Source organism: Lygodium microphyllum, chromosome 21 (assembly GCF_053477565.2).
Source record: "Lygodium microphyllum isolate KBCC chromosome 21, Lygodium_microphyllum_v1.1.10, whole genome shotgun sequence".
Lineage (NCBI taxonomy): Eukaryota > Viridiplantae > Streptophyta > Polypodiopsida > Schizaeales > Lygodiaceae > Lygodium > Lygodium microphyllum.
Genome location: NC_141155.1, coordinates 55,627,280 through 55,699,368, shown reverse-complemented (window position 1 = coordinate 55,699,368; position 72,089 = coordinate 55,627,280). Strand labels below are relative to the sequence as shown.

Genomic DNA, 72,089 nt, shown 5'->3' with positions numbered 1-72,089 from the left:
ACAATATTCTTTCTAAATGCTCTTGGCAATTTTAGTGGGTCCACATTGTAAAGCCATGAGCATGAGAAATTGTGTATGTATTTTGCGCAAAAGTTGAAAGGTTTTAATATTTCAATGTTCATATGCCTTCTTTCTAAGGTCTAAGAATGCTCATGTAAAAAACAAACCCTTCAAGATATATGCAAAGAAGAGAAAGCGGAAAAAGAGGCATCAAGAGGAAAACTGCAAGGTGGAAAAAAGAAAAAGATGCCTTACAAGAGAACAAACCTGAAAAAAATCTAAAAGCATGGGAACAACCACCATGAGTCCAAGGCACAACCATGGAAGCTGCAAAACAACCAAAAGCAAGAAGGCGCACCTTTAAATATAAAGGCGTAGCCAAAATCTTTGTAAAAGAGTGCCAGGCTCCCTCCTATGCAATTTGTAACCATGTACGGGCGGTAGGACTAAGCTAGGAAGTTAGGGCAAAGGGAAAAAGGGCCTAGGCCGACTATGTAAAAAGGGGATGACCGCCCAAGGGAAAGAGGGCATCTATATAAGCCAAAAAGTTAATGGAAACACCCATTCTTGGTGTGTGGCAAAAAGCTTCTTCTTATTCTTCTCTTCTTCTTGCCTTCTTGTTTGTGCTTGAGTGAGGGAGTGAGGGAGTGAGGGAGTGAGTGTGAGAGTGAAGAATTGAGGAGAAGAAGCTCCCCATCTCCTCTTTTCATCTTCTTCTCTTCTCTTCTCTTGTCTCGCATGGCTATGGAGGATGGAGCTTGACGGAGAGGGATTGAGGTTGCTTCAGCTTGCCTCAAGGATTGCGAAGCTACCGGTGTGCAAGAAAGAGGAGGGTACTCGATCGAGCATCAAGGTAAGCTCACTACACCCCATAGGTAGGGAGAGCGCATCGGCTATGTAAGAGATAGCCATGGCCACTTGGCTTGAAACGCTTGACTAATAAGTGGTCTGTAGGTCTCTTGGGTTGAGAAAGAGAGCTTCCTTCATTTTGGTTCCATTTTCGGGACCGACGGATTCGAGCCTTGAGCACCGCACACTTCAAATCGAGCATGGAAGTAGGGTTTCATCCCCAAACCGATTCTTGAGGTAGATTGGAGATTTAGGAGTATTAATTGTCAAAAAGAAGTAAGTATTTTTGGGTTTGGATGTGTAGATGAGTAGGCTAAAGAAGCATGAATATTATCTTGTGATTTTTGCTTGCATTAGGTAGGATAGGATCAAAGCAGTGTGAGCACACTATAGGGTTTTTGCTGATATATAACATGCTAAAACAGAGAAAAGAATAGCAAAAAAATGAAATCTTGGGTTAAATGCTGATAAGAGGAGCAAGATTAAGGTGAATGCAAACCTAGGCAAGGCAATAAGAGGCCAAGAGTGGCAAGGGAGACCTCATTTTGCATTTGAGAGATTAAGGAGAGCTTGAGAGAGAGAGAGAGAGAGAGAGACCTCCTGACCATAGGAGATCGTGCCATTCGATTTTGGAGCTTTTCCTTTGATCCAGGTATGCAAAATCCTTCCTTGCTTGGCATAGATGTGATCTAGAAAGCCTTGCAAGCAGCTATGAACCAAGTGTGAAGAAATCGTCAAGGATTGTTGTGTTGCACCCCTCGCTTCGTAGTCACTATGTCCAAGTCCTAGAGTTGGGCAATTGGACCATTCGATTGGGAGAGTCGGGGGACCATCTAACTTTGAAAATCAGACCTTCTAAGTCCAGGAGTCAAACCGCATCCCCAAGTCTGATCGGACTATCTGTCCAGTCGGACACTCTATTGACAGTTAGACCAAGCCCTTTGGTCCAATCGGACTAACTGTCTAATCAGATGTCCAGTCGAATTCAAAAATCGAACCAAACTTTGAGTGAGACTAGCCCAATCTCTGATTGGACCATCCGAATCGGACGCAAAACTCGGACCGTCTAACTCCCAGAATCAAACTACCCAAAATCAAACAATCCGATTCTTGGAATCATACCACCAAGGTAGAACACAAAAACACTAAACTAGGACCACTTGCCTAGCTCAAGACCAATTAGGGTACATCTACTGCACCCTTAGAAACCCGACCCGACTTGCCAAAGCCAATAACTAGAGAAAAGCGCAACTATACAGTCTAGAAGCGACCTCTAGTAGCCTAGCCAAGAGACCTCGACTTGACTTAGAGCCAAAAATCGACCTTTATATGGTAACCCAACCTTGATAGAGTGTAGAGGGAGCAGCATAGACCCTGGATAGGAGTGACGAAAGACCATGCTTCAGAATGTAGACAAGCCAAGGGGGTACCCATACTTGTATGATTGTTTTGTTTTATTTGCGCACCCCTTAGTGATTTCTTTTACACAGGTGCACCAAAAGAATGGAAAGCCTAATTTTGCATGCACACAAAGCACCAACACTAAGTGTACATAAGTTGAGGACTATTTTCAATAACAAGGAACACAGTTAGAGGTAATAACTCGAAGGAACCCACCAGTAGGAGAAGACCCCAAAAACATAATCGGGTGTCCTAGAGCCCCATTGATAGGACCCTCAAAGACCCCCAACACTAAGTGTACATAAGTTAAGGATTGTTTTCAATAACAAGGAACACACTTAGACGTAATAACTCGAAGGAACCCACCAGTAGGAGAAGACCACCAAAACATAATCGGGTGTCCTGGAGCCCCATCGATAGGACCCTCAAAGACGGCAGGGGGACACACTCAAAAGTAATAACTCGAAGGAACCCACCAGAGGGAGAAGACCCCCAAAACATAGTTGGGTGCCCTGGAGCCCCATCCATAGGATCCTCAAAGATGGCAGGGGGATCGCAAGGACAGCAAGATTGAGGGCAAGGCGCTACCGGAGCTACTCGGACTGATCGATAACCTTGTGGAGCGGGAGGCCAAGACGATGTCAGCAGTAGCAAACACAAACCTGGGAGATGACCAATTAGACTTGGGTGAATTCCCAATCGCAGTCCAAGACATGGTCAACAAGTATGACCTACTAACTAGGACAGTAATCCACGGTAGGCTAGTAGAGGAGGTAGTGGCAAGCTTAGAGGAAGAGAGGAAAGCGGTTAGGAAAGCGTTGCAGGGCATAGCTGCCTATAGCCATGAGTAGAGAGCTAAGAATCTGCAATAGGACATAGATGTGCACAAAGCTCAACGCGTGCTAGCACTAGCCAGCAAAAGCAAGGCAATACCAAAACCGAAGAGAGAGAGAGAGAGAGAGCACTAGAGGCAGACCTTATGCTAAGTGATCTTGTGACCAAGCATCTCATGGACAACTTGGCTGTGTTGAATAGAGTGTAGTAGCGCTAGTGACCTCGCTACTCTCAGACCTAGGAATTACTCAAGGGGTGAAGATCCAATCAAAAATCCGTGCAGCTAAGCAGTTGGACAAGTAACCTAGTAGTGACCTGCATAGCTTCGTAGAGTAGTCCGAGCAAGTTTGTGATTCCAATGGTCTCATGGACCTTGCACAATGCTCCTAGGCTTTTGGGCTACGCTTAGGCGACAAAGGTAGGACATGATACACCAGCTTAGACACTGTTGAGGGAGCAAAATTTACTCACCTGAAGGACCTTTTTATCAAAAGATTCTTGAAGGCAGGGTACTCTAACAACCTCATAGTCTACGACTAATGAAAGTTGGCCAAAGGGACAAGGAGGACATAAGAGACTACATCATTCATGTGTGCAGCCTCTTCAAGAGAATCCCCACGAAAAAAGTGACCCAATGAAAGGGCTATCTCCACCATATTCATAAATCGAATCCACATCAAGGAATTGTACAAAGCCTTAACAAGCAACTCTAGCTTGCAGTGAGACGTGCTAGCTAGGGTCTTTGATAAAACAATTAGGGTGGATGACCAGCTAAGAGAGAGAGAATCTCTCAAAGTTCAAATCGTGACAACTCAAGTCAAAGGACCTTAGAGAGGACCACAACCTCTAGCGAGAGATCAACCCCTAGCATGCAGGACAAGGGGAAGAGTATAGATGAAGGCAAAGAGCTAGTTGAGGTGAGAATGGAGCTAGCATGACTACAGGAACTGATGAGGAAGCCAATGCAACCGCATGTCCAATGTGCGCATTGTGGTGGCAGCCACCTCACATTCGAGTGCCAAGATCCTAGATCTAGGCCTTACCCAAATTGTGGTAGGTTTGGCCATTATGCCATACACTGTAGGTTGCCTAGGAGTTTTCCCTATGTCCAACAGTACAATCCGTCGTACCTAGGGAATAGGCCACCAAATTTCTTTGGAAGAGGAGCCCAACTGGTGCCCCCAGCACCAAACAATGCGAAACCAGCCATCTCTAGGATGGAGATCAACCTGTCAAGCATACCCAAGCCACCATGACCCTATGTAGCCCATCCATCGAGTGATACTCTAGTCCATTACATGGAGAAGCCTAAGGAAGATGAAGCCTATGTGAACCCTTACATCTCATACGACGAAGAGGGCAATCCAGTCATGATGGACTATCGACGCATGGACTAGTATTGGTGATGGCATTAGGTAGAGATAGGGGCAGAGGATTTGCAGGGCCGACCCAAGATGCCCAAGATCCAGCCCAAGATCCAATCTTGTGTTAGACCTATGGTTCACCCATGTCATATCTCATCACGTTGTCCAGAGAGAGAACAAGCGAATAAGGAAAAAGCCCACCTCAAATGTGTTGAGTGCAGCATCACTCATCTCTTCACCAATTACCCTGACGAAAACCATTCTCTGGCTCAACAATCATGCCATCAATGCCTTTGGGGCTTTTCGGAGTCAAGACATTCAACATCAAGGACACACCCATCCCACTACATATCATGACCAGAGCACAAACGAAGCAAGCATCATTGCTTGAGCCTAGCAACTTAGACTTGGCCTCAATAGGAAAGAAGAGCCGAAGGAGAAGGAAGAAAAAGGCTGACACAAAGGTCACACTTAAGACTAAGGATGCGACAATGCTAGTGACTAGTAAGAAGGTCACTGATACAGAGGCAGAGACCACCACCCCAAAGATGGTAGAGAAAGGGAGTGCCAAGGTAGGGGAGTATCCTCACCCTAGGCGCCAACTCGAGGCAATAGCCAAAGTCAAGGAGTGGGTAAAGGAATCCCATGAGCACCTCAAGAATATTGAGCCTATCTTAGAGGACAAGATCGAGGATCTCTCTAGCATAAGCGCACAAGTCTCACCTGCACAACCAAGATCGAGAGATGCACCCATGCCACAGGCGGTGCTACCTAGGCCAAGTTTAGATGCTACTGGCCAGCCAGTCAGTCAAGACCAATGGCCAAGAAGCACAAACCTAGGAGAGAGGCAAGCAACCAACAACCTCCTCGTGACATTAGTGACCACCCCAATGACTCTGAGTTTAGGAGACCTACTCAGATAGCACCCCATGCTATGGCAGGACTTGAAACACTGGGTGGAAGAACCGATGGACTATGCTGTCTCGTTGACTTGCAGAATCATGATGCAGTCACATGCAGATACCCATCTTGACGATGCACTCAATGCCAAAGTCACTACACATCAATGCCTTTTGGGAAGGCACAAAGATGCACACAATCATCTTGCCTATCCTAGCACTAGGAGGTGTAACATGAAAGGGAATCGTAGATACTGGGGCAGGAGTGAGTGTGTTGAGCCATACTATGCTCTAGGCTTGGGGAAACCCACCTATTGAAACCGCTAGGTTCAATGTCACTCTAGCTAATGGAATGAAAGTTAGGCCATTTGGAGTCTTAAAGAATTGGCCAATGAAGATCGCGGGTGTCCAGTTCTTTGTGAACTTCATCGTCATGAAGGGAGTGGACTATGGCATTCTGCTAGGCCAACCCTGGATGAGAAACGCTCGAGTTGTTGAAGACTGGGGAAACGGTCTAATCTTCTTAGGAAATCGAACAGAAGCAATGAGGGTTGAGATGGACACTTGGAAAATGACCCCCGTCAACCTAGATGCCATCTCTACCATGCTCAGGGGTGATGCACCAATAAGGAAGACTTACGGACCTTTGACCAAATACATCCCTTGTCTTGAGGATGAGTAAGATTGGATGCACGTCCTAGCAACCATCAATCTCCCATTCTCAGACGAAGAGGAGATGTACAAACAAGCTACAAAAACTATGAGCATGTCAAAGAGGAAGCCCACAGTGCCACTCTATATGATGGCTAGGAGCTCAAGCAACCAACCTAGACCTACCTCTTTCCATGTTCCTAGCAATAGGCTAGAACTTCACGAGATTCTCGAGTATCTGATAGGCAAATTGATTGGCAAATCCATCGCTAATCTCAAGCCCTTCAGATATCTGTTGGATGAGCCTACGTGGAAATGGACTAAGGTGCACGATCTGAACTTACTCCAACAAGGGAGAAGCTAGAAATGAGAGTCTAGGAGATGATGAGCAGTCAGAAGGTGACAGCTCCAACAATGAGTACAAGGACTGTCTCTTTATTAGTGAGGAAAGCGAAGAAGGATAGACACTGTAGAGTACGATACTGAGGGAAGAGTGATAGAGTAGATAAGAGCGAACTCCAAGCCTCAAAAAGGGAGTGGTTACAAGATTGTGAGAGGAGTCATGTGGATGGAGTTTGATTGCTCTTGGTTGGAGCACATAGGAGCAATAGATTATGAATAAGCAGGGATAGCCCAACCACCCACAACACCCTTGCTTAGGACGACGAATGCACCCACCGAGATACGACCCCGGGGAGAAATTCCTTCCTCTAGTGAGGATTATGGGTCTAATTCTGAATTGGAGGTTATTACAGAGAGTGATCCAGAGACAGCCCGACCTCCTAGGACCAAGCGCACCAAGGGGGACCTGCCAGTCCACCTAAGGCATAGACGATTGAAGTAAGAAAGGAGAGGACAGACAAAGAAGTCGAAGGCAGAAGAGCAGAAGAAACCACAAGACCTACCGAAACACTTTATGAAGTTTAAGAAAGGTGGCAAGGTAGTGATCCTGCTGGGGGTGAAAAGACAAGGACAGATAAGTGAGTCGACCAAGGGACCCGCCAAGGTCAAGGAAGTCAACCTGGCAGGGGAAGGCGAGAAGCCTCAACGTGTATTTATAGCTGACGACTTGACTGAGGGGGAAGAGGCCAGTCTCATTGCGCTCTTGCAAGAGTACGTGGATGTGTTCGCGTGGTCCTTAGATGAGCTCAAAGGAGTGGATCCTAGAGTGGTGACGCATAACATACCAATGGCCCTTGATGCGATGCCTGTAAAACAACAACCGTATCCTATGAATCCAAAACATGCCCAAGCCGTGAAGGAGGAAATCAATAAGCTAATGAGGGTAGGATTCATCTATGAAATAGAGTACACGGACTATCACCGATCATGATAGTCATGAAGAAGAATGGGAAGATTCGAGTGTGCGTGACCTACAAGAAGGTTAAGGCTGCGACAAAAATGGATAATTATCCGTTACCATACACGGAGCACAAGCTTGAAAGGGTAGTAGATAAAGAGGCCTACAACTTTCTGGATGGCTTCTCAGGATACAACCATGTGCAAGTACATCCCGATGATAGGCACAGGATTGCATTTGCCACCACTGAGTGGGGTGTCTTCGCTTATATCATAATGCCCTTTAGGTTAATGAATGCACCTGCAACCTTTTAGTGTCTAATGTGCACCATCTTCAAATATATGCTTAGATGAGAGCTAGAGGTGTTTGTAGATGACCTATGCATGCACTCTAGCTAGGTAGAACACTTGGAAAAGCTGCAAGCAGTCTTTGAACGATGTTGGCTTTACAACCTATCATTGAACCCTCTGAAGTGCCATTTATGGGTCAAGCATGGATGCATTCTAGGGCACACGGTGTCCAAGAATGGCATAGCCACCAACTTTTTGAAAGTCAAGGTCATTATTGACTTGCCACCACCCAAGGATTATAAGGGAGTTCAATGTCTGTTAGGCCACACAGGGTACTATACGTGCTTCATGCTGAATTATGCATTGATTGTGAGACCATTGTACAAGTTGTTGATCGTATTCAGGTGGACCAACAAGTGCCAGTGGCAGGCATATAAGGAATTGAAAAAGGCTCTTACAACTGCACCAATCTTATGAGTCCTAGACTGGAGCATCACATTCCATGTATATATAGACGCGTCTAAATTTGCTATTGGAGCTGTCTTGTGCCAACTTGGTGATGGATTACCCCGTGAGTTATGCTAGTAGGTAGCTCACTCACACGGAGATGAATTACTCCACCACATGAAGGGAGGGGTTAGCCATGGTATTCGTTGTAAAGAAGTTTCGACACTACCGCTTGGCCACGCCTTTCACCTTTTTTGTAGACCATCAAGCATTGTTGTATCTTGTGAATAAACCGTGTGCTATTGGACGCATTGCGAGATGGTTGCTTCTTCATCTAGAATTTGATTTCTCTATGGTAGTATGCAAGGGCAAGCAACACTACATGGCTAATCACATGTCTCAAATAACCACAAGAGAAGCCATTGGACAAGGCATAGCTAACAATTTGATCTTTTTAGCTTATCTAGTGAGAAAGACTTGTTTAGAGTTGATCTAACACGGTACTGGTAGGCGAATAACATAGTCCAAGTGCTAGAGTATGGTCTACCGGAGAGACCTATCAAGAAGGCCAAGCTTAGGAGACTTATTCTAAAAATCCAACCTTACCAATTGATAGCCAGTCAACTTTATAAGTTAGGGCAAGATGGGTTGCTACGGCAATGCGTGTGCAAGCACGAGATGCATGACGTGTTGAGCGAAGCGCATGGTGGGATTGCTGGAGAGCACTTCAGTGGGGATACGAGCATGCAAGGTGATGCAATCTCAGTTGTGGTGGCCCACCCTATTCTGTGATGCTACTAAGTTTGTAAAGCATTGCAATGAGTGCCAAAGGACTAAAGTTCTGCATGAAAGGATAAGATGGAGTTGACCCCTGTCATTGCATGATAACCCTTTGAGAAATGGAGAATCGACTTCATTGGACCCATCAGTCCCACATCATAATACTCACAGGCTAGATACATCATCATAGCAACTGACTATCTTACAAAATGGGTCGAGGTATGAGCCACCAGGAAGAACAATACTAGGACAACAACGAAGTTCTTGTGGGAGCAGGTTATCTCATGATTTGGTTGCTCTATTGAATTAGTAAGCGACCAAGGCACTCACTTCATCAATGGGGTGATTGCCCACCTGCTCTCAACCTTCTTAATCATCCACAGGAAATCCTCACCCTACTACCCTCAAGCTAATGGCCAAGCAAAATCTATGAATAAGATCTTAGTTGATGTCCTTACGAATGTAGTTTCTACCTCACGAAGTGACTGGGACAACAAACTTATGGCAGCATTATGGGCCTATTAGACAACCTACAAAACAACTATGGGATGATGGATGCCCTCTAGGTTGACCTATGCGAGATTTTGTGAGAAGGCACGACGAAAGATGTGGTTCGACAAGCACGTCAAACAATGCGACTTTGAGTAGGGGGACCTTGTTTTGCTCTACTTGATAAAAGGTCACAAGCAGAAAATGAAATTCTAAGGATTAGCACCTTTTTAAGTGCACACAATTAGTAGGATGGGCAACGTAGAACTTGAAACCCTTGAAGGTGAGGGCATAGGCTTCTTCAATGGCAATCGCATGAAGAAGTACTACCCTACACGTCCACTACATGAGTCCCCTATGCTAGAAGCCTCTGTTAATGTCCGTGTAGCCACCATCAATGAATTAGAGGATGAGGATGAGAAGGTAGTAGCACCATCATGCCTACGCATTATTGCCACCACCTGGTGCACACACACACATTTGATGCCTTGATTGATGAGGGAGCTGACTTCAATGTCTTAACTTGCACTCATTAGACCCTCATTGGTTAGCCACACTTACAGCCTACCAATGCTAAACTCAACCCATTCGGGGGCAAGTCATATACACTCCTAGGGAAGTGCAAGATCATAGTCTCTATCGAGTCTAAGAGCCTACCAATCCTCTTCTATGTATTGTCAAATACGAAGGATGCAAGTCAAGAACCGATGTTAAGACACACTTTCAAGAAGCAAGCACACTGCAACATGGACTATGATCTGCAACGTATTCACCTTTCCATTGGCAATGCTGGAACCGTGACAGCTTTCAGCAAGGGCAATAAGGCTCCACCAAAGCCTGCTATGGCACTGATAGAGCTACCTAGGACCAAGCCTAAAGAGGGGGGTCATGAGTCATCACAACCCACCCATACCACAAAACCACCACCAACTAAGGCTATCCCCAAAGCCACAGAGCCCATGATTAAATGGGTGCCAAGGCACCAAAAGCGACCTATTTGTAGCAAGTAAACACATGACCGCAAGCCTAACAACTATTATTTGAAACCTAAGAGACCGACCCAACACTATCGACGTAGGCGCACAATCAAGCCATAATGGATTCCCAAAGATGTGTTGGGAGCCCAAGGATATTATAAAGGCAACACATGGATATAGGTGCCCAAGAAGGAAAATCCTAGGAGCATAGCCCAACCATGACCATTGCTTGCCACCCCACCCCTAGGCAACCACACTCCACCTAAGGTAGTGACAACCCACGAAACCCAAGCAGCAAGACCCATAGAACCCACGACCGTTGCAGTCATCAAACCCCAACCAATATATCAACTGAAACAGTAGCCTAATACCTCAGAATCATCTAAGTCCAAAGAGCCTGGCACCCCAGTGGCTGCGCAAAAGGAAAGCAATGCACCATCTATGCCACTAGAGCCACCCTCAATACCCCAAAGAAAAATTGGACACACTAATCAGACTAAGGAGATACCCTTAGATACACCACTGTCTAGTCTACTGCCCCTCAAACCATCACTGTCTAGCTCAATTCCACCCCAACCACGAGCAGGTCTTAGGCCTTCCTACAAGCGATGTTCATTTCTATCAGTCTCCAAGGACCTTGCTAAGAATATAGGAGATGACTTAATGACTTGCATCAATCTCTTGGATAACACATTTACCACATTCGCTAAGAGCTATGAAAGACTTGACCTCGGCATGCTTGATGAACCCCTTGCCTCTAATGTTTGTTCCTTATCTTGCACTTGGGAAGAATACAAGTTCATGAAAGTAAAATTCCCCAAGGTCGCAAAGGAGTTGATTGATAATGGTAAAATTTTGAAAGAGCAAGCACTCATCAAATGGCTAATAACATCATACCGCAAGCCCCAAAGGCTTGCGTCACCTATTGAGCTTGAAGAACTCACTCACCTCGTTGACTCTAACTCATCGTTCTTACAAAAATGGTGTAAGCTACATCTCCAATGGGAGAAACGAGGTTGCCAAGTAATGACTAATGCTGAGCAGCAATATGCGATTAAAACAACTGAGTATGACCCAACTTACATAGCACCAAACTCTTTCAAGGTCTTGGTCATCACTCAAAACGAACACCTAAACGACTAGGGTCTTGGCTTGATCGCATCCTTACGGAAGAGGAGCTACATGTGGCTAGCCGCATTAACCCGAGTGATTTTCTAACCGATGTCCTAACTTACATTACCCAAGTATGCGTCAGCCCTCGTAATCTTGATCGTCATGTCCACTTGGAATACAACCTTGATTTCTACGATTGGCTTATCCCAAAGTAGATAGCACCATACTGTGCTCAAATGCCCTTGCCTCTCCCATGTCCAATCCTAGGAAGATTCTCATCATTTCCTAAGGGGAAGGGGGTAAGGTGATTAGGTGATTAAGAAAACATAGGCAAGAAGGAAACAAAGAGATTTAATCAAAGTTAACAATAGGGAAGAGTAAAAAAGGGTTGGAAAGAAAGTGTCAAAATGTTTTGGAATGAATAGGCGACTGTTCAAATATTTCGTGTCTTTAATTCAACTTGTTCATTCTCTTCATGGAAGCAAAATCAATTTCCTGCTTACCAAAAAGCCATCTGAGGAATACTAATGTTGGACTATGGTAAATGGTAGGTACCCACAATGGCAAGGCAAGATAAAGGTGGCAAACTCCCCTTCATGAAGGAAGAACATACAAGATACGACCTATCTTGGAGGAGCCGGCTGTAAAGCAGCTGGTGGACAAATGTGCCCTCCAAAAGTACGTGGAGAAAATAGGGCAAGCGGTGGACTACTACATGTGCACAAAGTTCTTGAGAAGTTTCGATGATGCAAGGAACTACGGCGCAGTAATAGTCAGGACAAGAGAAGAAGAACGTCAAGTGGAAGTACCACTGAGCGCTGTAATGATCAAGAAGGCCCTAGGCTTGGTCGTCAAGAAAGAAAGACACCCTTGGAGAGATGTATATGCCATGCTGGGAGTGAATAAGCATGATGCACACACAATGGATGGGATAAGTCTGGCAAACATCCCAAATCCAGTAGTAAGGATGTAAGCGAAGATGGCCCATGCCCTCTTCTTGGGAGAGAGGTACAACACATTGATGAATAAAATTGGCATGCCACTACTGGAGAGCATAGCTGCAGGGTCCCTTGAAGAAGTATATTGGAATAGGCTTTTCCTGAAAACCATCAAGAACTCGGTCGGCATCCTAGCCACAAGTGCAGCACCAACATGAGAGGAATCCCCAGCCTCAATGGCCATATCAATGAAAGGGATGTAGGAGACGCGGGAGAGAAGAGCACACACAATGTATGTGCTGTCAACAATGCTATGACAGCCTTATTGCACATTCGTATATATATGAATAAAGAATATGGGTGGTCATTGTACATGGGCAGGCCCAAGGGCCTTTTACCCCAACAACCTCCCAGTAAAAGGCCAATGGGCCAGGGAGTGAAAAAACAAAACAAAAGAAAAGAGACAGGGTGAGGAATCATGACATCTCACCCAATGCCCAATCGGAAAGTGAGCTGTGCAATAAGTGTTAAGAATCTCTGAGTCCAAAACATCCAGGAGGCAAGTGATCCCACAGCTCCATACAACGAAGTTATCCAGCACAACTCATGAGTGCAAGGCTGTACATCATCATCAGAGTAACGCATAGCATCAACATGGCGCATAGAAGACAGTGAAGAGCATCCAAACTCTCCAGAGTCAATCAACTGAAAGAGGGCCAACATCCCAGACACAAGTCATACGAGGTCTCAAGACAGTATGCGGCCTTAGCAAAGCGAAAGACTAACATACGGTTGTAGAATTAGCCATAAAGCGCATTGAACACGCATCAAGAGGCCTGAGAGGTGTCTGCGTCTCATAAAAGATAGCATAATGGCTGCATAGAACCTGCTGAGCATCCAAATCCCAAAACCTATAAGCCGTAAAGTCACCATCTCCATAACCAAGGAGAAGACATCTATGTGACATAGGTTCATGTGGCATACTGATAGTGGCCCGGCAGCCAAATATCCTCAAGTGATCATAGGAGGGTCTCATACCCTCCATGCCTCATACGGTGTAATACCATCCAAAGTCAAGCACAACATCGTGTTAACCAAGTAGACTGCCGTCATAAGGGCCTCATCCCAAAAGCCATAAGACAATCCAGCTATGGTAAGCATAGCGACAACCTTTGCCTCCAAGGTCAGGCACATGCCATGAGCGATCCCATAATACCAAGGGCATAAGAAATCAATACCATGCTACTAACAAGAGATCCATAAGCTAGGAGAGATATCATGGCTCTCGTAATCCATCTGCAAACACCTAGGCATGCAACCAGCAGAATCCATAAACCTGTCAAGCATAGCTATGACATCCTCAATCCGTACCAAAGGGTAAGGCCAAACACGGTGGGTAGCATGATCCATGAAGGTCACAAAATACGACACTCCACCAAGTGACTAGGAAGGCATAGGTCCATATACTGCAACATGGACAAGATCTAGAGGAGCATGCCTCACACGATCGCCATAAGCCACAGAGGCTCTACAAGGACCAAGAGTACAAGAAGGGCAAGCATCAAGATCTGTAAGTGACATAGGAGGCAGCAATGAGTCTGAATGAGATAAGATCTCCATCTCTCAGTGGTGCATATGGCCTAGGCGATAATGCCATAGCAATGCATGTGGTAACTGGATAACTGCAACCATAGAATCTCCCACATGAGAGACATGCACTGGGTAATGAGAACCAACTCTAGAACCTCTGGCCAAAACCAAGCAACCACGACAAATCTTCCATGATCTATCCTGAAGAGAAATAGTATATCCTGCATTATGAAACAAACTTACAGAAATCAAGCTCTTACTAAGCATGGAAACATGTAAAACATCCCTAAGCATAAGAGAAGTCCCATTAGGCAAAGCTAGGTGTATGTCCCCTATACCAATAATAGCATAAGTCTGCTCAAGGCCCAAGGAGATGCATCCATCAAACTCCCTGTAAGTAGAGAACCATGCTCTATGTGGAGTAACATGACAAGATGCCATATAATCCAATGGCCAATTTGAGGCGTAGGCCATATCACTGAGCAAGAAAGTTGTAGGGAAACTAGATGATAGGAGTACATGCTCAACTGCATCATCATGGGTAACAACATGTACCTCACCACTAGTAAGAGTGGTAACACCTGCTACATTTGCTATATATCTGACTCTCTACTCATGTCGAGACCATCTCTGTCTCTGCTACTCTCTAATCCATCTAAAGCATTTTCTTTGGACATGCCCAAGCTTCCCACAATGGAAGCAAACAACATCTAAAGTAGAAGAACCTATAGGAGACGACAAGGAATCCAAGTCATCATGAATAGGGCTATCCATAACATCCATGGAGCTAAAGCAATCAAGGGTTGTCCCAACATAGGGAACCTGCTCAAAAAGATAATCATCTGCTAGTGCATCAGTGGTAGAAGCATGCTGCAAATGCTCATGAAACCTCAATGGATGGGAGGACATAAAGGCATCAATTAAGGATGCAAAAGCTCCCACATGAAGAAGAGTCGTAGCAAACTGCATGACATAACCAACCACAGTATGGTAAAGCATAAGACATCTATCATAAGAGCATATGATATTCAGCCATGAAATCAGCCCATAACCATATGGATATGCATAGCTCTGCAATACATTACGCCACCAAGGAACATCCAAGTCAAGTAAAAACCGACAAGTGGCAAAGCATCCTGCAAGAGTCGAGCTCCAAGTGAAGCCCAAACATCTATACAACAACATCCAAATAAGTGGCTCTGTAAGGTATACAACAGTAGACCATGTGCATAGACGAGTAAGCATACATAGCATCTGCTCTCTGACATGGACGGGCAACAATAGCCCAACTATCATAGAAGCTAGACAACAGAGAAGTAGGATGGCCATAACTGTAAATCCCAAGCACTATCCAAGTCCACTGATCAGTAAGTATCCCACATATCAAATGCAAACGAGCAATCATAGCTTAATAGGCAATTGCCAAAACAAGGGAGCAGTTCACTGTTCAATACTTGTAACTGCATCCAAGTAATAGCCAAGATTCATAATCAGAGCATCAAATCCCATATAGCATCCAAGGTCGTAACGAAAAAAGCCAAGTCAATGTCCAACTGCTCAAGGGAATACTCAAATTAATGTCGAGACGAGCTCAAACAACTACTATCCACATCCAAAGCATAAAGCATTCACCAAGACATCATAACCCATACTGGGTAGCCTAGGCATAAACCATATCATAGATGAAATGCCAACTGCAAAGAAGTGACGGTCAAACCCAAATCGAGCTCTAATCTCAGCTCAAAAGCATTCCGGAGCATAAATAAGACGTGTGGCATAGTCCAAATAAATCATGACATCATACCGAGTAGCCAAGAGCACCCCGGACCAATAGGCATAACCCAACTGTAGCATAAATAACTTCAGCCTTGAAGTTTCCAGTAGAAAATAACAATCAAAAACTGAGTAAATCAGTGCTCAATCCAAGCTCAAATCCATAGGCAAACCATAGGCATACATTCCCGTATGTATAGGTACCAACCGGGCATAATTGGGCATCAAATGCCAAGACATGTAAGCATAAATTTGAAGTAACACATAGCTGCTCTGTTTTGGGCAAATCTAGGACTATTCAAAACAATCAATGGTTGAGCTAAATCAGCTCCAAATGCGTCTCACATAAGAGGCATAATATCCACAAGTGATCCGGTATCAGTAGACATCAGTAGAAGCATTACATAAGCCATAGGCATGCAAATACATGCTGTCTCAAGACCTAAAATATGTTGTAGAATATTCTTCATCAGAATTTGGCAAAATTGACATCACCATTGGCTCTGGAGCGTGCCAAAATCCCAACTTAGACTCTTACCTTGCCTGAATCGGGTTCCGAAAGCCCAAGATATGACAAAAAAAGTGATTTTCTAGCCATTTTTGCAAACAAGCGCAAATAAAACGTGAGCATACTGCTGTATTTGAGGGGCCAAATCAGGGTGGGTAGGGGATAAGTAAGAGCCCAATGAAGGCCTACAATAGTCCTACACAAGCCTAGGACAAGTCCAAGCAAGAGGTGAAGAGAACAAGCTTCAATGATGGAAGCTATGGCTGCCTCTTCATGAAACCCTATTGTTCATGTTAAAGAATGGCTGAGAGCTGAGTGAGAAGCAAGCTCTCATACCTCGTGTAGATGCCGGGGAAGGTTGGGAAGCGCTCATGAAGGACCTGCTTTGATACCAGTTGAAAGGAATGCAGGAGACGGGGGGGAGAATAGCACACACAATGTAGGTACTGTCAACAATGTTATGACAGCCTTATTGCACTTTCATATATATATGAATAAAGAATATGGGCGGTCATTGTACACGGGCAGGCCCAAGGGTCTTTTACCCCAACAATCAACACAAAAGAAGATTGCTTCTAAGATATCCACGATCAAATTTTGTGGAGTCTTAATGGCCATCATCCAAGAGGCCATAAAGGAGGCAGAAAGAGCTGAAGAGGAGGGAAGAGAGACACCCAGCAATCGTTGTGCCGACATAGAGCAATCTAGTGAGAGAACAATCAGCGACGACTAGGGAGAGTAGGAAGTGCAGACTACCCAAAAGGAGGCCAAGGCACAAGAGAAAAAGAAGGCCATGAAGCCCTAGCAACAAAGGATAGAGGAGATGACGAAGGAAGAACGAGCAGAGCTAAAAAGATCCCAAAAAGAATCCAAAAGGGTGGAAGAAGAACGAAGGAGGAAAGAGGAGGAAGAAATGAAGAAAGTGAGAGAAGAATCACAAAGAGACTAGGAGGAGAGAAGAAGAAGAGTAGAAGAAGAGGCTGAGGAGTTAAGGAGAAAGAAGGATGAAGACATGGCAGAGGCCATGCACAGGTTTGATGTCGAGGAGACCCATGGTGCTAGAGAGATGAGCCCCCTGAGCCCACGACATGAAGGCGAGCCCAACGGTAGTGCAAGAGTGGCCCCTATTGTTGCAGGAAAGAGGGAGGCCCCACTACATCCCCTCCCTTCAACTTTCGCACCTCAAACCACCACTGCCACAACAGACGAACCACATCCTGCCATGGACACCACTAAACTTATGTCCACGATGCAGTTCTTGGTCACAAAAGTACAGGAAATAGTGCCAAAAGCAAGAATCAAAAGTCCAGTTGTAGCTATTGTTGAGTCTAGGCAAGATCCAAAAAGGTAAAGGTTGGAAGCGTCCACCACTACAGCACCAACAACAATGCCCCTGGCTACAGACTATGATACCTATGTAGTTGAACTTCTAGCCTAGCTAGAGAAGGCTAAGGAAGAGAAGAAGGCATCATCAACAAAAATAGAGGCCAAAAAAGAAGTGTCTGCGATGCTAAGGCTAGAGATGACAGGACAAACCTCGAAACATTAGAAAGAAATCCGAAACCTCAAAGAGCAACTCAGTGCCAAAGAGAAGGAGGTGCAAGAGAATGAAGATCACCTAAGGCAAAGGCCAAATGATGAAGCCCAAGACCTAGTGGTCGAGCAGCAGGGCCACAAGTTGCTCATCCAACAATACGCTGAGCTCCAGCACAACGAATGGCACAGGTGGAAGAGATGAATGCAGAACTATGGAAGAACCAACAGGAAAGGGACCAGACATCAGAAGAACAACGCCAAGAATAGGAGGATGCCATGGTATTCAAGTTGTGGTTAGCAATGGAGGAGCAAGGAAGGCTAGAGAGAGAGATAGAATCGTGTCAAAGGAGAAGGAAGAGGCCACAAAAGAAGCCAGCAAGAGTCTGAGGACAACCTGCGAAATGCCCAACAGGAAGTGGAGGGACTGATGACCATGGCCATGACCGAAAGAAGGTTGCACCGAGCAGAACTGCGAAGCCAAGCACAAGTCAATGAAGATCTATCAGAAAGACTCATAGAAGCCCACCAGTAGTTGTCTGTGATTGAGCAAGGTATAAGGATAGCAAAAGAGCAGCTAAACCGCCGAGACAAAGAGAAGACCCAAATGCTAGAAGTGTGGAATGAGCAATAGGAGGTGGTAATGATGTTGTCTCAAGAGATGAAAGGGGTAAGAAAGATTCAGAAGACAAAGCACAATAGTGGGAGAGGTGCAATTTTGAAAGAGTGCAAGGATTAATAGAGCACCGAGTAGTGGTGGAGTGCTAGAGAGTACTTGCAAAATCCAGGGATGAGGCCATTGAAGTGTGCTCCAACACGGAGAGGCAAGCCTTTCTAAGCATAGTGCTTCACGTCACACAAGTTGAAAGTGAGGATTCGGTGGAGAGAGTGAAAAGGAAGTTGGAGTTGGTGACCAGAGCCTTAAAGTATGGCATGCAGGAGCGCACACTCCCAACCAGCATAGGCATAACCAAGGAGCAGCAATGTAGCTACTTACGACAAGTCGTGGTTGAGCTCAAGGAACTTGGATTCAAAGAGAAGGAGCAGCCCCGACCATCAACCCACGATGGAACATGACATCAAGGAAGGGCTAGACTTTGAGCAAGAACTAGAAGAAGAACAACAACACAGAGAGGCCACTCCACCCTTTCCTGATCTACCCCCAGAAGAGCCAAAGGGTGCCCAAGTTCCCGAGTGCATTATTGCTGTAAGAAGAAGAAGACGGGAACTCATGGAGCAAGCCCATCAAAGAGCTCGTAGCATGGCCACGGTAGCTTCCTGATGAACCCATGCCACTACGTGGGGATCACCATCCCCTCAACTTGCCATAAGAGCTAACTATCTAGCAATAGCAGGAGCTCCAATCTCGACCCTTTGATTTCTCCTTCCTCTACCTACGAGCCTTGGACCGAATCTTGCCCTTGGAGGTAGTGGAAAGGATCATTCACTTGGGCAATACTTTAGCAAACCAAAGGATCGAGGAGCAGAGCATCGTAATCACACAATGGAGGCGGGAACGCACGGACTGCTGACATGATAAGGTCTACCAGGTTCCCAAAACCATTCGAGGCTAGAAGGCATAGCCAAAGTGGTGGAGGAGGATTTGGGACACCAATTTTGATGCATGGATAGCCTTCTGTGGCACACTACTTGAGAACGGAATGATCCTATCTACATCAGATATGGAGTAGATTATGACAGGAATGTGCATGGAAGATACGACTTTCCAAAGATCCACAACGTCAACGCAGAGACTCCCAAGGGATGCATGGCTTTCAAAGCAGGGGACTTGTGCCCATCCATTAACCGCATCCTCAAGGATTTCTCTTCCTGCTTGGACCTAGCCTTCATAACCACCTGTAACTACCTTAGGACCATTAGGTTTTTACTTAAGCAAAAACTAGCAATTGAGGAAGCCCACCTTCCCCCACTCTTTTTTGACATTAACCTAGAAATAGATAGCTATGCAATGGCTAGGCTCATGATGAGGGTAACCCTGCTTCCCTCTTTTTGTATAAAGATCCTTGAGGACATGAGCAATAGCCATTTTACGAGGTGAGAGGGAACAACCACCAAGAGTCCAAGGTGCAACCATGGAAGTTGCAAAACAGCTAAAAGCAAGAAGGTGCACCTTTAAATATAAAGGCACAACCAAAATCTTTGTAAAAGTGTGCTAACAAGCTCCCTCTTGTGCAATTTGTAACCATAGACAGTCGGTAGGACTAAGCTAGGAAGTTAGGGCAAAGGGAAAAAGGGCCTAGGCCACGAGGCCATGTAAAAAGAGGATGACCGCCCAAGGGAAAGAGGGCATGTAAATAAGCCAAAAAGTTAATGGAAACTCTCATTCGGTTTGTGGCAAAAAGCTTCTTCTTCTTGTTTATGCTTGAGTGAGGGAGTGTGAGAGAGTGAGGGAGTGAGGGAGTGAGTGTGAGAGTGAGGGATTGAGGAGAAGAAGCTCCCCATCTCCTCTCTTCATCTTCTTCTCTTCTCTTCTCTTCTCTTGTCTCGCGCGGCTATGGAGGATGGAGCTTGATGGAGAGGGATTGAAGTTGCTTGAGCTTGCCTCAAGGATCACAGAGCTACCTGTGTGCAAGAAAGAGGAGGGTACTCGATCAAGCATTAAGGTAAGCTCACTACATCCCATAGGTAGGGAGAGCCCATCGACTGTGTGAGAGGTAGCCATGGCTGATCGGCTTGAAATGCTTGACCAATAAGCAATTCATAGGTCTTGGGGGTTGAGCAAGAGAGCTCTCTTCAAGAGTCGTGTGATTTTGGGGGAAAAGTGGTTAAGAGAGGTGGTTGCAACCTTCTTTTCTCTCTTCTTTATCTTCCTCTTGCACATATCTTCTCTTCTCTCTTGCATTGGCACAACTCTTGCTCTCTTTTCTTTCTTGTGCTTTCTTGCTTTATCTCTTCCATGGAAGAAGAAGTGAGTGAGGATGAAGGTGATGGTCATATTTCTTATGTGCCAGATTCTTGTGTGTGTGAGCATGCCTTCTTGTTGAGAGGAAGGGTGTTTCTTGCACGTTTTCGAGGGCACGGACATTGTAGATGCCACCATGAGACCTGCTCTTTCGGTAGATTTAATGCTGTCCTTGGGCTCATCATATTCCTCATCGTTAAATTTTCAACATAAAAGTCATATTATCATCTTTCTTAGTAGTCCAACTAATAACCTTCTTTACATACTTACAATTCACTAAACATCACTTTTTAACTTTCATTTTGAGCTACAACCTTTGATATATAAATTCCATTATCTTCAATATTTCTACTAGATAAAGAACTTGCTTAAAAACTCTTAATTCATTCTTAATTTTTGCTAATACCTTAATACTATCACTAATATTTACTAATGATTGCTTCAGCCCTAAATTATATTTAATAAAGGAAGTACATACAATGAATTCCATTCTTGATAAAATTTTATGAGCAGATTTTGAACAATAAATAAACTATAGTCTCTTTTCAAATTTTTTTCTAAATCACTCATTATCAAAAGTTATTGATTTTTTATTACTACTACCTGAAAAAATAAAAATATTGATAATAATTACAATCAGATCCAAACATTACTAACCAGAAATTTCTTATACTAAATGTAGTTTGAGTACCAATTTTAATCCATAAAATTTTCCATTTACTCTTAATATTGACTAATTACTACCCAAAAACTGCTATTTTCATCATTAAAATTCAATAACTTAACTTTTAGAAGTCCGTTTAAGTTAAGATTTGATAGATAAATCCATCATGACCTAATTTAACTCTATTTTGAATTCTCATCTTTAATATTTTACTAATACTCTTAATTATCACTAATTATATTTAAAAATTATCATTTTTTAATTCTAAAATGCATATATATTTTAGTAAATTCATCTTCAGCATACAAGACTTCATTTTAGGTTCCTTTCAATACATTCTAACTCTGTTTTGATTTACTTCTTATCAACATTATATAGAACTCTTAATTTTTTCTAATTATGGCCTAAAAATGCAGTTTTTACTCGAATTTCAGCCATTTCTCTCCCATTTCAATCATTTTAATATAAGAACTTTAATTCTTCTCTTCATTTTACCTTTAGAGATCATAAAATGAATGCATACAACCATAAATCATACATTCTATATATTTTTTATTCACTTTTTAACAAAAACATTCATAACTGATTAAGAATATAATTAAGGATGATCCACCGTATTTGAGAGTGATGGTGCTTGCTCCTCCTCTCCCTTCACTTCCAGTAATATTTAGAATCCTTAATCTTTCACTTTTTCCACTAATACAAACTAATCTCTTCTTAATCTTACTGAAAGCTTCTCTCTCTACACTCAAAAATCATAATCAAGAATTGTATGAGGCTAAAGGAGATGTAAGAAGGATCAAATGTAACCAATCCGTGTTGGAAATGAGGCAACACTTGCATCAAATCAGCAAGAAACTCCCAAAATGATGGCGTCCATTTTTATTGTCCTCTCTCTCTCTCTCTCTCTCTCTCTCTCTCTCTCTCTCTCTCTCTCTCCAACTCCCCTCTTCACTTGACAGCCCCCTCCCTCAACTTCTTGAATAACTTCTTTTCAAAATGATCGTTTTTCCACCTGAACTGGTTCCTTTGACATCTCTAGATCTAATTTGTTCCTGCCCATAGCTTATTGACCTAAACTCCATGTATGCATGCGAACTCTTGTTCACGTTGTAACTTCTATGATGGGTGGCTATAGTCCTTGTCAATCCGAAAAAAATCTTGGGTTACGATTCTCGATTTTTAATATTTTTAATTAAATAAAAATTATTAGTTATCAACATTAGTTAGTTTTTACTTTAGTTAGTCTTTAGTTAGTAACCTTACTAACTTATTAATTGACTAACTAACTTTCAAACTAACGGAGTGGCTTTTAATTGTGTGGAAGTATAAAATATACTATTTTCTTTTGTAGATTTTCTTAGATTAACTTGCATATTTATTTGATAATGCTATTTCTTATTCAAGATTCGAGTTGTGTGGTACATTGCCATACCTCTCTTATGATGCATATGTTGGAGCATCATCGATATGCTTTTTGATCAATGTAATTACTCTTTGTCATTAGAGTAGTGATCTACTTATTCAGCCATGATTCTATATCTTCTTGTCTATGATGATCTGTCATCGAAGTAGTGATCTAGTTATTCAGTCATGATTCTATATTTTCTTGTCTATGATATTCTATGGATAGCATTATATTTGATGGGTTGGCTAAAAACAAGTATTTGAAAAAAAAAACCTCTGATAAAAGGAGATAGAGGTGTACTAATACTTATATTCTATATTGTAACTAGTTAGTAGCTAGACACATTGTCTCTTCTTTCATGGAGGGTTAGCAGTTCTGCCCTAGAGACTCTATCTTGTGGAGTGTCCTATATCAGTTTTGATGAGGTCTAGTGTTGGTCTTGCAAGAGTAAGCAAAGTCTTTGTTATGGATATCTAGAAGGAGAGTAGTGTAGCGTTTCTTTGCTTTGAGAGGTTTTTTGTTTCTTTGTAGCCCTTATGGTTTTCTTTTTGGATGGATTCTTGTTTGGAATGGCAATGTCATGCATGTTAGTGGACAGAGTGGTTTGGGGACTAGTTTTATTGTCACATTAAGTTAGTTCTTAATTGTAGAAGGTAGAGATTATTATTTGTTGGAATATATTTGTTTCCTGTGTGTTCCTTGCAGGATTGTTGTAGATGTAGTTGTGCTCGCGGGGGCACTCACGGTTTGAAGGGGAAGAATAATTATTTTTTTACATGACCTGTTGAAGATTTCTTGGATGTTGTTGTTGTTATTGAAGTTGTTTTTGAAGACTGTAATAGTTGTCCTTTTGTTAGTTCGCAGGAGCTCACTCAAGCTAGTGAGGAAGTAATTATAGCTACTTATTTTGTGCCATTTTAACACTATTATTTGGCAAAACTGAAGGGCTTTGGCTTTGTATTATGCATTATGTTTCATAAAATTTAATTAAAAATAAGGTTGTAAAGCCGTATTTGGGCTATATTGAGGTAGAATTAGAAGTTGAGAGTTGGGGAAATTTTAGATGAAGAATTTAGGGAGTGGAAAAATAATAAGTGATAGAAGGTGGATGCGAGAATGGCGTTAGTCCTTCGATGCCTTTGACGTTTTGTGTTAGCTCTCTCTTGGTCCTACTGGCCGGGGTTCTCAATCATCCGTCTAAGTTTGAGGGCCATCTCCTATTACTAGGTTCCTTTCGCTTATTATGTCTAAGTGTGTTCCTTCTTATTACAAATAGCCTTCAACTTATGTCCACTCAATGTGTGCCTAGTGATCTTTTCATGCACGGTGCGAATTTACAGTTTCAGCTTTTAAGTTCACTTCAAGTAACAAACAATGTGGGGTGTAAATACAGGATGATGAATGAAGTTCTTACACCCCCCTCATTCCATTTTTGGCCCAATGCGGCTCTAAGTGCAATTGCTGGCCACTCTTATGGGTTCACTAGGGCCTCTACTGTGTCTCTTAACTTGGTCAGGTGTAATCGGGGTATGTGGGTCAATTAGGGACTCTAAATGGGCAAATAGCTAATAGGTTTGCTAGCTGTCACTTTTAGGCCATCATGTTACACTTTTTGTGGGTAGGAGGCTCTACAAGCCATCTGATGTGTTTGGAAGGCTATCGAAAGGTTTCCCTATTATGAGAGATACTCTACCTAACTTGGGGAGTATTGAATCTGGATGGCAAAATTTTCCTGATAGCTTCTGGTTCGATTTGCAAGCATCCGATTTTGGATGGTTCTGAGCTTGATGTGTCCAATTATGAAGGTCCAATTGTTTGATTATCTGATTTTGGATGGTTTGATTACCCAAATTGGACGAGCTATATGTCCCATCAGACGGGGTGGGTGGTGTCCGAGTGGTTCAATTTCCAAAATCAGACCATTTGATTATCCAGAATTGAATGTCTAAGTTTGATTCTGGGGATCTGACTCTATTAGGCGCATCCAATTCTGATGGCCGTGGTTCCAAGCAAGGCAAAATTTGAATCAATGGCAACAATTTTGGGCATCCCATGTCACACAAACTTCCAGAATGCAAGAATAGACAAGGGGCAAGGTTTATATATACTTGACGTGACTGGAAAACACCCGTACTTACGTGACGATCAATCTGTGCTTTGCCTTGGAACTCTCTCAAGCTCTCAAGCTCTCTCTCTCTCTCTCTCACTGCTGAGACTGAAACTAAGCCTTTACCCCCTCTTCCTTGGGTTTTAACCCCTCATTCTAGTGCCCGAGTGTAGGCCATTTGTGGTCTTGCTTTGTCAATGGATTTCAACCTCTTTTTTTCCTTGTTTTTGCCTTGTTTTGGGCTTGTTTACAGTAGCAACCCTAAAGCAATCCGCTTCGATTTCTTAGTCCTATCCTACTCTAATTGCAACAAAAAGCAAAGCTCAAGTACTAAAATGATTTATCCTACTTGCCTAATCATTAAAAACTCAAAATACTTACTTGCTTCAAAGATTAGACTCCCAAATATCCTACCTACATCAAGCACCGATTCAGGGATGAAACCCTACTTTGACAGTTGATTTGAAGAGCGCAAGTGCTCATGCTTGAATTTGTTGGCCCCAGCAATGAAATCAAAATGAAGTGAGAGCTCACGCTCGATTGCCAAGACCCATGGACTACTTATTGTTTCAATTGTTTTAAGTGATCTCTAATGGCTATTTCTCACCTAGCCAGCGCGCTTTCAATCCTACAAGTGTAGTGAGCTTACCTTGATGCCCAACTGAGTAGCCTCTGTCCTCAAGCACTCTGGTAGCTCCACGATACGTGATGTGAGCTCAAGCACACTCAACCCTCTACCATTAGGCTCCATCCACCATAACCGTGTACGCGTGACAAGAGAAGATGAGAGAAAAAGATGGAGAGCTTCTCCACCACGGTCCCTCACTTTCACACACTCACTCCCTCACACTCTCACACTCCATCTCTCAAGCACAAGCACAAGCAAGAGGAAGAGAAAAGAAGAAGAAGAAGAAGATAGCTACTTTTGTCACACACCAAGAATGAGCTTCTGATTCACTTTTTGAGTTTATATACAAGCCCCAAATGCTTTGGACACCCATCCCCCTTTTTTACATAATAGGGCGTCTTACCAAGACCCGCTTTTTCTATTCCCTTCTATTTACCTTATCCCTTCACGTATGCCCATCTAGATTTTACAAATTGCACAGGAGGGAGCTTAGGACTCTTTTATAAAATTTTAGAGGCGTTTTTCATTTAAAAATGCACATTTTGTCTTTTGTATATGCGCCTTTTGTCTTTTGCCTTTTTTTTAGGTTGCCTTTGCGCCTTTGGTATATTTTCCTTCTTTTCGACTTCATTGGGTCCGCATTTCGAAATTTCCTTGGATTTATTTTTGTTTTTCTTTTTTCTAGTCCAACACTGGGGTTAACAAGGAGAAAGAGAGAAGTTGTTATTTAAGAAAGAGAGAGAGAGAGAGAGTGTGTGTGTATGTGTGTCTTTGTGAGCAACACAAGGAGAGAGAGAGAGAGAGAGAGAGAGAGAGAGAGAGAGAGTGTGTGTGTGTGTATTTATGAGCGACACAAGGAGAGAGAGAGCAAGCAAGAGAGAAGGTAAGTGTAAGAGAGGCAAAAAGTGAGAAGTTGCTAATTGAGAGAGAGAGAGAGAGAGAGAGAGAGAGAGAGAGAGAGAGTGTGTGTGTGTGTGTGTGTGTGTATGTATTTATGAGCGACACAAGGAGAGAGAGAGCAAGCAAGAGAGAAGGTAAGTGTAAGAGAGGCAAAAAGTGAGAAGTTGCTAATTGAGAGAGAGAGAGAGAGAGAGAGAGAGAGAGAGAGAGAGAGGAAGGAAAATAGAGAGAGAATAATTGGTAGAAGATAGGGGATATGCGAAAGGGGCAACAATGACCCACCACTCTACCTCAGTATATGGCTAAGTGGTGATGCCTATCAAGGGGGGATATATTCCAACATTGGAAATTCCTAAGTTATCCAATAGAATACATGGTAAAGGTATCACATTTTGGATCAATGTTTAGGACGCTATCTCAAACAACATTACGCCATTAGATGCAATCATTAATCATATAAACTTTATAGAAGAAGAATTTTGATAGCTTCAATACACTCTATTAAGAAAGAAGAATGAATGGCCATTATCCCACAAACTAGCAGTGTTGACTTCAATCAAACATTGGAGGAATAATATGCAAAAATTACATGATGCAACATATAGAATGCGAGCAAGGAATAGAGGATACACAACAAATAGAAGAAGAACAAAAACTTCTTTAATTCTAAACAAAGTCGTTCACTCATCGGCTTCCATTGTGAAGCTTATATGGCAATCTAGATAGACAATAAGTGAAAAGCTTAATGCTAACTGAATGAAGTGTGATTGGGTGAAAGATAGATTGTAAATGAATTTGGAGTGATCCCCCTTTTATATCATGGAAAGGTGGTTTGGTTGGCTTGCTCAACTATATTATGAGCCTTTCCTATTCAATCAACAAAGGCTTAAAATGGCTTTGGAGGGATCTCCCTTTCATAGCCTGAGAAGGTGGTTTGGTTAGCTCATTCAATCATATCATGAGCCTTCCCTAGTTGATCAATGAATATTTCCTTTACTGTTAGGCGAGGGCATTGCCTTTGAACTCTCACATCAAAGGGGCCACTAGTTCCCCTGAGACCTTTTCTTAGTGAAGAGCTACTTTTAAGGCCATTGGACCCTAAAATATGGGTCCCTAATAACTCCTATACTTCACAAAACGATGCAATGGGCCTCAAGTTGCTACCAACTTAACTACTCTATCTAATCCAAAGGCTAGACACACATCACCTTTTTGCCATCTAACCACCTACACCTTATTTGACATACAAGTCGGGCTCACACATGGCTTCTCCTCATAATAGGGGCCTTACAACTTTGAGCACTATAGATCATTGGTGGCACCTTACAAGGGTGGACATTAACATGTCTAACATAGCAAGGGAAAATCAACGTGAAGATCCTCAATTTGTGGCTGCCACTATGTTTTGCCCTTTGAAGGGGGACATAAATGTAAATGCTACTCTACGCATTACAAAAACTTCAAGTGAAAATTTTGGAATTCCTACTGTTCGCGTATGATCTCGCAATGTCACTAAGCCTGTGAGCATGAATTTCCATAGAGTTTCAGTAAGCGCGATGCAGCGAACAGTTTGCACTACATCGTGAGGGCACCATGGCGTCTCGCAGGCTGTTCCGCATGTGCGCCAGGATTTCTCACAGCAAACCTGCCTGTCCGCTGCCGCGTACGGCACGTACATTCTCGTTTGACAGGAATTGGTACTCAGGTAGGATCAATCCTTTTCTTGATACATGTATACGAGAGAGAGAGAGAGAGAGAGAGAGAGAGAGAGAGAGAGAGAGAGAGAGAGAGAGCGTGTGTGCGTGTGTGTGATTTTTATTTTTATTGAGTTTTTGCAGATATTGGGAAGCGATTTCTTCAAACCGGAAGGGGTGGCAGCACATTTCATGATCTTGAGCAAGATTTTCGTCAATCTGGGGAGGAGAAGGATCAAGATGGCTACACACAAACTGGAAGAGAACCATTTGGTGCAGACAATTTTCGTGGTAATTTTGGTGGCAGGGGTGGTGGGCGTGGAAATATGTTTAGCATGGACTTTGATGAGGATAATGAACCAATGCCCCAGACAGCTGCAGAAAGAAGGGATTATCTTAAGTGCAGAGAGAGGAACCTTCTGTTAAGTGTGAGTTCTCATTGTTTCAGCTTTGATACACTTGGATTTAGTACATATCTGGGTTGCTTACGAACTTGTCAATGTGTCTATAGAAATTTCAATCTACAGTAGTTGATGTCAACCGCACATTCAAAGTTACTAAGGTAATTGCTGCTTGGCAGTTATGTCACTTAATTATACATCCATTTCATGCATACCTCTAAGATCTTACACCTGGTTTAGGGTGGAGGAGAGGCCAGTTTTACTGCACTAGTTGTTTGTGGCAATGGAGAAGGAGTTGTTGGCTGGGCAAAGGGAAAAGCCCCCAAAGCACAACGTGCTATCAAGGAGGTAATCACTGAGCTCAAAGATTATCACATTAAATTGTATGCAAATCAAAAGATCAGTATGCTTTATCATCAGTTTGATAGGAGCTAAGTTTTGAATGAGAAATACATTGCTAGATATAAGATTCATTACATTTCTTATGGCAGGCTAGTACCAGAGCTTTGAATAATCTCCATTATTTTGAAAGATTTAAAGATGCCACAATCTATCATTATGTTGAAGCTAAATATGAGAAATCTAAGGTAAACATTTTCAATTGGTGCAGTCTCTGGATTACAGGTGCAAGGTGTACATTTGTTTGGATACTTTGGATATGCAATTCAATTCTTATTTCCTTTTGCACAGGTCCGCTTGTGGCCAAATTGGACTCTTGGCACATTCCGGGCTGGAGGCATAGTTAGATCTATCTTGCAGCTAGCTGGCATAACAAGTGTGAAGTCAAAGGTAAAAGATGGCCTGCTTAAAATGATCTGCGTGGTTGCAAGTTTCACAGTATAACTGCTGTGTAGGTGCAGCAGAATTTGATATGCCTGCAAGCAAAGTGGCTGATCATGATTTGTTGGAGACTGCAGCTAATTGGATCTGCTAATCCTTACAACACTGTGAGAGCAACCTTCTTGGCTTTAAGCAAGGTATTTTGTAATTAATCAGTTTTTTCTTTCCAAAATGACTTTAGGTGGTTGCTTTATAAATGCAAGAGCAATATTATAGTTAGGTGCAAATTTTGTCAAATAATAAGGTTTAAGGCATCTTATCTTATACTCTCCTTACATGCCTTATCTTATACTCTCCTTGCAGTACCACAGGTCTTTACCTTTGGAACTGTGTTAATATTAAAAAGACATGCAGTAACTCTTCATTCTTAAGGTGAAAGAGTCAATTTAAAAAAAACAACTCGAAGATATCAGCCAGCAAATCCTCACATCATAGTTTTGAAACAAAAAGGGTACTCTGCCACATTGCTTAAGGGGCAATAGAGGATTGGCTTTTAAAAAATTACTATTATTTTATTTAGAAGGGCATAAAAAACAAATAGTTGCTTTAATGCCTACACTAAATATGGGCCTGTCTTATGACATTCTAACCCAGTTCATGTACCTTTAAAAGAAAAAAAGTCAACGCCAAAATACCAAACTTAACTACTGATGTGCATTGGGATAGCTTTGAATTTCTTCATTTTATCAAATGTTAAATTCATAAAAATAAAATGGAACTTTATGATGTTACTTATATTGCATAATGTTGAGCTTTTGCATGACATGTGGTCAACATCAGGCAGTTAGATCTTCCTTGGAAAGTTGAGAGTGTCTTCTTAAACAGGGAGATTCAAGAGGAAGTATGTGTGGAACAGCCCAAGGGATTAACCATTCTGTGGAACAGCCCAAGGGATTCATCATTCTTGGACATGAGTAGCATATCTATTGCTTGCAGAAGGTCCTCTATGATTTGAAGGAAACCCCTTGAGCTTGGTACCAAAAGTTTGATTCATACTTAATCTCATAGAGATTCATATAGTGTGCTGGATACAAATCTCTATTTGTATTCAGTAGACTCCTTTCTTTGGTTGTATCATCCTTAATGTGGATGATTCGATTGTTACAAGTTCACGTACACATACGAGCGAGGTGGCTATTGTGATATATCAGCTTCACACTATCATTGAGACGATTGACCAAGGTGAGTTTTACTATTTCCTTAGCAGGGTACCTTAGCAGGGTATTACAGAAGATGAGCATGGGATCTTATCTCTTTCAACAAAATTATTACATGGAGATTCTTTTCACCTATGGCAATGTCTGAGTGCATCCTTGTTTCCACTCCCATGGATGACTTTTGATGAGATAAAACGAATATTCCACAGAAGTTATCAAGCCAAATGCATTTCCAGTAGATGGAAGATTTGCATGAGTGATACAAGAATTCTTGTATAATAACAATCTCTGTGATCAAGTAGACCGATTCTTCCTCTTTGCAACCCCATTTTGCTTTGGAGTATATGTAGTAGTGTACTGATGGACAATGCCTTTTTGCTTCAAAAAATTATTTTGCATGGAAGACATGTATTTTTTCCCTTGGGCCGGATGGAGATTCTTAATTGTGTAGCCAAATTGATTTTCAGCAAGTGCAACAAAAGCAAAAAATGCATCATATATCTTTGACTTTTTCACCAATGAGTAGATCCAACAAAAATGAGTAAAGTCATCAATGAAAGTAACCAAATAATAGCAGCCACCCAATCACTTTGTTTGCATAGGGCCACATGCATCCGAATGCATAATCTGTAATCTGGTAGTTGCCTTAAAAGCAACATCACGGGGAAATGAGAATTGATGCATTTTTCTCAAAATGCATCTCTCACATATATACTCAGGAGGTCTCTCCTAAGAGAGGTAAGCCATCTAGCATATGTGTATGCTGCATAAGCATCAAAATTGCCATAGTTGACATGCCCCATGCGAGCATGCCATAACTCTGCCTGTGACATAGTAGGAGTAATAGTAGATGCTAAATAGATTGACTTATCATCTGAATAAGCATCTAACTCAGAGTCCATGACATATTTGCTAGCCAAAACAAAAGTCATGAGTTATTAACATTGTGAAGGAAACAAAGAGGACTGTTCATGCAGATTGTCGATGTGATCGGGGATGGTTGTTTGCATAGGAGAAGTGGCCTGTTGTGACTATGCATCAATGTGAAAATAGTTCGAGAAGCTGAACTGCTTATTAGTTTGGAAGCTATTGTGAGATTAGAAAAGCTATGATATTAAGTTAGAAAGGGCTGCAGCATGATTAGCTAGAATTGATTGTGACCACGGTTGATAAAGTCAATATGATCATAAATAGATAGTGACTGTAAGTTTTGGTGATTGGGTGTTGAATAAGGAAAGGAAGTCAAGCATCAACAAGCTAGGCTTGACATGATGCTTCAAGGATTTTGGCGATATAATATGAATGCCCAAATTCAAGGGCATATTTACATATGTTCTTGTGTACTTTTTTAGAATATATAGATGAGGTGGTGAGTTTGTCTTAAGAAATCTTGTTGTAGATCATAGTTGTCTCTATACATCGTATGGTGCTACTCCAACTCTCCTTGGATTCCATCCAGCTGACAGCTCTCTTTGATTGTTGACCCCTGTTTGATTGTTTGAACTTTGACCCTTCTCTCATCTACAAAAGGTGCTTCTCTCCTCCATGCTTCCCCACCAATTCAGCAAGCATTTACCATTCTCATCTTCCTCTCTTGGATCGTGAATGGACTTGTGATTTGTCATTCTCATCTCCCATCCCCTCTTTTCTGCATCCCATCAAAGCATTTGCTATTCTCAAATCTTATCTCCCATCCCCTCTATCCTGCACTCTATCAAAGCATTTGCCATTTTATCTCCCATCCTCTCTCTCTCTCTCTCTCTCTCTCTCTCTTGTCCTTTCAACTTATTCCAACCCTCGGGCCTCTCCCTCTTTTTCAACTTTCAAGACTCAAGTTTCAAGAGTTGAGATTGAAGCATCTCACTCTCACACACACACACACTCTCTCTCTCTCTCTCTTTCACTCTCCCCTGGGCCTCTCCGTTATCGGCACCATGATTCGTGAGAAGCACGAGGCCTTCAATTTGCATGCGATCCATGTGGAGAGGGATACAAAGAAGTTCAACTCTCCCCATTGGACATGCAAGTATTGCGGGAAAAAGCGCTATATAAGTCGTACAACTTGGCTTCTCCAACATCTTTCCAAGATAGGAGGGCAAGTTGCTCCGTGCAAGGAGATCCCTCAAGACATCACGGAGGAGATTCTCGCTAAGATGAGAGGGGGATCCACAAGAGGAGGAGGAAGTGGCTTATTGGTACTAACTCTTATGCCTACTAACGAGGAAGCATTGAATGTAGGCGTATCTTCAACCAATGTGGGAGAGGCCTCTACCATTGGTGGTGGGGGACTCCACATTCACATCTGGCTCCGGTAAAAGACAGAGTAGAGGCTCATGTGGTGCGGGAGTAATAATTCACTCTCTCTCAAGCTTTCGGTCATGTGCATGGATCGGTTGCCTTTCTTAGAGAAAGGCAACGACTTGCGGACATTGAAATTGCGTACACGGTGATTGAGTGCAATCTTGCATTCAATGTCCTAAAGCAAGAGTAATGGAAGAAGATGGTAAAAGCCAGTGCCAATGTGGGTTTATGTGAAGGATGGACCGGTGCCACATACTACGACATGAGGACGAAAAAGATTGATGAAGAGGAGAAGAGGATTGATAGAGCCCTTGATCTTATTTGGGTCGTATGGATAAAATATGGTTGCTCCATTCTCATCGATAGATAGAGTGATCGTAAGAAACGGGGCATCATCAACATACTCATCTCATGTTCACTCGGCACTTACTTTTTGCGGGCCGTAGATACTGGCAAGAGGGGGAGGAAAACAATGGATGCATTTATCTACTACCACATTCGACAAGCTATCATTGAGGTATACATTACCTTTTAAATTTGTTTTACTTTCTTTCATTATGATAATTGATTGATGCATAACTATCTATCTCTCTATTTTAATTTCTCTCTAATATCTATCTCGATTCTCTCTTTTTCCCGAGCCCCAACCCCCATCTCTCTTCATTCTTGAATCTTGAAAGTTGAAAGTTGAAACTTGAAAGGCTCGACTCTTTCTCTCTCTCCAACCTTCAAGTATTGTTAGTATACTTGTAATTTGTAAATTGTGGTTGTAGGTGGGCCCCTCGAATGTGGTGCAAGTTGTTAACGACAATGCATTGAATTGTTGGCGCATGGGCCATTTGCTTGAGGTCGAGTTTCCCATGATTGTGTGGACTCCATGTGCAAGTCGTTATTTGGACTTGCTCATGGAGGACATTGGGAAGCTCAAGTGGGTGAAGAGGGTGGTCTGCAAAGCTACATCAGTTGTCACCTTCTTTAGGGTAAAGATAAAGGTGCTTGCGACGTGTTGTGAGCATAGTACATTGGAGTTTAAGAAGTCTTCTTTAACTCGCTTTGCTTACATGTGGTTATTGTTGGAGCGCCTTTATGAGGTGTGGTTTGCCTTGATAGTTGTGTCCATTCTATGGAATGAGTGGGATGAGCATGAGACAAAGGAGGCCAAAGCCATGCAATGTTTGTGCCTTAATGAGCAGTTTTAGCAAATAGTCTGTGCCGTTGTCATTGTCGTGACTCCCTTTTATAGGGTGTTATGTATGAGTGATTGTGAGGGGTCCACCTTGGGCCTTCTCGTTGACTTCTTTAGAGCGGCATTAATGGAGGCATGTCAGTGATCACAGAGACACAACGTACACATGTTTTAGAGATAGTAGAGAGGAGAAGGGCATGGATTCATAAGCGTATTCATGGTTTTGCCTCATTGGTACATCCAACAATATGATGAGGGCTATGATGAGCATGGGTAGTCCAAAGCAGGTAAAGTTTAAACACTTAACCATAAAATTTAAAATTTGTTGTTTTAAACTTTGAACTTTGAAGTTTATACTTTACAATTTAGACTTTAGCATTCACAATCTTACGTGCATCGCTACATTGTATAGGTGAATGTTGATACATTCAAGTTGACGGGCGATACTATTCCAAGTGTACATCAGGAGGTGGACAAGAAGGAGGAGATGATTTTTGCAGAGCTCTATAGACAGCTTATAGTAGCAGATACTCGTGACACTCGCAGTCAAGTATGCTCGTGGGCGAGGAGTTCGAGTAGGTGGTAGAAGGGGCATGGTCATTCGACGCTCTCCAACATTGAGGAGGGGTGGTTTGAGTGGCTTGTAGACATATGTAAGGCGGGGCTCTAGTAGCTTACATCCTGTGCATCATGATGACATCCCCCCCTTGCCTACACAACTGCCACCTAGGGAGCCATCATTTGATGATGATGGTAATCTCATTAGTGAGGATGAGTATGAGCGTGTCCCATCATCTGATGTCGAGGAGTCATCTTCAGACTCTCTTAATGAGTATTCAAATGGTTCTGATGATGATGATGATGATGATAGTGATGCCTCATCATAGATTCATAGGTCTCTCTTTTTTGTATCAGATATCTACTATCATTGTATCCACATGCATGATACACTAGACTGTAGTTGTATCACATGTTTTGCGCAGCCCATGCACCTGTGATGATCACCCTCATGTATTTATCTTATTTTGTAATGAAATGGCTATTTTCACTTTAAACATGTATTCTATCATTTAATGATTTATGGTTTTTGTTATTTAAAAAAATCATCTTAATTTTTTTTCGTACTAATATTGTACCGTACCTTATAAAATCATAATGTACCATTTAGTACCGTATTTTATCGTACCGTATCGCATCATACCTTTCGTACTTGACAACTATGTTGTAGATATTGTACTTATGCTCTTAGTTTGATAAAATCACTACAGGAAGTTGAGCGTGTGCTTCAATCACGGACTTTCTCAAGGTGAAAGTGTTCTTTTGTCGGGTGGTTGGGCGGTGGTGTTAGGGGAAGCACATCAAATTGTTGAGCACTCTTAACATTTTAAAGATAGCTACTTGGATTGACAAAGCCAGATCAGATTCTCAAAGGCTCGTATCAATCCACTAAACTATGTCGACGCTCCTTTTCTCGTGTTTTTGGGTTGTGTGAGAGGATTATCCTTGATCACCATTCGTGATATGTATTGATGTCTACATAGGCTACAAAAATTCAGTTTCCAATCATGGTTTGCCATAGCCGTAGAGTGGTAGCTCCTTGGACTCCAAGCGTTAGAATCAATGAAAATTCTTGCACACAAGCATTGCCCCACAAAACGTGAACACGAGTATGGGACAAGAAACATACCTTGTCAATGTATACAACACCTGCAACATGTGCCCCCTATGCACACCCCTCCTATTAGCAGTGTATTGTACCACCCTGAACGAGATAAATACATACTTGTTAGGCATGAACCATCACGGCTTTGTGAGCAAAAGTGGCTTTATGCACATCATCGCATCTTGAGCTATGTCCACAAATAAAAGGGACTGGACATTAGACTCACCTCCTAGCTATAGAGCCAAATGGGCTCACCCTCGAGCTTGGAAAATAGTAGCACTTTAGGTCACAACCACATTTCAAGGGTTGGTCTCCTATACCACTAGCCCGTACCATCTTGGTGTACATATGCATCGGCCAACAGGTGAAAAGTCCAAGAGTGGTGACCATATAATGATGTGCACAATAGGGCCTTGAGTCCTATAAATAAGACTTAGCTGCCTTAACCCTGAAGTGCCATTAGTGCATACACACTAAGTCACTTCATGACCATAGTGAATGATGCTAGTGGCAACCATCTAGATGTCCAAGGACGTAACAAAAGCTATAGCACGTGCAAATTGCAAAAGTGAGATTGATTTTGGATCGAGGGCAACATGTTTATTTATAGAAAGTTTGGGTTCTCTCAAATAGGGTTTGTGCTTATGGGACATAGATACTCTAGGGACACATTTCTTTTTTATAAAAAGGTTTAATTAATTAATTAATCACGTTTTAGGGCTGTTTTAAAGAAGCTAATGTGTTTTTAGCTCAACGATGGCTCCCTCTCTCCAATAGGACTTGCTTTGGAAGATTCCAAGTGATGAATGATGGTGGAGGAGAGTGCCAAGCAATAAGTAGGCTAAAACCAACAATAAAGTCAGTCAACATTAATAATAATAAAAGATGTAGGTTGCCTAGCTAAAATGCCAAGTTGGCCATAAATGAGGCAGAAATGCACAATAATGTGCCCAACCTATAATACATGTACAAACTCACTCATGAGCTGACTAATATGCTAACACCATCTCTTAGATCATGGGTGATTTGATACAATACAATGATACAATGATGATGACTCATCATAGTCTATACAACAAAGATCATTAGAATAGCACCATGGATACTCAAGGAGTGGATGATTAGGCCATCACCAAGATTCCTCAAAGGGAACCTGATATTGATGTCGATTGTACGAAAATAGAGAAGAATCATAGTAGCACTCTATCTGCTAGCTTGCCATTTTACTTTGTCAATTTGTCATCTCTTGGTTGTGAGCTCTGTCAAAGTCTGACGAAGGCGTTGGATGTTGCACCCGGTGGCGCGAGGATCAAGACACGCAATGCTTACACACAGCATCAGAGACAGAGAGAGAGTGCAGAGTAGTGAGAAGAGTGAGCACGACTTGTGGGTACAATAATGAGTGCACCACTTTAGGTTTTTAGATAGATATATGTATGAAAGTACAATGTTCTAAGGGTGTGTTCACACCCGTGCACATATAAAAGGCACGATGGCCCTTTATTCCCAACAACCTCCCACCTAAAGGCAACGTGCCTTAAGAGGAGAAAATAATCAGCTAAGTCTAGGTATGTATAAAGTTGAAATAAATATATCTATCCAACTCCCATCATCTGTCGGCAATGAGCAAATCGCTCTGTTGGAAGACTCTTCGTGAGAAGGTCTGCAGGATGATCATCTGTCACAAGACTGTGACAACTAGTACCTTTTTGCTGATTTCTTTATTACATATTTTATTTGGTTTTTCTTTTTGGAAGGATCCCTCTTGAAATCTAAACGCCTGAGTTGCATGGCCAGTATGTGAAACAGATAGGAATGTCTAGTGAGTCAAGACTGGACAGTTAAGGTCCAGTACAAGTCTGGAAGAGACTGATGGCATTGTAGATTGACAAGCTTGGAAGAGACTTGTGAAAGTGTATATGGACAAGTGTGTTGAAGAACTAGCCTGGAAGAGACTAGTTCAAAGTGAAGATGGACAAATCTTCAAGAGATTAGTCCATGTGGGGTCATCAGTGGAAATTCACTTTTAATTGAGCTACATTACAAATTTGGATGTAGCCATAGTCTGCAAAGATGGTCAGAAGACTAGTGGGGATGCAATGGAAGCAACTCCTAAAATTTAGGGAGTTACTATTTTTGGACCCCAGAATCTGTTCGTGTCATTATCTTCGTTTTTGTACGAGGATTAATCCTCTGGTCTGTGCCGAGGTCAAATTTTGAACCGAGGATGGAGAATTTTAGACCGAAAGGTTTAAACAGGAAAATTGTTACATGTATGCCATGTGTCACAATTTGGGCATAAATTCCCAAAAGAGAGAGAGAGGGCAGCACAAAAACGAGTTTCAATGCATGGGGGGCTCATTTTTGTGAAAGGGAGATGGATTGCTGTAGATGGAGAGCTCCTGAGAGCTGGTTTACCTTGTCTATGATGCACAGAGGCTTGAGCTTGCTTCCTACTCTCTCTCTTTCTCTCCCTGACAGTATGGTTATGCTGCAGAATCAAGGGCCTTTCTTCTGATTCAGGTACAGCTGTGTGGAATATGCTGTTTTTGCATGAGGCAAGAGCCTATTTTCTCCAGGAACAGGAGCAGTTGTTTGTGCCCACAAGCAGGAACAGGTGAGGGTAGTAACCTCACCAAGCAAGTGTCTGAAACAGCATTAAATCAGTTCTGATTCTGGACTGTTCAGAGGTTATTTCAAAGTCCAATTGATGTCAGAATCAAGGGGCACTTGGCCCAGATGATGCAAGACAGTGTAGGGAACAATATGAGCTGAGAATAGGTGTTAGAACAGGTCTGAACCAGTAATTACAGTGGGCTGAACAGTACAGGGAACAATATGAGTTGTAAATAGGTTTCAGAACAGGTCTGAACCAGTATATACAGCAGGTTGAAATGGTCAATTCTGCACTCCAACCAGAAGATTCGGACTTGGGCAGAGTTTCCCCTCCTGGTCAACTTGATTTGGGTCAGTAATTGTACTGTTATGCTATCAAATTTCACCCAAAATAGGTGAAAGATAGCCCATTGTACTCTCTCTTTTTAAAAATAAAGAAATACCGCAAGGGGCGCCTAACTTAGGGGCCAACAGGGTGTATGTGTTGCAACAGGAGCATTCTAGCTTCCTGTATGTCTTCTTGATTCTGTGTCTTTAAGTTCAGGTAAAGTGGACTACTGTAAATTGGGTGAAAGCATTTATTTATTTTGGTTGTACACTACCGCCCTTCCTAGTGAACAAGCCGGTTACATCATCTGTATGCACTTTGACAAGCTCAATGCTCTTGCTCTCAAGTACATCTCTAATGAAGTGGTACTTCACCTGTATGTGCTTTGTCTTTGCATGAAAGACAGGATTCCGTGCTAGCATGATAGCACTCTGACTATCACAATGGAGAACAGGTAACTCTGAGATGCCAAGCTCTCCCACCAGACGTGAAAGCCATAAAGCCTCCTTGCATACCTCAGTGGCAGCCAGATACTCTGCCTCTGTAGTAGACAATGCAACACACTTTTGTAGCCTGGAGATCCAAGAGACTGCTCCTCCTGTGAAAGTAAACACATACCCAGAAGTGGACTTCTTGTAGTCCGCATGACTAGTATAGTCTGCATCCGTAAAGCCAACAATAGATGCCTTTTGCTTATACCTTTCACTGCATCCCAATGCTTCTTGCTAGGGGTTGCCATGTATCTGCTAACCACTCCCACTGCAAAAGCAATGTCAGGACGTGTAGCAACCATAGCATACATCAATCTGCCAACAGCTGAAGCATATGGTATCTTGGCCATTTCAGCCTTTTCATCATCAAATGTAGGCAAGCCTGCCTTTTGATGTTTAAGGATGCCCTTCATGAGTATTTTAGTAGACGTCCTTAAAGCATATTTGCCCTTCATTTTACACATCATGACGTGGGGAAAAAAAAATTCCCCTTCAAAATTTCATTTTGTAAAATTTTTGGGATAAATCAATGCAATTTTCAATTATATATGTAAAGGTATACACGAATTTGGACATTTGAATCACTTAAGAAGGCAAGCTCTAAAACGACAATGGTAAACCCAAGTAGTACTTCAGGTTTGGATGCTTAAAATATCTATGGTAATCAAACACTTTGACATGCCTTTAGGGAAACACAAAAAGAAAAGGACTCGACTCACTAAGGAATGAAGATACCCAACATCATACATCTTGCACTACTCAAACATCATATATCCTGCGTTCTTTAGCATCTTGCCAAATCTCAAAAACTCTATTCCATTCCACATCATCTAGCTTTGGTCCTGTAAGTGCAACACGCATGAGAGCATCCAAAGTCTTGATAGACATTGATGTTCTTCTTGCATCCTTAATCATATTTTGGCGCGAGAAACCTCTTTCACACGCCACTGTGCTTGCTAGAATAACAAGAATAGCTTGCCATAACTTCATCATATTAGGAAAGCTTTCTTGCCATTCTTTCATTAATGAAAATGCTCTCCATGCTTCTTTCATTGTAAACCCTTTACAATCTAAGCAAAGAGTCTCAATAAACATAAACAACTCCTGTTCACAAGCTTTTCTATCAACTAAGGGATGCAGCGGTTCTTCTCCTTCCTCACATGGTTGAAGATGTTGTACCGACTTATCAAGCAATCTCTTAGCATTCTTCTCTCTAATTTCATCATCTTGAGCATAAAAGCATGGGCTAAAAAGCTTTACAGCATTAAAGAGTGGAAGATCTGGAAAACGAGCATTTAGACTATCTATCAAACATTGCACATAGTCCATTGCAAGCTGCATGCAAGATTTCAAAGTACCATCAATGTGTGGTCTTATCATTGGAGCATCTTGCCTTTCAACATCCTTTTTCTTCCCAGTAGATGCATCATCTTTGTCTTTACCTTTAGGAAGCGGTCTATATATCAATTCATGTCTATGTATATAGCCATCCTTATCAACCATTTCTAAGTATTCTTTTTTAGAGCATCCCAAGAACTTTGATAAGTATGTGGTATCTTTTGCGAAATTCATGGGTCTAAAAAAGCAATGCTTAAGCTTTGATATAACCACATCAATAACACTTCCAATGGTTGTTAGATCCACTATTTCTTCCTGAAACTTTAGACTCAAGAAATTCAATTCTTTTAATACATCAACCATCATATGAATGCAAAACTGCACAACAAAATGTCTAGCTTTATTGTACCAATCCATCAACTTTTCATTTTTCCAAGTTGTCAAGATAGCATGCATTAAGGCAACAAGTCTTTCCATGACTTGTCCACGTGAAAGCCATTTAATTGCATGAATTTGTAATGGTTGATGTGTATCTAGCTGCATAATCTCTAAAAGAGACATCAATTCATTGTTTCTTTTAGATGAGTTATTGATCCATGAATACACTTTGTTTGCTAGCTTTTCTACAAAGAGAAGCTCTGGAAATAATTTGCAAGCATCTCCAGCAGCCAAAGCTTCTTGATGTGCAATGCAGTGCACTGCAATTAAATTTGGCAAGTTCTTTCTAAGAAGCCCAGCAACCCCTATCTCATGTCCAACCATACATGATGTCCCATTAGTTGCCAAGCTAATGATTCTTTCCTTACATAGGCCTCTTGCATTAAGAAAGTGCATCAAAGCATCATAGATGGTCTTTCCTTTTCCATCTGTCAGTGTCATAATACCCATAAAACTTGACTGCTTAACCCCCACCCCTTTACCTGCAAGATAAATACCATATACTATCAAATGCATCTCAAGTCCTCTATCTGTACTCTCATCCAACATCAGTGAGAAATATGGAGAATCTAGCATAGATACAATCTGCATCTCCAACAATTGACTTGACATCGCTAAAAGAAACTCAATGCCTGCGTACCGACTTATATAGGAAGAGTACTCTGTAGTCCTTGGCATATTTGGAACATTTAGAGACATAGCCAAGTCACAAAGATCTTCAAATGAGGTGATCGAGTTGTCCTTCTTTGCAACATAATACATTAGTTTCATGGTGGTAATGATCCTTGCCTTATTTGCATAATCTATTGATGCAATGTGCACTGGAATTGGCTTTGCTTTCTTTTCCACTGTACAAGTGTACTTGGCCATTGCCATTTTATGGCTGCTAGACAAAGCATGTACCTTGATAGCATCATGTTGCATAGTAATACATCCATCTCCCATACCCCATGGACCTGACACTTTGTACATCTCACACCATTCGCATTTCATAACTCCTTTTTCACCATCCCGCAAAACATATTTGAGCCCAGGAAACTTTGCTTTCCATTGGGCTCTGAATTTCCTTACTGAACCTTGCTTTTGCTCTCCTTGAGCATTTGAAGCATTACTTTCATTTTCCAAAGAAGATTCCCCATCCAAGCCATGCATATTACTAGCATTTTGTGTGGAAGTTGACCCTTCCAAACCGTGCATATCTAAATCTTCTTGCAAATCATCATTAAGATCAAAATCAAGAGGACAATTAGCAGCTTCCTCAATAACCTGAGAGGGAGCTACGCAACCAAACATTGCTTTCAGAGTCTTTTGCCTCTTCATTCTTTTGGGTGCCATTGAGAATCTATACTAAAACACATACATGATAAAGTATTATTTTGCATGAACTATTATTATAGTGCTTTAAAAAACAAAGAGAGAAAGCTTTGAGCTCGTACCTTGATCTCAAAAGCAAGAGTATCGTATAGTCAAAGCCCTTTGAGATTATGAACCACCTCCACCCCACAAAGTCACTATTCTCAAGCCCTCACCCTTAATATCCAATGGAAAGTCCTATAAGATGAAGACTACATTAAATTTAGATTTACTTATGTTTATAGCATGTAATAATTTAGAGTCTACATACATGATACATCTATGAATTATGCAAATCAATAATCACCAATAATTACATTCCTGAATTATGCCATCCAGTTTCATTATAATTTACAATCGATGTACCAAATTGTAATAGATCAAATAATCTCTCTCTCTCTCTCTCTCTCTCTTGTGAATTGTGTCTAGACTCGGGACTCCGGGAGTTGGAACTTGGAACTTAGGAGTCAGGACTTGAGACTCCGGATGGATCTCCCAAAGCATGTTTGGTCAAACTGGGCGATTGGGCCTTGTTCATTCCATACAAAAGTGTGAAGAGGTCCTTAAAGGTGAAGAATGGGACACATTGAAAAATCTTTATAAGGAAGGGGATAAGATAGGAGTGCATTTCAATGATAGAGGCCCGAGGGGGAGCCTGGGACTCGGGAGGGCTCAGGGCAGGCAAGCCATAAAAGTGGATAAAGGGGATTAGGGAGTGGTTACTTAAAACATGGAAAATATAAGCTTGGGTTTAGGGGATAATTAAGGCCACAAGAATTGAGGTCACGATGAGGGGTGACATGAAAGGAAGCACCTGAATCAAGAATCCATGTATGCATGTCATCATCTGTATCTGCAAGTAAAGCATGTGCACCAAAATGTGAAGAGACAAAGAGTACATCACTCCCACTGTCATTGTCATGAGTGACTACATTCACATCTTCAATTTTTACATTGCTCTTCTTAGGCTGACTGTCCTTCTTCTCTTTCTTGCAATTATCTGTCTTCTTGCCTTTTCCTTTCTCTTCCTTCCATTTGTAGTAGTCACGTTTAAAGTGACCCTTCTTGCCACAATGATGGCATTCAACATCTTTGCCACGTGATTTATTGCGTCCCTTGCTATCATATTTGCCATTTTGCTGTGATCTGCCCCTAGTATGCAAAGCATTGGAAGACTTACTAGATGCATTGTTCTGCTGATTCATCTCTTCCATAAGTAGAGCACTCGCTACATGAGCATACAAAAGGATCACATTAGAATTGCTCATAGCAGTCTTGAATGTATCCCAACTCTCTGGTAGAGTGCAAAGCAAGAAAGTAGCCTTAAATTCCTCATCAATCATGAACTTCAAGGCAACCAGCTGGTTGAAAATGGAGTTAAACTCACTCAAGTGAGTAGACATTGCTATACCTTCTTTCATACGTAAATCCATAAGCTTTTTCAGCCAGTACACTTTGCTTGCAGCACTCTTTTGTGCATACAGTTATTCTAGTCTAGTCCATATAGCATACGCAGAATCCAAACCTTTAATGTTGAAGAGCAAGGCATCAGAAATCGATAGCTCTATGGTTGAGTATGCAAGCTCATTCAACTCATCCCAATCATCCTGATCCATGTACGCAGGCTTTGCCCCTTTAGTTTTGATCGGCTTTGCCTGCTTCTTTTGTAACAGGATATTGTAGCACTATTTTTGCCACACTGCAAAATTATGTGCGCCTTCAAGCTTCTTTATATGCATCAAATTACTGCTGTCATTGCTGCCAGCCATGGTTTTCAGCCCAAATGTGACAAAAAAACCAGCAAGTGCAGGCCCAAACTGTCACCCAAGTGGCCAAGGTACAAACAAGTACCAATCAGCAATAAATGACCACGCAAAAGTACAGATTTCAGATCTATAATTAAGTTTTCAGAAGCACCAAACCAAGTGCTACAGCATTATCCAACTGATTACAGCTGTTCCAAAGGGCATGTGCATCACATTAACATGAGAAATCCCAAAATTTCAGCTGCAATTTCTGTTGTACATGTACCCACAGGCATAAAATTTGACATGAACGGTCAAAAGCCCCAAAATTTTGTGCTCAAAGCATCAAATACACATCTGCATTTCCTCTGTCATGCATAGGACTGTCCAATTTTGCCAAAATAAAGCAATTTCAGCAAAACCCCCAAATTTTACAAGTGTTGATGTCCAAATTGTGCGGAATTCAACTTGCATGTACATAAAATGACCAAATGTTGCACAAATTTTGCCCAAACTGCAAAAGCCCCAAATTGCACGGGGTCCAATGTGCCTCAATGTCAAGAAATTGGGTAAATTTCAGCCCAATTGGTGCATGTACATTAAAAGCCCCAAATGTCGGAGGCAAGATTTCACAAATTCCTGCAATTTTTGAGACAAATTTGCTTGTCTTGCATCACATTCTCGAAATCTGGGAAAAGCCCCAAATTTTATGGGTCCAATGTTGAGAAATTTCACTCAGATTAGCAAAATTTCAATAATTTTGGCGAAATCCCCAATTCAAATGCGCACAATGTCTGCAATTTCTGACGTAGATGCCTCAACTTTGCATGAACAGTACTCAGTCTGAAGAAGCCCTAAATTTCTGGGTCAAAATTACACAAGTCTGGCCTTGGTGTGCCCGGCGCACGAAACCTCGTCAAGAGAAGGGTAGAATCTGATTTTTTCTTTAAAAAAAAAAAAAGGAACGTGACCGGGGGGGGGGGGGGCTGTGGAGCAGGTTGTTGATTGAATGTCACCCTGTCCAAGGCGTGCCGTTCAGTCTCGCCGTCAGCGCTCAGCTGGTCCCGCCGTGACACTAACCGACGTGTGGCTCCTGTCGACGTGCCCGCTGTTCGTCCGCCTGGTTGTGTGTCGTCAGGTTGTCTGACTTCGCCTAATGCAGTTTCTACCCATCTGCCCGTCTGACTTCGTTTGTTGCGCCTGCAATGCCTGCAGCAGCAGTCGCCTACTCTCCAGCATCCATGACTTGTCGTGTGCCATGCAGTGACGACTGCAAACTGTGGTTTGCTGCTTGTCAAATCTGCCAATTGCTGCCCACCTACGACACTTGTAACTCCTAAACTGTCTCGAGGAGCGTTTGCTCCTTGCTAGCTCTGATACCAGTTTGTTGCGCCTAGTGGCGCGAGGATCAAGGCACGCAATGCTTACACACAGCAGCAGAGACAGAGAGAAAGTGCAGAGTAGTGAGAAGAGTGAGCACGACTTGTGGGTATAATAACGAGTATACCACTAGGTTTTTAGATAGATATATGTATGAAAGTACAATGTGCTAAGGGTGTGTTCACACCCATGCACATATAAAAGGCACGATGGCGCTTTACTCCCAACATTGGAGCTTTGATCGTCATATCCTCTCCCTTTTGTGTGCATTTACTTCCCTAACTAGGTTTACGTATGTATTTGAAGCATTGCCTTGCAGTTGCTCTTGCTTGATATCTACCTCAACTTGAGGCTTGGGACATGGCGATTAAAGACATGACTATCTACACAATGTGTTTCTATCACCAATTGTTATGTTGCCTATCTCACACCCAATCACCACCTCGTTTGCCCGTCACCTTGGTCACCTCTCACGATTCATCATGCTAAAGAGTCTTCTTGACACATGGGCACAAATGACGTGTCATCTTACTGCCTTTTCTGACCCTATTGACACACAAAATTTTCCAAATTGTCTTAAAAAATTATTATTTAGTTTTATTCATGTGAGGTCCTTGTTCACACTTCCTGTCCCTTGTGGAACACAGTTTCATAGAAAATTGGCATTGTTTAAAAGCACGAGGCAAGACCTTCAATTTGCTATCTCTTAGTTGAGTATTTTATTGGTAGGTAGTGGGGTTTGTCTTTTGATATCTTAAAGGCACCAAGGATCTAGGCCTTTCTAGTAGGCCGATTCTTCATTTTTATTTGCATGATATTCAAATAGTGATTACTTTTAGGTATTCAGAAACCCGTGTCTCTCATAGTGGCAATGGCTGCTTCTTGGGTACATCTCTTTTTTCTTGGTTCAACAAGAAACCAGTGATAATTGCTATTTCTTGTTGAGGCTGAGTGTAGAACAATGTTCATAGCCATAGTGGAATGTGTTTGGCTAGGCAAGCTACTTGTAGATCTTCATGTGTACCAAATGTCTTTGACACACTATATTGACAGCTAGAGTGCAATGGTCATTGCATGGAACCTAGTTCATTACCATTATGTTCATGAGCGGATGACAAGCTAGGAATATATAGTTTTCTTACGTACGTATTGAAGAGAACTTGTTAGATCTCTTCACAAAGGCTGTTCCTCAATCAAAGTTCCAGGCTTTTGGGCAAGCCTTGAACTTGATTCCATCTGTTCCATGATGTGTCATACTCTATATTGTCATAGGTTGCTATATCTACTTGGATAAACTTGTGCAACCATGACCTTATATCTCATTATTATTTTCTAAGATGGTGTTATTATTCTGAGATCAGTCCGCCCATTCCATGGAGGGATTTGCAAGTCACCTCATGAGCTTCGCATTGATTCCCTTTGATCTATGTTTTGGGCTTTCTAGGTATTTAAACCAGTATTACCCACCCCTAGTGCCCTAGTCTTTCATTCTCCATCAATTAATTGCGCAATTACTCCACAATTGGGCCAACAATGAGAATTGAGAATGTGGAGTCTTGAGCTTTTATAGGCAGCAGGACACATGTTTGGCAAGCATTTGGTCCAATCACAAATCAGGTCAGACCAGTCTGCCTAAACTGGCCAGAAAATGGCCAAGGACCAAAAATCCCTAAATGCCTCCTTGATGTGGAGTTGGACACTGCAAACTGAAAAGTGACGTGGTTGTTTATGATGCCGAAATTTATTAGTGAACAAGCTTGAAAACTAGAACATCCTATGAGGAAGCTCACCGAGGTGAACACGATTCTGATCTTGAAGCTTGAAACCCATGAGTGCATGTTAGGGTCTTGTTGAGGTGAACATGGTTGTGGTCTTGAGGCTTGCAACTCATGAATGCATGCACACCATAGTCACATAGCCTTTAAGAGGTTCATGCAGAATTATAGAGGTCTAATGACTTGTGAGTTTCTATTTTTGGAAGGTCCTGTAGACAAATAGTCTATCGTTTGTTGAACTGAGAATGTAGATGAGAGGAGTTGAGATTAGTAGAGAGTGAACACGACACATTGGATATTCGGTACAAAGACTAGTATACCTCTTTAGGTTTTAGATAGATATATATGAAAGCACAAATGTGCTAAGGGTGTGTTCACACGCGTGCATATATAAAATGCACGATGGCCCTTTATTCTCAATAACCTCCCACCTAAAGGCAATGTGCCTTAAGAGGAGAAAAGAATTAGCTAAGTCTAGGTATGTACAAAGTTGAAATACATATACCTATCCAACTCCCATCATCTGTAGACAATGAGCAAACCGCTTTGTTGGAAAACCTTTTGTGAGAAGATCTGCAAGATTATCATTTGTATGCACTTTGATAAGCTCAATGCTCTTATTGTCAAGTGCATCTCTAATGAAATGATACTTCACTTGTATATGCTTTGTCTTTGTATGAAAGACGGGATTCCGTGCTAGCATGATAGCACTGTGACTATCACAATGGAGAACCGGTAACTCTGTAATGCCAACCTCTCCCACCAGATGTGAAAGGCATAAAGCCTCTTTGCATGCCTCAGTGGCAGTCACATACTCTGCCTTTGTAGTAGACAATGCAACACACTTTTGCAGCATGGAGATCCAAGATACTGCTCCTCCTATAAAGGTAAACACATACCCAGAAGTGGACTTTCTGTAGTCCACATGACCAGCATAGTCTGTATCTGTAAAGCCAATGACAGATGTCTTCTGCCTTTCAAAGTAGATGCACAAATTCTTTGTGCCTTTGAGGTATCTCATAATATCTTTCACCACTTCCCAATGCTTTTTACTAGGGTTTTGCCATGTATCTGCTAACCACTCCCACTGCAAAGGATATGTCAGGACGTGTAGTAACCATAGTATACATTAACCACCAATAATTGAAGCATATGGTATCTTGGCCATTTCAGCTTTCTCATCATCAGATGTAGGCTATCCTCTTGATACCAAGAGGCATAGTCACGGTGGATTCCGTGAGATTTTACGGTGGATTCTATAAAATTTCTTTGTTGACTGGGACTTGTACGTAAGGTGGATTCCTCGTGCGAGAAGTTGACGGGAACACCTGTCCTTCCCGAGCGTTTTATTAATTAATGTATACGTGGGTGATTCCGTAAAATTCATATTAATTAATTAAGCTTTTATGAGTTTAGAGTGCGCACTCGAATTAAATTAAGGTTAGGATATTGTTTTAACCTATTTTAATTATTTGTAGTTGAAGACTGCTAAGTATTCACTATTGTTTGTTTATTTTATTTATAAACAATTGTAAATGCTTCAGTTGATGTGTAGAGCAAGTAGCGGTGGCTTTGGATAGCACTGGGCGTTAGCATAAGTCCAAGCGTAAATTTCATAATTATGATTAGTTATCTTAAGTATAATATATAATATTATGTATTTATATAATATTGTATTATTAAAATTATTACTTTATTTGTAAGTTATAAGTTTAAACTTCTTTAGTAATAATTAGATCATTGTTCTTAGTACTATTAATTTTTTTTAATAATATAGATTATTTTAGAATATAAAATTTAAGATATGCTTTTATTGAAATAAGCTTTCTTTATGAAATACCTTTCTATTTTCTTAATGTGGTTAAGTTTTAGAAGTCTTTTCTAGCTTTCTTTATAAAAGCAACAGGATTACGTACAAAATAGAAAAACAAGGTGAAAACTGAGTTTTTTCTTTTGTCCCTTATCCGGAATCAGAATTTAGAGCTTTAAGAGTCATTTTGGAGATTTTGGCATGCTCTGGATACGATGGTGATGTCAAAACGTCAAGATTCAGAGCACGGAATTTTCTGCAGCAACTGTAGCATGTTACAGGATAAATTTTTGACTCTTAAAACTTTGTATTTCAATTGATATTTGTATTTTCTTTGTAATTATATGTAAGATATGAATGCAAATATCCATGTAAAACTATAATATATAATTAAGGATGGCAAACCATGGCTTTTGCCATGGGGGAGGTTGGGCCCAATTGTGCGTTTTTCTTTTGTTTTTCTCAATTTATTGAGTTATTCAAATCCTCTTATGTATTATAATATTGTTTGTATTTAATAGTTGAGCTGTTTGATTTGTTAGAATTTTCCACTAAGTTCTATTATGTGTGTCATAAAGCTATTTATGATTGAGATTTGATATACTAGATTTGCCATGTGTTCCACGATGTTCGCCTTTATACACTGATATCATACAATTGAAAACTCAGAGCGTAGCCAAGCTCGGATACCAATGTTACGAAGCGAAACACGTGGCAAATCTAGCAAATCAAATCTCAATCATAAACAGCTTCATGACACAAATAATAGAACTTAGTGGAAAAATTTAACAAATCAAACAAATCATAAATAACTTTATGACACACATAATAGAACTTAGTGGAAAATTCTAACAAATCAAACAACTCAACTATTAAATACAAATAACATTATAATACATAAGAGGATTTGAATAACTCAATAAATTGAGAAAGACAAGAGAAAAACGCACAATTGGGCCCAACCTTCCCCATGGCAAAAGCCATGGTTTGCCATCCTTAATTATATATTATAGTTTTACATGGATATTTGCATTCATATCTTACATATAATTAAAAAGAAAGTACAAATATCAATTAAAATACAAAGTTTTAAGAGTCAAAAGTTATCCTATAATATGCTACAGTTGCTGCAGAAAATTCTGTGCTCTGAATCTTGACGTTTTGACATCACCATCGCATCCAGAGCATGCCAAAATCTCCAAAATGACTCTTGAAGCTCTAAATTCTGATTCGGGATAAGGGACAAACGAAAAAACTCAGTTTTCACCTTGTTTTTCTATTTTGTGCGTAATCCTGTTGCTTTTATAAAGAAAGTTAGAAAAGCCTTCTAAAACTTAACCACATTAAGAAAATAGAAAGGTATTTCATAAAGAAAGCTTATTTTAATAAAAGCATATATTAAATTTTATATTCTAAAATAATCTATATTAAAAACAAATAAATTAATAGTACTAAGGACAATGATCTAATTATTACTAAAGAAGTTTAAACTTATAACTTACAAATAAAGTAATAATTTTAATAATACAATATCATATAAATACATAATATTATATATTATACTTAAGATAACTAATTATAATTATGAAATTTACGCTTGGACTTATGCCAACGCCTAGTGCTATCCAAAGCCACCGCTACCTGCTCTACACATCAACTGAAGTATTCACAATTATTTATAAATAAAATAAACAAACAATTGTGAATACTTAGTAGTCTTCAGCTACAAATAATTAAAATAGGTTGGAACACTGTCCTAACCTTAATTTAATTCGAGTGCGCACTCTAAACTCGTAAAAGCTTAATTAATTAATATGAATTTTGTGGAATCACCCGTTGTGAAATCACCCACGTGCACATTAATTAATAAAACGCTCGAGAAGGACATGCGTCCTCGTCAACTTCTTGCATAAGGAATCCATCTTATATACGAGCCCCGATCAACAAATAAATTTTACAGAATCCACTGTAAAATCTCACAGAATCCACTGTGACTATGCCTCCTGGCATCACCTCTGCACTGAGTTTCACATATGGAGGCAATTGAATCCCAATTGTTTTTCCCTCCTCCATATTGAAACATTGCAAAACCTTGGAGATATACTCTTGCTGAGATAGATAGTGCAATCCTTTTGACCTATCTCTGAGTATTTGCATGCCAAGAATGTGATTTGCATCACCAAGATTCTTCATGTCAAAGCTGCCATGAAGGCTTTGCTTCAGTGAGTCTAAGGCACGAGTATCCCTGCCAGCAATCAGCATGTCATCAACACACAAAACCAAGATTATTAGGCTGCCATTTGTTGCTTTCTTGGTGTATAAGCAATGATCCACTTGACTTCTATGAAAACCTTGAGACTGCATAAATGTATCAAACTTGTGATACCATTCTCTTGGTGCTTGTTTCAGTCCATACAAACTCCTTTTGAGTTTACATACCATCTTCTCTTTCCCTTTTTCACAAACCCTTCAGACTGTTGCATATATATGTCTTCATGCAGATCACCATGTAAGAATGCAGCCTTTACATCCATCTGTATAAGCTCCATATCTTCAGCTGCAACCAAGCCCAAAATGGTTCTCAATGTAGTCATCTTGACTATAGGAGAGAAGATATCATCAAAGTCAACTCCATGTTCTTGCTTGTACCCCTTCGCAACCAATCTTGCTTTGTACTTTGGCAAGGAACCAGAAGTGACTTTCATCTTGTAAACCCATTTGCATGGAAGGATTTTCTATCCTTTAGGCAACTACACCAAGTCCCAAGTGCCAGTTTTCTCAAGAGATTCAATCTCTGACAACATGGCTTTATACCATTTCTTGCTGTCCTGTTTGTCCATTGCTTCCTTGAAGCAAGACGGTTTACCACAGTCTATCAACATGACATAATCAGCCACATTGTTTGCAACAGGAAGGAATCTATCAGGTTGTCTAGTAGCTCTAGATGATCTCCTAACCCAATGATCATTGTTTGCTGACTTTTGAGCTTGCAAATTTCCATTTCAGCTTGCTGTCCTAGCATTTCAGCCTGCAAATCAGCATTAACAGCTTGTTGTCTTGGCTGTTCTTGCACATCCAGTGGCTTATCATTATGGGCAATGGCTGACTGATCATTTCCAGCATTATTTTTTGTATTTGCAGGCTCATTTACAGCAGGTATTTGGTATTTGTTGCTGTATAGCGGGTACATTTTGCTGTCCAAAAGGTATTTTTTGCCGGAATACAACCCTATGGACTTCCTCTGTTCTTTCGGGTTGTTTGTGTATGTGATCTTCTCAGAAGATAACATCATTGCTGCGTACTACTTTTCTTTTCTCGGGATCTCATAATCTATATCCCATTTCACCCTCGTCACCATATCCTAGGAAAATACATTTACAAGACTTTAGCTCAAGTTTGTTGCGTTCTTCCTTATGTATATGTACAAATGCTTCGCAGCTAAACACTTTCAAGTATGCATATGAAGGTGGCTTGCCCGATCACGTTTCTCGGGGAAACCCTCCCCCCCCCCCCAAAGACTTGTTTGGTGACTGATTAATTAAGTGTATGGTTGTCATTATAGCCTTTGCCTAAAAACCATGAGGTAAAGCAGCATGTGACAGTATTGTGCGGACCTTATTATGTATGGGCCGATTCATACGCTTTGCAACACCATTTTGGGGCGGATTATGAGGGGCAGTGAACTCCCTCTTTATCCCTTTGTTGTCACAAAATGCTTGAATGGCCTTGGACACATATTCCCCACCATTGTTAGAGCGAAGACACTTAAGTGTCTTATCAATCTGATTCTCAACCAATGCCAATAATTTTTGAAACTTGTCAAGCACTTTGTCCTTGCTACGAATAGGGTAAACCTATATCTTCCATGTAGCATCATTGACAAAGGTGACAAAATATTTCTTTTTCCCTAAAGATAACCGTGGCATCTGACATACATCAGAATGTTCTAACTCTAGAGAATAAGATTTCAGCGAAAGAGACTTCTTATGAGATGTTTGTGGATGTTTACCATAAACACAATGATTACAATGCTCAAAATCAGCATAACGAAGACGAGGCAAGTAATCCAAATGAGAAAGCATTTTCATTCAAGTTTGACTCGTGTCCCAACTCGCGCTGCCACAAAGAAACACTTGGCTGCTCGGTCACGGCAACAACATGGTCACACACACTACATACATGGAGAGGATACAAGGTATCACTTTTACAACCTCTGGCAATCACTCTAGATTCCTTACAGATCTTCCATTTCCCATCACCAAAGGTGGTATGAAATCCAGTGTCATCTAGTTGCCCTGTGCAAATCAAGCTCTTCTTGAGCTGAGGTACATGCCGAACATGCTGAAGTGTGAAGACAGAACCATGCTGAAACTGCAACTGCACACTACCAATACCTGCAATGTCACATGCATAGTTGTCCCCAAGATGGACAACACCATGTTGACCTTCTATATAGTCAAAAAACCACTCACGATGAGGGGTGACGTGAAAGGAAGCACTTGAATCTAGAATCCAAGTATGCATGTCATCATTCGTGTCTGCAAGTAAAGCATGTGTACTAAAGTGTGAAGAGACAAAGAGTACGTCATTCCCATTGTCATTGTCATGAGTGACTACATTCATCTCTTCAATTTTGACACTGCTCTTCTTAGGCTGACTCTCTTTCTTCTCTTCCTTGCTATCATCTGTCTTCTTGCCCTTTCCTTTCTCTTTCTTCCATTTTTAGCAAACATGTTTAAAGTGACCCTTCTTGCCACAATGATGGCATTCAACATCCTTGCCACGTGATTTACTGTGTCCCTTGCTATCAGATTTGCCTTTCTGCTGTGATCTCCCCCTAGTATGCAAAGCACTGGAAGACTTACTAGATGCATTGTTTTGCCGATTCATTTCTTCCATGAGTAGAGCATTCTCTATATTAGCATACAAAAGGATCGCATTAGAATTGCTCACAGGAGTCTTGAATGTATCCCAACTCTTTGGCAGAGTGCAAAGCAAGAACGTAGCCTTGAATTCTTCATCAATCATGAACTTCAAGGCAACCAGCTGGCTGAAAATGGAGTTAAACTCACTCAAGTGAGTAGACATTGCTGTACCCTCTTTCATACGCAAATCCATAAGCTTTTTCGGCCAATAAACTTTGCTTGTGGCACTCTTCTGTACATATAGTTCTTCCAGTCGAGTCCAAATAGCATAGACAGAATCCAAACCTTCAATGTTAAACAACAAGGCATTAGAAATGGATAGCTTGATGGTTGAGCGTGCAAGCTCATTTAACTCATCCTAGTCTTCTTGTTCCATATTTGCAGGCTTTGCCCCTTTGGTCTTAATCGGCTTTGCCTGCTTCTTCTGCAACAGAATATTATAGCACTGTTTTTGCCAGACTGCAAAGTTATGTGCTCCTTCAAGCCTCTTAATGTGCACGAGATGATTGCTGTCATTGCTGCCAGCCATGATTTTCAGTCCAAATGTGACCAAAAAATTCAGCAAATGCAGGCCCAAATTGTCACACAAGTGGCCAAGGTACAAACAAGTACCAACCAGCAATAAATAACCACAATGCAGAAATTTCAGATCTGCAAATACATTTTCAGAAGCACTAGATTTTAGCTGCAATTTTTGTTGTACATGCGCTCACGGGCACAAAATTTGACAAGCACGGTCAAAAGCCCAATTTTGCCAAAATAGAGCAATTTAGGCAAAACCCCCAAAATTTTCCAGCTACTGGGTGTCCAAATTGCATGGAATTAAACCTGCATGTACATAAAATGGCCAAATGGTGCACAAATTTTGCCCAAACAGAAAAATCCCCAAATTGCACGGGGTTCAATGTGCATCAATGTCAAGAATTTGGGTAAATTTCAGCCCAATTCTTGCATGTACATGAAAAGCCCCAAATGTCGGAGGCAAAATGTCACAAATTCCTGCAATTTTTGAGAGAAATATCACTGTTGTGTCTTGCTTGCATCAAATCTGGACAAATCCCCAAATTTCTCGGGTCCTGTGTGCACAAATTTTTGTGAAATTGAAAAAATTTCACTAAAATGTGAAAAACCCCAAATGCCCTGGAAAATGTGCACCGATTTTGCAATTTCTGAGTTAGATTGTCCAGTTTTGCATTAAAGTCCCCAAATCCGAGAAAAGCCCCAAATTTTCCATGCCAGATTTGCATAGATTTGGAAATTGTGCTTCCACACGTGAACACCATCAAAAGAAAAAGGGGGTGAAAGAAAAGATTTGGGGAAAAATTTTTAATTTAAAAAACAGCTGACGGGGGGGGGGGGGGGGTGTGTGTGTCGTTGACCGTTGTGTGCCTGATGCCTGCTGTCGCCAGCCCGTCATGCAAGTGTGTGCCTGCCCGCTGGACCCGTCGCGATGTCACGCCTGCCCATCACTCCTGCTGGTCACGCCTGCTTGCCGACTGGTCCCGTTGGCTGCCTGCTACGTTTTCCTGCAACCCGACCCTGTCTTTTGGCGCCTGCCTTGTTGCCTTGTCCTGGTCACACACAACGGACATGTCGCCTGTTGGTGCCCACTTTGAGCTGAGAGCCTGAGACTCTTGCTTGATCGACTTCCTTTTGTCTCGAGGTTTGATCTCGGAAAGCGTGCACTCCGTGCTCTGATACCAGTTTGTAGACAAACAGTCTATCGTTAGCTGAGCTGAGAATGCAGATGAGAGGAGTTGAGAGCAGTAGAGAGTGAGAGAGTGAACACGACACACTGGATATTCAGTACAAAGACTAGTGTACCTTTAGGTTTTAGATAGATATATATGAAAGTACAAATATGCTAAGGGTGTGTTCACACCCGTGCACATATAAAAGGCACGATGACCCTTTATTCCCAATAGGTCCCTAGGCGAGAAACCATAAGAACCTCACTGTGATTTAAGGTTACTGCAGGTGTTAGTAACATTTGGGCATGACCTAGCATGACATGGAAATGTGTCATATGCTGGAATGATTTGTTAGGCAAGAGTAGGCTCATTGATAGCAGCAGCCACAGCAGAGGCTGGGCCAGACGGTTCCTGCCTGTGGGCGCACCATCCTAGGGTCCTTTTCCCTTGGGTACATAGACCATGTGCAATGGCAAAAAGGCTGTTGCCAATTCTGCTTCCTTCCAGCTGCTTTCGTCTACTCCTGTAGCAACCCTGTTGACTATGGACACTGAACGAGAAATTTACAATAGGCTGTCAAACTCAGAGATGGGATGCCACAAGTTTCTGCCCAACATGTTTGTTCCATTGTTCAAAATTCTGGTCCATCACAATGTGTAGGCATGATGTTGGTAATGGTTTTAGGTGTTTTGGTAAGGCTTTTGGGCGTTCCCTTTTGGCTACAGCATTGTCTTGCTTCTAGGTCGATTGGTACTTTGGTGATGCTAAGATGCATAATCTGGAATCAAAGTCCCAGACAATATTAGGTTCTACACACAGCTTGTATCACTCTTCAGCAGTTTGTCTTTAACCAGAAAACAGAAGTTTATCTAGGTCATGCAGCCCTGCTGTCATAAAAAAGGTTCAAGAATTCAAAGCACTTTTGCATTGTTAAATTAGAAGGTGCTAAATCAATCTCTATGATGCACCCAACTTAATTTATTTTTTATGTTTGCAAGCTTCCGTTTCCTAACTTCAAATGTTTTTGGAACTTTGCAGATCAAGACTCCCAAAGAGTACGAGGAAAAGTATTGGCGTGCAGTTGTAGAAAAGCATCTAATTCTTGATCAGGATGGGAAACCCATTCCTGAGTATAGAAAGTTCAATTCCTGGATATTATAAATTTTGATGAATGACTTTGAATGCTTAGTTCCTGTGGTTTCTTAAAGTATACTCCCTTCAGCAAGTGCATGAGTTCGACAGGTAATCAAATTTTACTCCATGAAGGGGGATGTGATGGAAAGGGAAACACCTTGCTTCAACTTCTGCATGTTATCAAGGCCCCATCTTCTCTCAAGCTCTGTTCTTGGTTTGCTGCTCTTACGAGCCTCCTTTTGCAAACCCCATATTTCATAAGAAATTTTCATAGACATTGATATTTTCAGCTTTTAGTTTGCAACATAAGGAGTTAAAAAGGATGGAAAGCAAAAAGTTGTGTTTTTCAAATGTGTGGAAAAGGGACTATTTTTTTCATGTGTCCTCTTAGCCTGAACGGATATGAGACCCATATTCTAAATAGCCTTGTAGGCAACACCACTCATCAATAGGCAAGTTCTCTTACATAACTTTGTGGTTCTATTCATGGTTACCCCCATGGTCCTTCATCATTGGGGCAGGTGATCAGGCCTATTTTGGTGTTGGGGTCTTGGAGGTATCTATTTATTTTGTTTGCTGCCATGTGCACCCCTTATTGCACAAGCATAGGTCAGCAAATCTTGATGTTTATGGAGCTTTGAAGATAGAAAACCTTGATTAGGGAAAGCCATGATCGACCAAGGAGGCCAAAAAGGTAATGATGGTGCACTCATAATTCGTAGTAGATAGGGCATCTACATATGTAATGTTAATTTGTCTCCACCTCCAATTGGCACCGACATATCTTGTACTCTCATGCGTCTTTGGAATATTCACCTCTCAACTCGAAGTTGTTGTAACAAGGTTTACATTTGGCCTATGGCACACCACATCCCAAATGATGTGCACATCCATGTATCTTGGCCTAATGATGATCTTCAAATGGTTGAAGAAGTTGAGATAGTAAATATTGTGATCTTACTCTCCTTTGGATTCCAAAGGCTCCTCTCTATGTAGAAAGCATGTAGGGCAATTAGACACTGCTGTAGTTCCTCAAGAGATGTAATATCAACACAATGTTGTTTGCTTATAGTAGGATCGGGTTCAAGAGACATGCAATTGATGCCATTGTTGCTCTAGTCCTTTTTGTAAAGTGAGCAATATTTAGCTCAAAGAGGGGTTCTGATGGGCATCCCTGTTCTAGGACAATTGTGCTTTGGACAATGTTAGACATCCCACCTAGTACGCATATCCTACTTACTCACTACCTCATATAGTGCACAGATCCTTGACCATCTCTATTGGATGCTCAACCTTGGCCAGTGATACTTAGGTAAATGCCTTGTGAAAATCCTTGGAGTAGCAATATCTCTTATGTGTGTGTTTATAGCGTAAAGTATGGTCAATAGTAGAGCACCTTGATCTAACATGTCAAGCTGTTCTTTACTATGGTTTTTAGTCCATTTTGAAAGTTTATGGTTATGAATATAACCATAAATCTTATGAACATGTGGCCAATCATGATCATTCTATAGTTGTTGGGCTTTGTGGATGTCTTGCTTTGTGAATGGGTACTATAGTGTTGGTTGCCCAACTAGATGGGAGTCCCTTGCATAGAGCTCTATTAAGCATGGGTGCTAGGAGAGGATTGAGTATGCTCCTCACACGTGAAAATTTCTTAGCAACTAGTTCATTATGATCCCAAGCCTTGCCATTCAGTAATTGATCAATAGCTCCCATTACCATATTGATGTGAAACAAGGATAAATGGATAGGGTGGGGTGCTTTTCTTGGTTGGGGGGATTAGGTGGTTGGAGAGAGAGAGAGAGAGAGAGAGAGAGAGAGTGTGTGTGTGTGTGTGATTCAACGTCTACTAAGGCCAAAATGAGCCTATGAGACATAACCATGCACTATGATGATCATCCTTGAGTATCAAAATGTAATATACAAAGATGTCATTTGTGATGGCAAGATGTGATGTGTGATGGTGATATACAATGTCGACATAAACTACAAAGGTATAGAATATAGGGTGATGTGAGGAGTACAATAGAGAGAGAGTGGGGGAATATATGGATTTGCTGACACCATCTAGTGGGAATCGGGGGTTGACTATGCCGTACATCCCTGAGGAGATGGTGTATGTTAGTATCTAGATTGATCTCCCATCTTTGCTAGGGACTAGTTGTAGCATCGACGGCGGATCTCCTCCATCTCTCTTTGGTCTAGCTTGTGTTTGCTACCCCGGTCTTTGTGGTCGACATACTGCTCTGACCTCCTCAGCTCTCTAGACTGTCACTCCCCTTTGTGCCGGTACTCTACATGTGGTCATCCTATGGAAGAAGGAAGTTGGTCATGATTGCTTGCCTCTCCTATGTGTTGTGCCATCCTATAATAGTGATGTACAGAGCCTTTGGATCTAGATCAAGAACTAGGCTAATTGGTGCTGATTTTGTGACTCCGTGACATATCTAAGAGAAAAGTCACCCCTAAAAAATAGGGGATATTTGTTGCAAACCATACTGTAGGCTCTACATTTGCATGCATACTTCTCCTTGTTGTCTTATCTCCACCCAACACAGTCTACATAACCTCTTTGCATGAGGGATATGAGTTTCTCTCCTTGTCTCAATCTCAAGCTGATGGGATGAGACCTCGAGTTGGCCAATGGCAACTTGCGTCTCATGTGACATGTATACATCCAAATGTCTACGTCTCACAATGAAGCGGTTTGTAGTCCTCCTCTAAAAATGGTATCTATAGTAGGACATCTTCATATGGAGGAACTGTCGAGGTGAGGTCCATGTATGCTATATTGTAGCTGGTAAATATCCTATTGCATGACTAGGTTCCTCTCAAAGTGTGTGAGAGGGGTATGGAGGGGGAGTCAAGGTCATACTGGAAGGGGGGAGGTAGCCCATGTCAATCTTAGAACTTCTAAGCCATTGCTCAACCTGTGCATACCATGAGGTCTCACATCTTGTTTGAGCGAGTTGTGGAGAAGCTCAGATGCTCTCTTGGGTAGTTGATTTGGATGCACAGCCACACTCTGTGGATAAAGCTGATGGCCTAGAAGAGAGCCTTTATCATCATGGGGGAGTGTAGCAAACTTTGCTCTAATGATCTCATGTGGTACTGATGGCTTGCTGCAAATCATCCGTGAGAGCATGATGACATGTGGTCTCTCAAATTGTTTCCACAAGTAGGTAGCCAAGTCAGGGGTCCAAATTGGTGCACCATACATCATGGCTAGTGTGACGAGTTTATCAATTAGCCATCTTCATATGCGAGGCTCCATGAAATATGCTTGGTGGCACTATCGCTCCAACCTGGCCAAAGCAGCATATCCTTGTCCCTACTGATGTAGTAAAGGTGATTCTGAAGTAAACATATGAGTCTACTGCCTCCACTTGTCCCTCTCCTAGGGTGAAGATTGACCTCCTCCTCATAGGGGCTAATGTGTGGCAGATTAAAATCTTGGTTTTCCCAAGATTCATTGTCAGTCCACGCTGTGTATAGAAGTCCTGAAGGGCATGTAGATGTCATTGTAGATCCTCTTATGACTCAGAGACCAAAACAATATAATCAACATAAAGCAGAATGGAGACTAAAGTACTTGCTATATCCACTCTGTCTCCTTCTTCTCCTCGTATGATGTGGCTCTTTATCTCATCAATGTAGAATCTGAATAGCATGAGAGAGAGAAGGCATCCTTGCTTCACTTCTACAGTACCAGAGACTTGTCCGATAGTCCTCTTGGTCATCTTACCCAACCAGTCACCCTCTTATATAGCGCATAGATACCCCAAATCATATATGATGGGATCTCTAGTGTCTGCAGCCTTTGCAATAGTCTATCCTGTGAAACCATGTCAGAAGCTTTGTGGAAATCCACAAAGCAGCAATAGAGCTTCTTCCTCATCTTCACTTGCTCTACCATGGCTTTGAGGGTGAAAATGTGATCAAGTATAGAAAAATCCCGTTTAAAGCTAGCATGTCTTGCTGCTCTCAAGCCCTCTCTCTCTGCATATGCACTAAGCTCTACCTCCAATATTACTCCATATATTTTGTCCAATGTATGACCTACCATGATGCCCTTGTAGTTCCTCAGATCTAAGGGGTCTCACACTTGTGGATAGGTAGGATGGTGTGTATGGTCCACTTGTTTGGAAAGCCTTCCACAAGAACCCCATTACACATAAAGGCAAGGAGATGGGACATGGTGCCTAAAGCATAAAGGAAAGGCTCACCTTATATACTTGTATGGTCCGTTGACCGCCCATTTTGCAATCACTCTATTGCTCTCTTGACCATATCATGTGTAAAGGTGGGTGTGGTAGGGCAAGGCTCCAGTGGATAAGGAATTGGGGCTGATGTGATTGATCATATAGCCTCTCTACAGACAAATGCCATATCTTTGGGACATTGATAGGTGTGGGCCATCATTGCTCCCTTAGTTTGCACCAAGTTGTGGCTGCATCTCTGCTCACATAAATAAATGGTATAGGTCCCAATACTGTGCCTCTTCATATGCTCATCTCTTACAGCAATCAAACTTCTATGAGCCTCCCCAACTCCTAATCCCCTTGGGGTCAGAAGATATTTGTACAGCTCCTTACACTGATCATCATATGACAGGTTCTGGGGCATGGTCCCATATCATGCAGAGCCATTAGTGCATGTCGAGTGTGGGATACTCTGAAGGATGGCTGAATGTAGAATTGAGGTGAGCTGAGGTGTGTGTATCCCCAAAGGGGCATTACGCTTGAGATGTGAAAGCCCATCATATACATGGTGGTTGTAGATGTTAGATAGCTCTTATGTGAAGGAGAAAGTAGTAGGATGGCTAGAGATGGTGGCAGGAGTGTGTGTAAGTGGGGAGGAGGATAGTGTGAGGGACAAGTAGTTGCAGTCTGCTCCAATCGGACAAGGGGGGATGATCAATGCACTGACTAACTCTGCTGTCTCAGTAGAGCTTCCAATCGGACAAGGGGGGATGGTCAATGCACTGACTAACTCTGCTGTCTCAGTAGAGCTTGGCACGTTCATTGTCTTGGACCCATTGGGTTGGAAGGTGGGTGCTCCAGAACCAAGCAAGTCCATCCTGTTGTAGATTCCGAGAAGATTCCGTGCCCCTGGCTCTAGTAGGTTCTAGCCGAATCTAGTGTTGTCTCCTCTAGTGGAGCTTTGATACTTTGTGTGGGCCTACCTCCTCTACATTCAACACCTGTAATCATCCTTGATTCTCAAAATCTTGTGTTGTGCTGCTTGCTCTGTGTCCTGGCATGAAATTCCCCTACCAAGAAGATCTCACCTAGTCTAAAGTTATGTAGTATTTCATCTGATAAATATGTAAAGGGGGACTCTCCATCTACTCCTCCTTCTCCCTCCCTCTCCTTTAGCACTGACTCCCCAGTGGCATATCTTGATCCTCTTGGGGGAAAGTAACAGAGGGCAATATATATCATCTGATCCATCCTATGATACCTGCAGTCTGACCTTGCTCCATGATGCTGACCCAAGTCTAAGTAGATGGGATTCCCCAAGAGTCCACGTAGTATGGTCTTCTTCATAAATGCTCTCTGTGCTGTCTCTTCCTGGAACTTTAGTACGAGTGTGTATTTTGTGGTTCTTTCCTAATTCTCTATGCTTTGTTAAAGGGAAAGGGATCCTCCTCTTTGTAACCCAAGCATATGCACAGCTCCTTACCATCATCTTTGGGTGTTAAGCCTCCTTTTTTGGGGATACCATTCACCCTCACATTTAGTCTTTTTGCTTGTCTCATTTTCTCTTCTTCAAGGGTAGTATTATTATTGTGTATCTCTTATTTGTGATGCTTCTTCTCGACTTCCTTCTTGATGTTCTTCTTTATGACCTCAACCCATCCTTCTTGTGTGGCTTCAAGCTTGAGGTCCATTGCTTTGTGGATTTGCTCTTTGATTTCGGTGATTGTATCCTCTTGGATTTCCCCTTTCTCCTGATCATTACTCTTTAGTGCAGCAATCTCTTCTTTAAGCTACTAAATTTCCATAAGCACGGCCTTCTCACTCCTCTATCCTTTCGCTTTGCCTTCAAGCTTGGTGATTTTATCTACTAATAGGCTGCACTATACTGTACCTGATTTATACTACTGTCCAATGCCTTCTTTGTGTTGGAAACCAATGCCTTCAGCAGCTTCTTGAGATTATCCATCTTGGCATCCACATTGGCCATTTTTGCCAGGAGAGGAAATGCCCTATTTCTTGTGCTATTCTGACATGTCTTCTGGTTTCAGGTGCGCAGAGCCATTTTCTCGTAGGCAGAGGCAGTGTGGACAGAGGGGCGAGGTCAGGGCATGTTTGCAGGAGCAAGGGCGGGTCAACAGGGCAAGGTCCAGTCAATACTGGGATAGGGCGAGGGCAGGTAGAGTTGGGACAGGACGGGGGCACATGGCTGAGACAGGGTGGGGTGTGTAGGGCAGAGGTGCTTCAGGCCAAGGCATCGCGTAGGCGAGGTCCAAGGCGAGAGAGAAATGCACTGCCCGTGGTGAGAATAGGAGAGGTGCTAGCAGCATCCTCCATCAACACAATGCCCACAACAAAACAACAAAACCTTGGTGAGGTATTAGATATTATCGTAATTTAGTATTTCTCATCCCCTCTAGTCGCTATGACCACGTTTCTAGGCTTCTGTTTGATATTTCCATAAGTCCATCACTCAAGATAGGAAAGTCCATAAAGGAAAATGCTTTCTTAAAAATCTCAAAATTATTGCATTAAAGAAAAAGTAATTATCTAAAGCAATGGATGTGAAACCATTTGCATCTAAAGTTAATGAGCCAATGCGTGTGCGCACAACGGGCATTGTGTGTAATGAATTGCAGCACATGGCCAACTCAATGCTCTGTGGTGCAATTTTAGGGGGCTGTTCTTGCATTCTCTGCCTCAGCTGTATGCCCCTGGCACTCCTCCTACTTGCCTAGCATTTGGAGAGGTTCATTTCAGCTTCTTGGACTTCATTCTAGGTTGAGATGATTAGCCATTGACTTAGGGTTGTGGAGAGACCTGCTGTTTACAGTTTAGGGCTGGTCCCTATTTGATATTTGATTCTTCAGTACTTCCTCCTATCATACAGTTTGTTTGTCATGGATACATGTTTCATTATGTAATGAGCTTCACTGTTCATGAGTAGTGAGTTTTCACTGTTCATGAGTAGTGAGTTGGTTGCAGTGTGGTAGGTCTCACAAGTGTTTGGAGATCTCTTATGTACAGTTAGCTTATGTACATGTTTATCTCGTGGCTGTGATACATCTATATCTGTCACTTTTGGATTCTCCAATAGTATTTGGTACTTGCATGCTATTTCTTGGACATTGCTATTTGGGTCTCACTCTCTGCCACATGGCCTCGTAGCTCATGAATAAAAGTACGTATATTTCTGTATGTATGTATTTATATAGAACTACCCTTGTTTCACATCTATCAAGTGAAACACCACCTTCCTTGAAGCACTTACAACATGGTGCTCTCTCTCTCTCTCTCTCTCTCTCTATCTTAACATATTATCTCATAGCAAGCACATACATACGAACATTCATCAAAATCACAATGTAATGGATTTCTAAAACTTTAATGTTTTTGTGAAGGTGTAGTATATTTAAGCGTGAATAAACCATTCAATTCTAGAATTGTCAATTGTGAAAAATGCTCCTTTTAAAAAATATTTTCCATATTCTAATTATGATCTATTTCAAGTAATTCACAAGTGTAAGCTGAAAAATGAGACATCTAACATGGGTTATGATTAATCATTGACTTAGGAATGAAGTCTACACTCAAATTAGAAAGCTTAAGTCATATCTTAAGTGAATGAATAAAATACTATTTATTACACATGCATTCGCTGAGCATTAACCCTTCCCTCCCCTCCCCCCTCTCCCCTCCCTTCCCAACCACATATTATTAAAAAATAAAATAACTCATTTTTAAAGATACTCTTGGTATTTTTCATATTATAATATATTTTGTATATGTAATATTATAAAATTCTCTATACTTTTTTAACTATATAATCATTTTGTTGATTGCACTTAGTATATTTAGATTCTTTTGAGGTGCATCCTTTAAAATTCTTTGAGTTCTATCGGCTATCCAGGTACGTGTTTAATGGTCCATCGAGAGACGAGTTTAAGTGATGACGCTCGATACTCCCATGGAATGTCATGGGGTTTGTCGCCTAAGATTTATTGAGTCCGTATTTTGCAATGGAACATTCACGGTCTGAACCCACTAGAATCGACCTGAAACTTGAGTTCCTAGTGGTCAAGTTATCTTGTCAGCATTTTAGCGTCGGGTCCTAGACATCTTAATTTACGTAGAGATATCCGAGCCGAAGTAGACTCATTTCGTACTTGGTTCAAAGAGAATGGGAAATGAGAGGGATGTGTCACTCAATCCTCTTTGCTTGTTGGACATAGTCCCATTTCGATCCCCTAAAACGGCATGAATCGGGTTTTAACTTAAGAATATCTAAAGGTTGATCGACGAAAAAGTTTGTGAGAAGCCTTTCAGTTCTCTGGGACTATTCTGTCGTAGAACAAGCCCGTCGGGGTTTTGTCCATCCGCTTTCCTTGATAGCTTTAGTTTTTTAATTAGGTTCTATCACATTTATGTGCGACGTTTAAAAACGAGCTTTCTTAATTAAGCCTATAGGGAACAAGGTTTGTTTGCAATGGTATCCTTTTGCAATTAGGCCCTACAATATCTGGAAAAGGATACCATTGCTTTTGCGGACACGAAAACATAGCAAGTAAAACAAGTTCAAATAAATTTCTTAACTTATTTTCACATTAATCTTTGTCTCGTGTCCATATAGGAAAAATTATGTATTCCTTTTTGTCCAATAGAAGTACTTGGTCCAAATTATATGGCACCATAATTTTCATTCATTATTTAGAATAGGATCTTTCAACACCGTAGACGTTGGGCTCATGACAGTCTACAACTCCGTTTCGAACTTCGCAAGGGATGTCCATAGCTCCATTGATCCCAAGCGACCTAGGAGTGAGACAACTTCCGTGGTTGGCATTTTCACCACTCGACCTTCGGCTCGTGAATCGAGCAATGCTCTCTCGGATTGAAACGCGGCGTGACATTGGAGATGATCCACCTGCACAAAATATCCTTTCTTAATTAATCCAATTAAGAATCAAGCAAAACCAAGGCAATCAGTCTGATATCATCTTCCAAGAAAACATTCCTTTATTTTTCCAAAGCAACTTGTCATTACTGATCCTTGCTATGCATTTACCATCAAATATAAGTACTTGGAGTAATCATCCAAATCACATCCTAACAATCAGTTTAATGTAAAAGCATTTAGGATTTAATTGATCAATCCACAAAAGCAATGGTATCCTTTTTCAGACATTGTAGGAATAATTACGATAACCTTTCCATCGCGTATTTGCTCTCTTCCTTGGGATCTAAGCGATTTCATGCAAAATTTACTTGACACTTTTTTTATTCGACTAGGACATATGTCAAAGTTTCAACATTGCTCAAGACATGAGTTCTAATAATCCCTTACTTTGATTGATAACCAAACCTTCTTCCTAATGAGTATAAAAGCATCGGTCTTTTCTTTAACTTAGGGTTTCCTACCCCTTCAGCTTTTCATTTGCCTTTGAGGCAGGGAGTTGTTTGTATCTATTCCAGTCCCCGAATAGGATTGATAACATTGTGGCTATTGGACACAGATCTCAAGGTATCTCAGTTTTAGCCCTTATGATTGCTGTTTGTGTTAACTACGCATAAAATCAAGACTCCCAATCTATCAAACATAAGCTATTAATGTGAGCTTGGACAACGGTCTAGAGCTTCAATAACAATTCTTTTCTAGACTAAGCTGTTCGCCATGCAATCCTTCAAGCATGCAAGTTGCAACATATACCTTCAAAGTGAGGAAAACACACCTACTATTGCGAGGACATACTTGAAGCCTTAAATGTTATTTATGAATTCATCACATGGTATTTAAATACAATTGACTTCTTTTGACACGCGCATTTGATAAATTCAATCCTTCGAACACTTGCGGTGCAGTTTATCCTTTTTAATGTTCTATTCCCTTATGGCATAACATGGGTCTAATGTATCTCATGCGGGAATCAAAGTAAGCATTTATCAATATGAAAATACGTTACTTACGATCGGTACTGCTATTGGATGGGCAGTGATGTCCTCGCCCAGCGCTTCGTTGCTTGTTGTGGGATTTCCATCCATGCGCATCATTTTTCGCTTGGGGGCCATCCTCGAACTTTGCGAGTCACACAAGACTCCCGTACCTTGTGCTCAATTAGTGGGGCCAACTGGGGAGAGAGTTGAGTTTGTGAGTGGGGGATAATCCCGCGAGATGGGTATAGGTTCGTGACTACGGGGGGGAAAGAGATGCGTGTGGCCACCCTTTTTTAGGGGAAGGGAAATAATCTCTCTCTCTCTCTCTCTTTCCTTCTTCTTTTTCTTTCTTTCTTTCTCTCTCTCTCTCTCTCTCTCTCTCCCTCTGCTTCTTCTCTTTTTCTCCTCTTCTCTTCTCTCTCTTTCTCTCTCTTACTCTTCTTCTCTTCTTCCTCTCTCTCCCTCTCTTCTTCTTCTCCTCCTCTTCTTCTCTCCTCTCTCTCCCTCTCTCTTACTCTCCCTCTCTCTCCCTCTCTTCTTCTACTTCTCTTCTTCTCCTCTCTCTCTCCCTCTCTTCTTTTCCCTCTCTCCCTCTCTTCTTCTCTCCTCTCTCCCTTCCTCTCTCTTACTCTTATTCTCTTCTCTTTCTCTCTCTCTCTCTCTCCCTCTCCTCTCTCCCTCCCTCCCTCCCTCCCTCTCTCTCTCTCTCTCTCTCTCTTCTTCTTCTTCTTCTCGATGATGGGGGTTTCATAAGGTGTTTGGGGGTATTATTTGAAGGGGGGGGGGGGGGGGGGGAGGAATAGAGATAGTGGGTGGAAAAGGTAGCACACGTGTGATCCTTCCCCCATTGGCTTCATTGACGATGTTCTCTGCTTGTTCATTATCTTCATTATGAACACCATTATCTCCAACTGCTCTTCCTCGTCATCTTCCTCTTCTGCCACGTCGACTGGCATCTTCTCCTTCCTTTCTGTCAGGATCTCCCTCTTAACCTACGTTGACTATGCATTCAACTCCCCCTCCCTCCGCTAGCTGGCGACACGGATAGGGGAGGGGACGTAAATAAATTTCGTTTTAATTTGATAAAAAAGGGGGGGGGGGAGATATATGAGCCGTGGAATATTACATCCTCTCCTTCTTAGAGAACTCAAGATGTCCTCATCTCGAAAGAACTGGGGTAGACAAGCATTAATGGGGCTTAAGGCCTGTGGGCTAAGATCCACCATGTGTCTGCTGTGCTACTTGTAATGACTCGAGTAGTACAACTCATATTATTGCAATTAACCGTAGGTATAAGAGTAGGATTTATTTCCAATACAAGTTGTATTACATATTGATAAAACTCCCAGGATTTTCTAATCATCTTGAAGAGGTGTTGTAGGTTCTACGTCTTCGTCTTCGTCTTCATTTGATTCTTCTATATATCCATAGACTGCGCCTGTGTAGCCTCGTTTTCTTGGAGGCTCAATGTCTTCCATGTCTTCCAGACTTAAGCTAGGGCAGTTTACTTAGACGTGCCCTAGCTCATTGCAGTGTAAACATCGGCGCTTGGTACATCTCCTACAGATGTGGCGTGTCCCGACTCTCTGTACAAGTGGTATCCCTTGTCTTGATCTCAAGAATCATCTTTGCTACAATTATCCGATTTAAGTTCTTGGATGATTGGATTCGCTCGAAGTAATGCATCTTGCAAGTTTGTTGAATACATTGCTTCAAGACGGTGGTTTAAAGGAGTGTTCAAACCATGGCAAAACTTGAATACTTGTTGTAGAATATCCATAGGTGGCACGTATTTTAGTAGGGTTACAAACTCTGAATAGTAAGCTTTCAGGGTTAATTCCAGCTGCTTAAGCTTGAAGAATTTATTTATCCTCAAAGTTTGGTAGGTTGACGGAAGGTATCGTCCTCGTATAGTATCTTTCAGCTGAGCCCAAGTAACATTGGATTAAAAAATACCTTAATCTTTGCACCATTGCTTCCACCATATTCGAGCCGACCAACTAACTTAAGTTTGCATACCATTACTTGATTGGAAAAAGCGGTTCTTGAAGCAGAGAAATAATCATCCATCAACTCAATTCATATCTCCGCCTCTATTGCGACGTCTATTCCTTCTCCATCAAACTCATGTGTCTTAATTTGCTTGAGAAGAAATTTCTTCTCTTGCATGCTAGCATTTGTGGGTGCGGAAGGTGCCTGACAATCAAGCCATACCATTTAGGTTATTATGTTTAGGATATGTCTATGAACCATACATTAATCAATCACATTGCGAAGTTTTTGCTCTGATATCAACTATAACGAGCATGTCTATCGGTTGTCTAGATATGTTTTTAGCACTTCATCGAGTCTAAGTGACGATGCTCGAAACTCCCATGGAATGTTATGGGGTTGTCGCCTAGGGTTTCTCGAGTTCACCTCGCAATGAAACATTTGTGAATCCACTAGGATTGACCTAAAACTTGAGTTTCTAGTGGTGAAGGTCGCCTGATAGCATTCTAGCGTCGGGGCCTTGGACATCTTACTTTATGTAGAGATACCCAAGCCGAAGCGGACCCCATGTTGCACTTGGTTCAAAGAGAATGGGAAACGAGAGGGATACGCCACTCAATCCTCTCTCCCCGTAGGGCATAGTTGTTGAGATATCGAGCTCCACTCGTGATATGCCAGGGTGACCGTTGTGCATTTATGTCACCGACTTGTCAGTTGTAGATGCGGTTGGTACACCGCCCATGAATAATAGCTACATGATAGCTATCCTTATCTACTCTAGTTCGTGGCTCAGTTAGTATGCCACCTTAGTTGAGTTTGGTTTGAGACCCATATATAGGGTTCTTCTATTTCTTTGTACTTGAGTTCTTTTGGCTTACACAATTAAGAAGAGGAAAACTGTTTTCAGCCTCCACCTGTGTGTGTATTCCCCCATTGTGCAAGCAAGAAAGCTACAAGTGAGACTCTTTCCTTCTCTCCCACAATCTTGATATGGTATCAGAGCCTTGTTCGTGGTAAGGAGCTCAAGAAAGCAAGCCAAGCTCGCGGTGTTTTGGTAAGACGAGCAGTGTTGCTTTTATTTTCTGTTTTGGGAGCAGATCTCTGCAGGTAGCACAGCCGGAAATTGCAAGAGTGCATTGTCTCAGGTTGAAACGCCCTTCGTGGTGAGACCTTGTTTTTTTGATTTGAGGCCATTTCGGGGCCTGTTTTGGAGGCCGAAGTTTTCTGCACGCACTCAGGAAAAGGCCTAGTTTTATGCTGTGCGACCACTGTTCTACAGGTTGGTGAAAAGTTACTGTAGAAATTGCATCGTATGCTTGTATACAGAGACATTGGGAGTTAGAATATCATCCTTGTTACTTGTTGATGCAAAATCGTCACTAGGAAGTGACTGTGTGGTTAAATACCAGTTTCGTCAGTTTTGCAGATTTTTCCTTGTGAGGCTGAAGCTGTGTTCTCTGCAATGACATAATTTTTTGCAGTATTCTGTGATGGCGTCTGATTCTCTTTCATAGATTATAACTGAAAAGCTTGATAAGAACAACTTCCAAGCATGGAAGTTTAGAATGACGAATTTCCTTACGGGAAAAGGATATTGGGAATTTGTTGCAGGAAATGAAGAAGAACCAGTTCTTCCTGATGTTCCTAATCAATAGCAAATGTAGGCATTCAAAGCATGGCATGAGAGAGCCAGGAAAGTTATGTACTCACTGTCTATCAGTATTTCAGACTCTATGATTGTGCATATTTAGGATGTAAGTACGCCAAAGGAGGCATGGGATACTTTGTCAAAAATGTATAGCACAAATACGCAAGCCAGGAAAATGCAGCTCAAGCAAGAGTTGCATAATGTGCAAAGAGAAAATATGAGCATCAATGACTACCACATGAAGGTGAAGAAGATTGCAGATGCACTTGCTTCCATTGGGTCGCTAGTGGAAGATGATGATTTAGTTTCTGTGACCTTGAATGGTCTAGGAAAGGATTATGCACAGTTCCGAACATCCATTTCCGTCTGTGAAAGATTTCCTGATTTTGAGGAGTTGATTGCTATTCTAATTTCTGAGGAGCAGAGAAATGGTGGTGCATCTTCTTCAGGAGGAACTTCAAAAGAAATTGTCTTCTACTCTAATGCTGGAAGAGGTAGATGTAGAGGTAGAGGAGGCCGATTTGGAGGCCATGGTAGAAATCAGAATATGTAGCAAACTCAAGAAAACCAGTCCTATGGAGGAGGATTGGTAACTCTAGAGGCAGGGGGAGCCAAAGAGATCGTAGTGGATGGCAAAGAGGCCAAAATGCAAACAACAATGTTGAATACTACTACTGTGGTAAAATGGGTCATATGGCTAAAGACTGCTATAAAAAGCAGAATGACATCATGAATGGAAAATTGCAACAAGGAAATTATGCATCTTCTAGTAGACAGGGTGATGACAGAAATGAGCATTTATTTATGGTGCAGCACATGAACAATTTTGTGACAAGTACAGAAGAAAGCAACGATGTGTGGTATGTTGACTCAAGTGCATCAAACCACATGACAGGTCATGCAGAATGGATGGAGGATGCAAGGAAAATGGAAAAACCAAGATTTATGGAGACTGGTGATGATACTGCACATCCTATTGTGCAGATTTGAAAAATTCATTTGTCTATGTAGGATGGGAAAAAGAAATACCTGTCACATGTATTTCATGTCCCGAATATCACCAAGAATCTGGTTTCTGTTGGTCAAATGGTTAAGCAGGGCTTGCAGGTCAGATTTAATCCTCATGGATGCTTTGTTGAGGATATGAAAAATAAAGGTTGCTTGATAGCAAAAGGAAAGAAGAAGAGCAGAATGTTTACGTTGGATGCAGACATGCCTGAATTGAGTGCAGCAATGTTTGCACATGGGACTGGTGTAGTTGCAGATATTGATATCTGGCATGAACACATTGGTCATGTTAATGTACAGCGACTTAAATCAATGTAGGCCCAAAATATTGTTGCAGGATTGCCTAAATTCAAGGTTGCAAAAATGTATAAGGTATGTAAAGCTTGTCAATTTGGAAAATAGGCAAGGAAACCATTTCCTAGATATGTTCAAGAGAGTGAGAAGTCATTGGAATTAATCCACTCTGATGTGTGGACTACTAAAGCTACATCTCTTGGAGGCTGTCATTATTTTGTCACTTTTATTGATGACTATAGCAGAAAATTTTGGGTGTATTTTATGAAAAAGAAAAGTGAAAATTTTGGGCATTTCAAAACTCTTAAAGCTATGGTTGAAAAAGAAACAGGCTTGCAAATAAAATGCCTAAGGTCAGATGGAGGGGGAGAGTACCTCTCAA

General features: G+C 41.6%; 1 protein-coding gene across 2 annotated transcripts; it reads left to right on the top strand.

The window, feature by feature from the left end:
• Positions 1-27,811: 27,811 nt before the first annotated feature.
• LOC148018023 (Ribosomal protein S5 family protein) lies at positions 27,812-56,936 on the top strand. Of its 2 annotated transcripts, none has more exons than XM_087661649.1 (8): positions 27,812-28,071; positions 28,205-28,488; positions 28,572-28,622; positions 28,702-28,809; positions 28,953-29,048; positions 29,152-29,250; positions 29,316-29,438; positions 56,537-56,936. In XM_087661649.1, exons 1-8 carry the CDS (start codon positions 27,960-27,962, stop codon positions 56,657-56,659), a joined length of 996 nt encoding a protein of 331 aa, XP_087517775.1. In that variant the 5' UTR covers positions 27,812-27,959; the 3' UTR covers positions 56,660-56,936. The 2 variants fall into 2 exon arrangements, with proteins under 2 accessions (XP_087517775.1, XP_087517776.1); XM_087661650.1 differs by having other exon boundaries at positions 27,813-28,071; positions 29,379-29,438.
• Positions 56,937-72,089: the final 15,153 nt, after the last annotated feature.

Bases quoted from the DNA above. Each gene is read 5' to 3' on its own strand.
- LOC148018023 (XM_087661649.1), top strand. From the start codon at position 27,960: ATGGCGTCTCGCAGGCTGTTCCGCATGTGCGCCAGGATTTCTCACAGC. The intron at 29,251-29,315 runs GTAAAAGATGGC...ACTGCTGTGTAG, and splicing joins TAACAAGTGTGAAGTCAAAG to GTGCAGCAGAATTTGATATG. The intron at 29,439-56,536 runs GTATTTTGTAAT...GGAACTTTGCAG, and splicing joins CCTTCTTGGCTTTAAGCAAG to ATCAAGACTCCCAAAGAGTA.